Genomic DNA, 64,822 nt, shown 5'->3' on the forward strand with positions numbered 1-64,822 from the left:
GAGCAGGCTCAGCGGTGGCTGAAGACCACTCGGTACGCAGCCAGCTTCGTGGCCCACCGCCCCTCTATCCGTTTAGAACCTGGAAGGGAAGACGTGGCCCCGCCCAGGGGTCTTGGCCAGGCTGACAGCAGGCAGGCCCTGTCCCCCGAGCGGGTGGCAGGAATGCGACGCCAGGCTCCCTAGGCTGAGCCCCGCACGCCCCCTGGTGGGGGCCTGTGGCCTCGCGTGGCCCAAGCTCTGGCCCAGGAAGAGGCAAAAATGTAGGCCCCCAGCGTGAAAGAAAACACCGAACACTGGGTGTGGTATGGAAACCAATCTGACAATAAATTTCATATTAAAAAAAAAGAAAGAAAGAAAACCAGAGAGTAGGAGAGAAAAGGGGAAGGTCGTCAGAGCCTAGCCCCAGGGCAAAGGCGCAGGGGAGGGCAGCAGCTCAAGAGAGGACAGCCAGATAGATGAGGCTTTGTGGACAGGAATCAAAGAGGCCTCTCAGCAGAGCGTGATCCTGAAGGGATTCCACACCCGCCCCAGGCAGCCACATCTTCACCTCGCAAACCCACTGGACGAGCCACAGCACAACTTGTAACTCATCAGAGTTTATTATGGCCATTAATTACACAAACACACCGGCGATCGGTCATCCAGTTCAGAAGCACTCGAACCAGTAGAGTCCATTAGTGATTTCTCTTGATAAATAACTTACGAGAAGCAAGAACAATTGGCAAGGACCCAACAGCGAATGGAGCATCTCGTCGCGAACACCCACCAATGGTGCGTGGGCCGGGGAGGGGGGCAGGCACCGGAAAGTCGAGTTTCCTCGTTGGCCCCCAGCACCCCAGGCCCACTGGATGCTGGGTACTCAAGTAGTGGACATTTCAAGGCACATATGACTTCCTGGCCGATAGCAGCTCCAGAGTCTGCCCTCGAGACCTGGATCCCATCTGGAACAACCAAGGTAAAGCTCCGCTCACCACACCCCTTTGGTCTATTGTCTCTGTTATCACCGAACACGCTCAACATCCCCAGCGTGCCCGGGGGGCTGCAGGCGGCACGAGTCCCAATCCCTGCCCTTTACATTCTGACAAGAGGGAAGCAGAGGAGCTGACTCTGACCCAGTGACGGTCACGGTGTCTGAGGAAGCACCACTTGGGAAGTCGCTGTTAGGGCATCCTTTAATGTGTGTCTCAGGAGGGGTGCCGGGATGGGGAGTTACACGAGGGAGCCAGAGGCAGCAGACGGAGGGAGGGGCTGCTGCGGATGAGATTCAAGGCACTAAAGGAGCGGATGGATGGGGCGGGCCTCAGCAGTCAACCGGAAGTGGAGGGCCCCAGAGAAGAGAGGGCGGCCGCTCCATTCCTAAAGGAGTCCGGTGCCACACCATCTCCTGGGCCGGAGCTGGCCCCTCCCCTCCAGATTCTGCCTCAGATTCTGGGGTCCACCTTCACAGCCCCCTGCTTTCTCGCTGCTCTGGCTCTGCTGCCGTCGTTCAAACCAGCACGCGGGACAAGCTTATCTGACATCAACCTATCGGAGTTCAATTATGGCTTTATGTGATTTAAAAATCAGTGTTTCTCCTTAGTGTTCCCTCCCCCGATCCCACTCTAGCTCCAGGCCATCCTTGAATGGACCAGACGGACGCAGAGTCGCGTCCCTTGCTGTGGGCACCAGGTTGAATGTGCCAGATCCCAGGAGAGAGGGAGGGGGTGAGCGGGGGCCGGAGACCCCCTCGTCACGAAGATAATTGCATTGGGTTCCGGTGTCCGTGAGTGCAAGCACAAGTGCGTGCCCGCGGGCACACGCACCTGCCCACTCACACGGACACCCACGGGGGAGGCACCGAGCTCCCCGCCTGGCTAGCACCAGAAAAGCTGAAGCCAGTCACTGAAAGGAGGCGCTCCCCTCCCCCAGGAGGCCACTAAGTGCCGTGACCGTCTGGTGCGGCCAAGCCAGTCACGCTGCCGGCGCCTTTCCAGGCCTGCACGCTCCCGACCAGGTCCCCCCGAGGCTCCCACGTGCTGACACAAGTCCACAAGGAGGACCCAAGTCCACTTGCAATTTAACCTCGAATCTCAGTGGTGGGCGGGCCAAAGGTTGCAGTACACGTAGAAGTTGGGAAGGGCCGAGGGCCGGGACTGTGTCTAATACCCGGGCCAGGAGGGCCCCTGAGGTGCTGGAAACCCATAGGGAGGGGCAGGCCCGGGAGGGTAGGGCGGCTGGGGGACGCCTGAGGGCTGGGGCTGGCCTGGGAAGATGGGGAGCTGGGGCTGTGTTGGGTAAGGAGGTTTTCCTCCAGTCGAGAGGTAAGGGGCCTGTTGAGGATAGCCAGGACTGGGGGCCCGGCTCCCCGCCAAGGGGTATCCGGGGCCAGAGGCACCAGTGGGGGCCGCGGGATAGCCTGGCCGGGGGGGCGTGCTCCTTTGTGGGGACCAGGGGTAGCCCGCGGCAGCCCGGGGTCCCGGCTGGGCTGACGGGTAAGGGGGGCCCAGAGGCCCACTGTAGGAAAAGGAGGGCTGGGACACCACGGGGAAGGGGGCCGGCTGGAGCGCGCCTTGGGCGGTGGGGCCCACGGGCATGCCAGGAGACGGGCTGTAGGGCAAAGGGTAGGGAGGCATTGCCGCCGGTGGCGGGGGCGGCTCTTCGGCCACAGGGGGTGTCGCCGGGGGGGCCGGGCGAGGCGGGGGCGGGGGGCGCGGAGGAGGGGCGTCACCAGCCGGCTCCTGGGAAACTCTGGGCTTCCTCATCACATCCTGAAGCTTCTCCACGCGCACCCTGCGCAGGTGAGACAGCATCCTCATGGAGGAGAAGTTCTCCAGAAACGTTTCCAAGGGCACCTCGCCCTCCAGGAACTTCTCGGCCATGGCCTAGAGGAGATAAGGTCTGGTGACGACGGGCCTGCCTGGGATCAAGGCCACCCATGTTCCCTGGCTGCGGCCCCCCCACCTCAGCGCACTGCAGCCACCCCCTATCTTCTCTGGCCTCCGTTTGGGAATTTCTCCTCGCGGCCCTCATCACTGCCGACACAGGCTACCTGCGCTCACTGGTGTATTCCGTCTCCCTCGCCAGGGTGTCAGCCCCTGGAGGGCAGGGACTACTGTGGCCATTGCTGTCCCCCGCCCCTGGCGCTGTGCCGGGCTCGCGGTGGCTGCTGCCCGTATGTGATAAATGAATGCATGGACACCAGCTACTCGGTTCCTACTGCAGGCGGGCCCCGGGCTGGGAGGACCTGGTAGCTTCCGGCACCCAGAGCACGGAGAACTGGAGGGAGCCAGTCTGCCCGCGGGCGGAAGAGACGGCCAGAGGGAAGCCGAACAGAGAGGCCAGGCCGCCAGGGAGGGGCTGGGGCCTGGCTTCAGTCCTCGGGGCCTCCTGCTGCGCCACCTTGTACCCAGGTCTGCCAGCTAGCCTGTGGCCCGGCCGGCAGCTGCACTTCCGGCTCCCGCCAGCGGGACCAGGCTCCTGTTCACCCCATCCACCAGGACCGATGGCGTCACTCATCTGTGCCACCGTCTAAAGCCCCCTGTCCCGACTCTACAGGCACCCAGTGCTCGTTCCGAGGGCTCCTGCTCCAGAGGCCGACGCTACCACTGGAATAGGGGGTGACGACGGCCATCTTACCTCAGACTCTTCTTCAATCTTCATGCCTTCGATCTGCAGAAGGTCTAACAAGGTCTCTGGCTTCAGTGCTGAAGCAAACTTCTCTGGAAGGGAGGGCAGAAAGATCGACATTCTGAAAGTGCCTCTTGATCCGGTGCTGGAGGCTAAGGTTTGGGCGAAGACCTTCGGAGTGACCCCTGTGTGTTCCGAGGTCCGGCCACTGCCCTGGGGTCTGCTGTGGAGCCCCCGGTGGCCCAGTTCCCTGAGGTCGCCTTCCTAGGCAGAGAGGAGCTCTATCCACCAAGCCCAGCCCAGACCTTGGCTAGCCGGCCTCCCCAGTGCCACCCGATGCCAGCAGGAAGCAAAGATGCACCAGCGAGCCCCAAGCCTGCTCGGCCTCACTCTCTGAGCATCCGGCTTCCTCACTGTCCAGACCAGGACAGCCCCTCCCACCTCGCAGATAGCAGATCCCGGGACGCGGAGAGCCCAGGGCAGCCCTGGAAACCGGAAGCTGGGCTGGGGGCGTTGAGAACAACAGCACGGAATGCAGGCTGTCTGGATCCAGCCCAAATCCGGCCACGTAACCCTGGCCATGTCCCTGACTCTCTCTGAGCCTCATTCTTCTCATGTTTGAAACAAGAACAGTGGTACCTCCACTTATAGGCTGTTGTGAGAAAACGTACGGAAAGCACTTAGCACGGGGGCTGGGGACACGGTCGTCCTCACTGCTGGCCCTTTCCTGTCTGGGGGCAAGGACAGGGACCTATTCCAGCAGCTCCCAGGCCGCCCCTACCCAGCTTCGCCTTCTGCTCCTGGCACCGCTCCACGAGCTTCCGCAGCTCCTGGTACTTGTCCGAGAGGTTTGAGCGGCTGATCTCCAGGGGACCTTGAAACTCCAGGTTCCGCTCGGCCAGGCTGCGGTTGGTGGCCAGAGCCATCTCTCGTTCCAGCTGCAGGTCCTGGACCTAAGGGAACAGGATGTGGACCGGGAGAACCCTCCCCACCACCACCACTCACCACCGCGGCAGGCTGGACCAGGGGCTTCTGGGACGCATCGCCCACCGCGGCAGAAGTGGACGATGCCCCCGACTGGAGTCCGATAGACCCAGGTTCGGACCCCGAGCAAAGCACTGTGACCCAGGCACCTCATCCCACACCCTCTGTGGCGGATCCGTGCGGAAAACGCACTGACGGTCGGCAGCTTTGCCCACGGCCACAGGGGGAGCAGGAACCAGGCCCACCAAGGGCCGCAGACGCCTCCAGGAAGCAGGGGGACCAATTAATAGGAACAAGTCAGAGGCTTTCTAAGAGGGAAGGGACCAAACTCCCAAACCACTTCTCCCCAAGCTTCGGAGGCAAGAGGCCCACCGTGAGGTGCGCTAAGGTGGCCAAAGCCAGACCACAGGCCAGACGTGCATGAGGCCCCAAAACAGTCACCCTGAGGGATGAGAAAGGCAGGGCCAGACCGTGACACTGACTCAGGAGAAACTCGCCCTCGCCTCCGAGGCCACAGGCATGCCCTGCAGAGAAGCTGTGCAGATGAGCGGGCAGAGGGGGGCCCCCAAGAACTGGAGTGGAGTCTCATCACAGCCAGCAGAAGGCTCCCACCGACACGGGCGACCTGTGGCCACCTGAAGCCAGCCTTTGCCCCCGGACGTCACCCCCTGAGAGCACCTCCCCAAGCCAAGCAGCGCTCTGGCCCTCAGCCAGGTCCCTTGCTGCCACTAGCGGCTGAGGCGACAGCCACAGGAACCCTTCCCGGACCTGCTCTGACCCAAAGCTCCTTCCACGTGCCAGGGAGACCCCTTTACCGAGAGGAGGGCGGAGGCTCAGACCCACCACCCCTGAGACAGTGACACGTGGCACCAAAGAGAGCGCTCAGCACCCAGCAGAGGGCTCAGGGCACAGCTCGGCAGAGGGCGGCTTCCATGCAGGGGCCACCCCGGTCAGCACGTGATGGGCCGGCTCGTCCTCCACCAGGCCATGGGGACCTGGGAAGAGGGGGCTTCCGGGAAGCCTGCCCTCCTGCTGATCCCCAGCCACAGGGCCTTGAGATCCGAGCTCAGGGGCAGGACTGGAGCCTGCTTTTCATGCTCCAGACGGGGAAGAGGGACGTCACATCCGCCTCCCCTCCACGGTGCAGCCACTGGGGCCCAGGGATCATGAGCCTGGCTGTGGTCTCTCTGGTCTCCCTATGACAGCAAGCTGCCTCCACATCTGGGCCGTCTGTATTTGCTGCCACTAACGCTCTTTTGAGTCACTGGGTAAGCTCCAGAGCAGGGGGCCTGAAGCCCTCTGCTCAGCTGCCCCTTACATAGAACGTCTGGCCCTCATGTGTCCACTGCCTTTTCCCTGGGTCTTGGCCAACAAATATATCTAAGCTGTGTCATTCTGCCCTACGCCTTGCCCTATGCATTTCTGCCCCCTCTCCCACGGCCTCCCCCAAATCTTTCTCCACTGGGGGGGTCACTATGAAGCCCGCCAGCTGTCACTTAGAAGAGGTCGATACCACAGTTCCGGAACCCCCGTCAAAAGAGCTCACCAGCCTGCCATGACCCCACCATTCACTGCCCTGTGTGGACACAGGCCCCCTGCTACCTAGCTCTCTTTTCTCCAAGCAGCGTCCACATCCCCAAGCGAACCAGCTCCTCTCTCTCTGCACAGCCACACGGCGACGAGGACGTGTAAAATTGTGTTTTATACGGAAAGTGGTGGAAACCTCGTCCAAGGGCTTTTGCAAGCCTGAGGAGCCTGCCCTGCTTCACTTCCCCTTGATCCCAGAAAGCTTTCCCCACGGAGGATTCAAATCGATCGGTCAGGCTGGCTGCACGCCACAAAATTCGCGTTGCCTGCAGCCCAAGACGTTGTGCGGCCATTTTCTGCACTTGGGCGTAGATTCTATCAGCCTGCTCAGCTTGGAAGTCAAGTAGTGATACTTCTGTGAAGGCTCGCTTCTGCCAAGTTTCACGTGCCATTCAGAGCTGGCCTTGGGATTCCTATAACCTGTGCTCACGGCAGGGTCAAGAAGCACTTTGCGCCCGGGGCGCCTGGGTGGCTCAGTCGGTTGAGCATCTGACTCCTGACTGTGGCTCAGGTCATGATCCCAGGGTAGTGGGATGGGAGCCCCACATCGGGATCCTCACTGAGCACAGAGCCTGCTTAGGACTCACTCACTTTCTCTCTCTCTCTCTCTCTCTGCCCCTCCCCTGCTCAAACACACTCTCTCTGTGTCTCTAAAATTAAATAAACAAACAGACAAAAAACCCTGCTCTATGCCCAGCACTATGCCAGCTGAGGCAGACCCCGGCAGAGTCACGGCCTAACTGACCACAGAGGCAGGCCTGCAGCTTAACCGACACAGGCTTTGCTTTCTGTCCTCGCGGACGGAGCTCAAGTCACCAGGATGTGCCACGGAGCGCCCCCACCTCTCTTCAGACCCTGCCCCCTACTGCGTCCCTACCCCCTCTTCAATCCCTACCCCTGGCAAAGATTGCTCATCTGGGTAGAGGGGCAGGTCGCGGGGCGGGCAGCGAGAGCACAGGCGAGGAAGGGCAAGGGAATACAGCCTCGCTACGCAGCCCTACAGAAAGCAGGAAGAAGCTAGGCGGGGTGGCTTCCCTTCTGTCGAGAACAGGTCGTGAACCCCCAGGAAAGACACACCATGCCGGTTCATCAGTGAAAATAAAAATATATTCCAAGCGCCCATCAGACGAGCTCAGCATCACTTGTGCTTGGGTCTCCGCCCGGCGTTAAGGGCAGCGGAAGGGGCTTCCAGAGCAGTGGGCAGGCTGGCGCCGCTCAGGACAGGACCGCGGTATACCCAGCTCTCGGCCACGTCCAGCCTCCTGACCTCACAGGGGGAGTCACGGTTGAGGACACAGGAGGGCAGGAAAGCCTTTATAAAGTGTGAAGCTCTACACGTCTGCAAGGGTGATTTTATTCCCAGGGGGACTGCGGACAGCGGAGCTGGTTAGGCGCCCTTTGGTAGAGGAAACAGGACTGCACAGGAGATGAGCCCAAGAAGGGCTCCTCCGGAGACGCAGGGCCACACAAGGCCCCTGGGGAAAGGCGGCTACAGAACAGTAGCGGTACCTTTAGAAACCTCCAGATTCAGGCTGGAACAACAACGTGGGGACTCCTGGGGCAGCTGAGTCCCCCCCGAGTTCACATGGGGGCCCTGGACGCCCTAGCACCGCCCCCTAGAACTCCCAGAGGGCCCGGGAACTGGATCCCGATCTCAGGGGCTCCTCCGCCTTGATCCAAACCAGGATGAAGGCCACAGAAAAGGGAGGAGAATATGGCCCAAACTCCCACCAGGCCGGCGTCCTGAAGCAGGGCCTCAGTCCCACCTGCTGGCCTTCCTTCTTCCTTGGGCCCCAGGACAGCTTTGCTCTACCTCAGGGGACTCCAGGGCCAGCCGGTCAATGGCCTCCGGGTCGTTCTGCATTTCCTCCAGCTCCTCCAAGGTCTTGTCTTTTAGTGTCTCCATCCTCCCTGTGAACACAGAGCAAAGCGAGAGACAAACCACGGTTTTCCGACGATGCTTCCAGCACATTCCGGCCACCCTGCCATCCCCTGTCCCCGGGGATACCAGGAAGCCACTCCTTCTCCCAAACCATGAGCAACAGGTATGTGAAAGCACTGGGCAGCCAGAGGCAAAACTGGGATTCCTTACGGTGCGGGATGAAACTACCCAAGGTGCACACGGGACAGGGCAGGACAGGACGGGTGGCCAGGGACAGAGACTACGTTGGCCCCAGGCCGCCTGTGAGCCCCGATGCCAGCATGACCTCCGCTAAGTGTCTATTTCTGTCTGAACCAGAAACACACCCAAACCTTCACACACGGGGGCTCTGCGGCCTCAGCATCACAGGCTCAAGGGCATCGCAGCTAGTTTTATCTAGTGCACCGACAACCTTGGGCTTCCCTCAAGTATTCTCTGCAACTGCAGTCCCCTCCACGTGCCACAGAAACGGACCGTCACATGCAGGTCTCCTTGGAGAAGAACGACCACAAAAAATAATCAAATTGGCCCCTAGGGCAATCGGAAGGCAAAGGACGCTGACCGACCCACAAAGAACATCTGCTTGGACGGGAGAGCTGGTTTTAGCAACCCTCCCCCTCTGTCACTCTGCCCAGAGGGACATCGATTGTCTGTGTGACAGAGGGGTCGCAGCCAAGCCCCGAGAGGGAGCCCCGGGGACCTGGAGAAGGCAGCACAGACACCCCCAGCACACTCTTCCTTTCTGCTGACAGGATTCCCCTGCTGTCTTTTCCAGAAGCACATTTTATAGCTTCGATGTAGATTTTTCTCATTTCGAAAGTGATGTTAGTTTTCAAAAGATTCCAGGTTCGAAAGATAGCGAGACCTGGAGGCCCCCAATCCTTCCGGGTACTGTGCTCAGCTAGCGCGGGCCGACAGTGATGGTTAATCCAAGGAGGTGCTTTGCAATCAAGGACCAAGGTTACGCCCGTGTGGTCGGAAGCGGCCCTGTCCAGGTCTTAGTGTCCCCGTCTGCAATGGAAGGGGCTGGCATCTCCCAGGTCATCAGAAAGATGAAAGGAGAAACGGATCAACAGGGACACCCACCCCATTCACCAGCAAAGCACCGGCTGACTCCTCATGTGCCGGCACGGCTGTTAACGGTACTCCCTTCTGATGCTCAAAAGTGCCCTAGTTTCGACAACAAAATACAGGGTCACCCTCCTGAGAAAGAGCTAGCCAAACAGAGGCACCACCACCGTCTCTTCTCTCCTGAGGGTTCAGGGTGGTCCCGAACCTCCGAGGCAAGGAATGTCAAGTGCAGGTATGCGCCTGAACCCCAGGGGGAAGCCCTCTGAAAACGCAGGCGCCCCGGTCCCAAAGGTAGAGTTCTGTGTCACTAGGCCAGGGCGGGCCCAGAAATCCAGAATCTCCCTTGGGGATGCTGATCCAGCTGATCCAGGGCCAGGTTCCAAGAAAGGCGACAGCTCCCGGCTAGTCAGGTGACCGTGGAGGCCACAGGTTACTGGGCACCGGAGCGCATGCCTTTTGCATGTGTGGTCCCTCCTGATCCTGCCCTGGGGGCAGGCAGTTGGCTCTTTCTGGGTGGGGACCAGAAAGATCAGGAAACGGCAGCCTCAAAATTCAACACCCTTCTGGTCCACATCTCACCCTGCTGCTCCAAAAAGCCTTGGTCTAAAAGCTGGAGCAGGGGAACGGCAGCTAGAACAGGCCCCGGGAAGAACTCCGGAGGCACGCTGCTACCACGCGGCCAACCGAGGGGGTCGGCCATCGACGGGACCGCAGGACAAACGGGAACCTCCCTGAGCCTCCGGGCCTTCATCAGCAGAATGGGCCAGTGTGAGGCTCAGAGAGGGAGGGCACACAAAGCGCTAGCTTAGCGCAAGGTCTGGCTTAGTGCAAATGCCGGCCCGAGGCTCCAACACCACGGAAATTACTTATTAGGCCTCCAGCGTGGCCCAGATCCGGCTGAGAACTTGCTGGGCCTTCGCACCCACAACAGCAGCAGCGCCCAGCCGGGGTCCAAGCACAGAACAGGGTGTCTGCCCGCTCCTGCGGTCAGGGCTGAGCGCAGAGAGCCGGGGGCCAAGGGAAGCTCCGGGGGGGCAGCTGGCGGACCACACACCTCCGGCAAGGTCGGCAGGGCGTGTGCGGAGGCCCCAGCAGGTGAGGCTTCATTCCTCCACACGGTGGGGGGGGGGGGGGGGGGTAGGGGGTCCCGTGCACCCACCGGGGAGCCCCGAGCAGAGTAACCCTCCCCCAACCACTTCGCACGGCGGGTGTCGCACTCCGTGTCCCACACAAGGCAACGTGGCCTCGAGCAACAGGTCGCATACAGCTCTTGGTCTCAGGACACCTCCCACCCCGAACATTATGGAGGAACCCAAAGAAGGTTCCCTTGTGTGGAGTTTAGGTGTCAGTACTGACCATATTAGGTATTAAAAGCGAGCCATTTTTTTCATTTATTTTTTTTTTTTAATGTTCCTAGAAGCTTTAAGTGGAATAGCCTGGGCTTGGAAACAACCCAATGAGAAACAACCCAATTAATAAACGATCATACGATCTGTGGTACGGCTGCATTAGTTATGTGCTACTCTCCAGTAAAAAGGAGCGAATTGATGTATACAACGTGAACGGATCTCAAGGGGATTCTTCTGGGTGAAGAGTCATTTCTATAAACATGCTGCTTATATAATATAGGGGTATATACATATATATATACGTACATATATATATGTATGTTATACATATATACGTGTATATATATATATAACATACGTTATATATATAACCTTCTTAAGATGAGAAGGTTGTCTAGATGGATACACCTGTTCATGGTGGCCAGGGAGAGACATTTTTCAAATACAAGAAGACGCAGGGCCCCCTGGGTGGCTCAGTCGGTTGAGCGCCCGACTTCGGCTCAGGTCACGATCTCGCAGTTTGTGAGTTGGAGCCCCGCATCAGGCTCGCTGCTGTCAGCCTGTCAGCACAGAGCCTGCTTCGGATCCTTTGTCCCCCTTTCTCTACCTCTCCCCTGCTTGAGCTCTCCCAAAGATAAATATTAAAAAAAAAAAAAAAAAGAATACACAAGCCCCCGTATTCCATTAGCCACTAGAACAATCATGTGATCACACGCCATGTACCCTCTGAAAACCCCACTGTATACTCACGCGAGAAACACAGTAAAAAGGAAAATGTCTTAGCTCATGAGAATCATCCTGATCTCACAGGCAGCCTGAAAGGGTCTCAAAGACCCCCAGAGGCCCTGGAAACACACTTGGAGCGCCACTGGCCTAGCGGTTAGGAGAACGGATTCTGCAGTCAGGCTGTCTGGGTGTGATTCCTTCCCTGCTACTTATGAGCCGGCTCATTTAACCTCTCGGTGCCTTAGTTTCTCCGTCCATGCGTGGCACTCAGTGCACACGCCACAAATGCCTGCCGTTACAAGGACCCTGACCACAGTGAGTCCCACCGTCACCCGACCTCACAGAGGAGGCTCAGAGAGGAGAAGTAACCCACCCGAGGTCACACAGCTGGGTGAGTGACCGGGGCAGTGCCCTCCCCAGTCCGGGACTTCGCACCACGTGCCTCACAATCGCCTGAGTTCCAAGTCTTCTCCCAGACCCAGAACTCTCCAGGGCTCTCAAATGAATTTTAACGGAGTTTTCATTTTAACTGAGCTACCCAGGGTCAAACCAGTTTGGCACTGTTGCCCTGCTTTCCCCCTCCCTCTGAGGGAACTCAGGCGGGCCCAGCCTCACCTGACAGAGGAAAAGCAAAGACCCTGGAGAGGAAGGGATTTGTCAACCGGTCCCCGCGGAGGCACGATGAGAACACAGGGCTCAACCTCCTGTGTTGTTTCTACGGAGGGACCTCTGCCAGGACCCGAAACGCACCTCCCTCGGGCGCCTAGGGCTTGGCTCGTCTAGGCATGGTGGGGCCAGGCAGGAGACAGGGGTCTCCAGCCCGGGGACTGAGGCTCCAGGTCTGCAGCCCCGTGGCCGTGGGCCCAGTGAGGCAGCGTCAGAAGCAGCCACCACGGTCTCAAGACCAACCAGCAGAACAAGGAGGCTACCGCTCTCCAGAAGAGTCCAGGCGGGGCCACGTCCACGGGGAGATTCATACGGCGCATGCCTGCTGCACTGTCAGGCTTCCAGAGGCCAGGAGACCCACAAGACGCAGAGGCCAAGCGGGGGGGTACGTCGAGGGGGAGGGTCTGCGCTGGGCTGGAGGCCCAGAAAGCACTGGGAGCCATCCTGACTGGGAGGCACTGACACAGAAGCCACCCTACAGCCACCCCAGGAGACCGGCTTCCTCGATGGGCTTGCCTTCGCCGGCCACTTTTCCTGTTTCCCCTCCAAAAGGGAAATGTGTTGACTAGAGGAAAGCCACCAAAACAAAACCTTTGTCAAACATTCCAGTATTTTATAACCTTCTGAACTGTTTTCCCGCTGGGGCTGACACAGAGCTCTCGATACCTCCGTGTATCTAGTGCCCATCCTTGAACCGGCAGTGAGCGCGGGCGTTCGATGGACGTCCGTGAGAGCAGAGTGGCCCAGTCCCCTCCCCGGGTCGCACAAAGAGGGGCCTGATGTTGCTACAACCTGCACGAGGCCACTGTTGCTTTCACCAGGGACGGGGACGGCCACAGCACCGAGGATGTCACCGGTCATCAAAGTCTGGCGGGAAGCTGCTGTAGACACTTAGCAAGAAAGGGGACTCTGCTGTGTTAAGAATGGTGGCCAATCAAGAAATAAAATTAGCTGCGGTGCACGGAAGTGTGTGGCCGCTCCACGTGACAATCTTTCTCTGCCATCTAAAGCCCCACACCTGGCTCTTTGATGGCCTTGAAATCCCTGCGACACAAATCCCTGTAACATCTAGCTGGTGACCCGAAAAATCGCCGTCTTGCAGACAGCGGGAATTCTCCCCAAAGTGGGCCATGAATGAAGCACACAGATGTCTTACAGAGACCACGCTCTCCCGGCACTGTCCCTGCCTGGGACGCCCCATCCCCAGGGGGGTGCTCCTAGGTGCCAAGGTTGCCCCCACTTCCCCCCCAGGTAGGCACCTTCGCGTGCACCTTCTTGAACTCGGAAGATCAAAGGGACGGGAGAGTGTTCTGGCTCCTGTCTGTGATGACTATCCCGGCCGCTCCCCGACCGGGAAAGATGACCGCCCCCATATCCAGAAAAAGAAACATCTCAGCCCCGTGGTTGCAAAAGACCACTCTCCTGTGTCGATGCCATTTCACTGCGGGCTTCAGAACAGGCCCCTTAGCCAACTCTGCCATTAGTTTATATAATCACTCCAGTAACTAAAGCAAACATGAGGCTTAATTATCCTTATTTCAGAGATGAAAGGAAGCCCAGAAACAAACAGGGTATTACCCAAGGTCCTATAAGCTGTTGGGGTCACACCACGGGAGGCCCAAGTCTCCTTCCACCCCTGCTGCTGTAACATCACAAGCACCTCTGCCCCACCTGCCCTGCCCTTCGCAGGAGAGCCACGAAGATGCTTTAGTTATAAGGTTGCCCGAGATGCAGAGATTACAATCCCATGCGAGCATGCCAATTATCCAGGCCCATCCTGGGTCCCCACCTCCAGGATAGAGGTGGCTCACGACCCCGCCCTCCGACAACAGCTCAGGCCTGGGCTGGCAAGTGTAATCTTGTAGGGATTTATCGTGGCTTCCCCTGCCCTTGGAAGCTCCCGAGGCCTTTCAGAAGTCACAGAGCCACCCCCTGATTCTCAGGGGGGTCACCCGGTGAGGCTGAACACAGCAAGCACTTCTCTGGGTTCAGAATATGGAAAAGGAGGGGCGAACAGGACATTCTGCCCAAGGCCCGCAAAGCAGGTGCCCCTGAAGCCTGGGCACCCACCGCCAGGAAAATCCAAACCGGCACTCCTCAAAGCAGCTGTGACCAGGGACACTACGCAGAGAACTGGAACATTATGGAGAAGTCATCTGGGGACCCCCGGTCCACGGGCTTTGCTTCTGGAGCCTGACAAGTGCAATCACCATGCCCCTCAGCACCCCGGGCCCTGACTCAGACCCCCTTCTGCTGGCCAAGTTGCCCAGGAGGATGCTGGGTACTTCTCAGATGGGGTCTGCAGGAGGGGACAGAGGAAAAGACACGGGCCCCCTTGAAGGCAGGGGGATGGTCTTGTTCACCTGTGTCTCCCCAGTGCCTGGCACAGACCCTGGCCCACTGATAGCTCACAGCAGGGCTTCCAGAAAAAACAGACCACGGCAGGGAGGGAGAGGACAGGTCAGTCAGCTGGCAGAGTCATATGCAAGATGTGGAGATTCGAGAACAGGCCTACTTCCCTTTACCACGCCTTCCTTCATCTCTCTATGCCTTCACTGAGCAAATGTTTATGGGGCAATTACTACCCGCCAAGAACTGCACAAGACCCCAACTAAAAGGAGGAAGGATGATTGGCGGCAGAGGGGTGCAAATAAACTCTGAGTTTTTACTATGCACCAGGCACAACCCCAACATATAAAACTGAGGCCAGGGGCACCTGGGTGGCCCAGTCGGTGAAGCATCTGACTTCGGCTCAGGTCATGATCTCACAGTTCGTGGGCTCGAACCCCGTGTCGGGCTCTGTGCTGACAGTTCAGAGCCTGGAGCCTGTTTCGGATTCTGTGTCTCCCTCTCTCTCTGCCCCTCCCCTGTTCATGCTCTGTCTCAAAAATAAATAAACATTAAAAAAAAAATCTGAGGCCAACTCCCCTCGACGCAATTCAGTTTTTATTTATTTATTTTTGAGAGAGACAGAGACAGCGTGGGCAGGGGAAGGGCAGAGAGAATCCTAAGCAGGCTCAGCGCTGCCAGCACAGAGCCTGATGCGGGGCTGGAACTCACGAAACCGTGACATCATGACCTGAGCCGGAACCAAGAGTCGACACTTAACCGACTGAGCCACCCAGGCGCCCCTCGATTCAGTTTTAAAAAGCAAAAACCTTGAGAACCCATCACGGTGAATGCAGGGACGAGGGGACGTAGCACAGGTGGGGACCAGTGGAGTGAGGAGGGGAAGGGTGGGCGGCTCTGAGGGGTGGGGGTGTCAGAGGCCTGCAAGTCCTCACTGAAGGGGGGCAGCTGGTGTTGGGACAGGAGCCAGAGGGCCAAGGGCAGGTGACAGCAGGGCCCTTGTAAGGAGCCGCTGCAGATCCACACAGCTGAGAGAGGGGAGGAGAAGGCTGGAGGCGCAGACAGGTGGCTCTACAGCAATCACAAGTACAGCGAGACAACACCTCTGTTTGGGGGGTGACACCATCGACTCAAAGGGAATCAGACTGGGAACAAAGTGGGAAAGGCAACGCATGTGCTAATCTGCGTTCCCTCCGCAAGGAGAGAAAAAGTCACTGTGTCCTTGCTAATAAAAAGGAAGAAAAACTTTTTGCTTTGTTCTGTTTTGTCTCCTCCGCAGCTCTCACCTACACCCGAGCTCATGAACTCGGGCACCCACCAGGGCCAGGCAGGCACTGGCGTCAGGGGCCAGCCCAGCGCAGGCACCTCCTGCAGGAAGGAGGGCGGCCCAGAGCCGCCAGGTCTCCCGGGGAAGCCAGGAATGCAGACGCAGGGGACACCTCTCCCTTTTTAAAATTCCAGTAGCCAACACAAAAGTTGTAAAACGACGACACGCCGGGTGGGTCCCTCCATGAGAGACACGTGCCCGGAGGACAGATGCCACAGAAAAGCAGGGAGGACAGGGGGATGAGGTGACAAGGGCACTGCACGGGCACCCTGGGGCCAGCTTTTGCCACCAAGCGCTGAGAATGGGGGCCGACGAGGCTGGAGCAGCCACCAGAAACAAGGGGACAGGCTCGCAGGTGCGGCCCCGGGGCCCGGGTAGCACGCACACAACCAGGAGGGGAAACGAAGTCTCCGGCCACTGGCCCTGCATCTCTCGGTGTCGCCTTCTTTCCATCACTTGATATCTCGGCTACATCGATCTCACACGTCCGGAACAAGAGGAACACGATCTAGCGAGGATAGCGAGGCCCAAAGGTGACTATATGATACCCTGGGGGGTGGAGGCCAGAGGAAGTGCCCTTTCCCGCTGCTCCCTGGGGTGGGGTGGAGGGGGCTGAGGATGTCTCGAGGGAGAAGGGTGCTGGGAAGGGTTCAAACTCAGGGCCGCCTTCCAGATCTGTCCTTGATGGGGGAGAGAGGGGGACCACGCACTGGGGCTCTTGCTCAATCTGCATCTTTGCCAGGACTGTTCAGCTCAAAAACAAATATCAGATCCTTTACAAGGGTAAACGCTAAAAAAAAAAAAAAAAAAAGTAAGGGTGCCTTAAAAAAGTCGGTGGGGCATCCTGATTCTTGATTTCGGCTGCGGTCATGGCCTCACAGTTCGGGAGTTCGAGCCCCATGTCAGGCTCCACGCTGTCAGCCTGGAGCCTGCTTGGGACACTCTCTCTCTGCCCCTCCGCCGCTCACCTGTGCACATATGCACTCACACGGGCGCTCTCGCTCGCTCTTTCTCTCAAAATAAATTAACTTAAAAAAAAAAAAAGAAAGTAGAGGGGCACCTGGATGGCTCAGTCAGTTAAGCATCCGACTCTTGGTTTCAGCTCTGGTCACCATCTCACGATCTTTGTGAGTTCGAGCCCTGCGCTGTCAGTGCCCAGCCTGCTTGGGATTCTCTCTCTCCCTGTCACTCTCTGCCCCTACCCCCTCTCTCAAAAATAAATGAACTAAAAAAAAAAAAAAAAAAAAGTAAAGCAAAATGCAGTATTTTCTGAGCTCAGATCAGAACAAGGTATGCCAGCCTTGGAGCTGCCTGGTGCCTCTTACACCCCTTGTCTCTGTCTGAACAGTTAATGCCAGCTTTCCCCCAACAGGATGCAGAGAAAAGCACGGAATGTGGACTGATGCCCAGGGTCTGCGCTTTGGCTCCACAACCCTGGAGCTGTGTGACCCTGATCGAGTCTCTTCACCTCAGTTTCCTTACCTGGAAAATGGGCTCTGTGACGATAATCCTACCGTAGGGGTTTTGTGCCTCAGATGAGCACGCGGCCCCAAGATGGTTTTGCAAGCTCCAGAGCACTGAACAAATGTTAATTATTCTGCCTCTTGGGGGTAATCCGATGATTCAGGGAGCCTCCTGATGCCCCTGGAGCTCAATATCGAGTCAAGCAAAGTGACTGCCATAACTGAATCGGGACCCAGAGTGTGACTGGGCAGGGTGCCTCTGGATTTCCCGGTTCCCGGCTGGAGATAAAGCACAGGCTCCAGTCGCTCCCCTCCTCACCGCTACCACACCACACTGACTTGCAAGCTACTTCAAGCCCAAAATCACCCTGCAGGGAGCCGTTGTAAAGGCCGTGGGCTTCTTGTACATTTCCCACAAGTAGCAAGTAGTTACCATAGCAACCTGTGCAGTTCCCTATGCCTGAGTTAGAGAGGCCTGGCCCCATCCCACCCCTCGTGTCAAAAACACCTGCGGTTGCCTTAGAAACCTTCCTATTCCTGCAGCTTAATGAGGATATATTTGTTGACCTGATCTAGTTTTCTTTTCCTAGAATGATTCTAGCCGCTCACCCAAGTATCAGACCATTCAGTCACTTGACTTCCCACAGGACTCAATAAAAACAGATCAAACCATCAGGCACTGCTCACCTGGCCCAAAGCACCATCGAACTGACCTTTCCTTCAATTTGTAAAGTTGGTACGTAAGCACCAGAAGGGAGCCTTCTTAAGTTTTCTCTTTCTAAGGAATTTCTGGGGTTGGGAACTCCTCCCCACCCCCCAGTGCTAAATAGTTACGACAGCATGAAGGGAAGTGGAAAGAGTTCAGGGCTTAAGAACCAAATATTCCTGGACTGAAATCCCAGCTTGACCTTTTACTAGCTGTATGACCGTGGGCAAATTATTCCGCCTTTCTTACTGTTTCTCACTGGTGAAATGGGGCTAACACTACCAACATCATGAGTTGTTATAAGGACTTAAAGAGAATTCAGCGAGATCACTGCTAGAGGTGCTAGAAAAACCACCAAGCAGGCGTTCGGTAGCATTAATTCACACACTCACACCTTACTTCTGGAAAATGCTGCCTGACAACCTGGCCAGATACCCAGCCAGGCTCAGGAGGGAGGGCAGGTCCCCAGGAAGGCTAAGGATGTGGCTTTCGGAAACAAGCTCCAAACCAATCTGAACAAAGATCCTCAAATATAAGTGCACCTGTACATCGACGGAGGGATATACAACCTCTCAGGACGAGGCTTTCGGGAGGCAACTGTCATCTTTACATAGTATTTATGTAACAACCACATGCTCCTCAGGTCTACTGAATAACTCTATCTGACCTCCTTTTCCCAGAGGCAGGCCCCTAAGTGAGAAGATCCAGGAATGATGAGCCCATTTACTGTGCCAGACGCAGGGGGCACTCCAGAGTGGCCCAAGACTTCTGCAAACTGCCTCTACAGGCTAAGTGGCCAGGCTGGGGGCGGGGGGGGGGGGGGGGGGGGTGTCCATCAGCAGGGGACAACCTATGGAGCCTGAGCCAGACAGCAGGGTGTGGAGCCCCTGGTTATGTAAAGTCCCTGGATGACCCAGCCCGTCCCCTAAAGGGACCCTTCCCATGCCTGCGGGGCATATTCCCCTCAACAGCATTCCTCAATGGCATTCCAGGAGTGACTACCTCAACTGTTACCTTTTTCCCTCCCCAAACCACACTCTCTGCCTGACCCCGTTTCCATCATGCCCTCAGCTTCGTGCCCTCACTCCCGATCTTCCAGGCCACCCGAGACACCTGTGATGTCCAATCACCAGGTTGTATCTGGTCGTTGCTCCAGGGTGTTTTGATCCGGGCACCTTTGGATTAATTTTTGGAAGCAGTGCTTCCGGCGCCCTCCGCCCTCCAGCTTCCCTGAAAGCCAGCCATCCCCTCCCTCCCTGGCCCCCATCCCTCCAGCTGTCAGGACCTCCACTTCCATCCTCTTTTCCCACTTGTCTGGTGCACCCTGTTGCTTTGCTAGTTTTCCAAATTTCCAAAGTTGTTCTCCTTTAAAACATTCCCCCAAGCCCCCAGGGCACAGAACAGATCCCGGAAGCCATGCTACTCCCGGAAGGGGGAGGGGGAGAGCTCTACTCTCCCAGCTGGTCTCCCCCAAAGCCTCAAGGGGGCCCTCAGGGCACTTTCCCAGAGCACATTTTGAAAAGCCCTGCCCTCATCCCTCACCTAGGCCCAAGCCCCCCTCCTCCACTCTGTTGCAGCTGTGATACCTCAGCAGCAGGGCAGAGGGAGGGAGGAAGAGAGCAGGATGAACACTTTGGGAGAAAGAGCAAGAAATGCTTCCCAGAGGAGAGCTGACATCTGAAGGACAGGCAGGCATTCGCAGGATGGGGAAGGCACGGGAAAGGACTTTCCGGCCGGGGAAGGCAAGGGCAAAGCCAGGGTCATTCAGCTGGGAACTCCTTGGGGGCAGGGGCGGAACCAGGCTTTGCTCAGTGCCCCTCCCCAAGCCTCACGGTCCCACCAGCACAAGAGGAAGGAGGACAGTCCCCACGGATGGCGTGCAGAGCACTTGCGAGGTACAGGGCGGTGTTCTAGGCGCTCTGCGCGCAGCAGCTTGTATGGCCCTCACAACGCACCTTCACGGCTGTGTCCCCCTCGGCTTTTCTCGCTTTACAGACAAGACACCTGCGTCGAAGGAGTCTCGTGCCTGACCAGTCTCACAACAAGGAAATGCTAGAGCCTGAGTGTCACTGAGGGGGTCTGGCTTTACGGCCCGTCCCCCCAACCGCCGCACTCCACCGCCTCTCGGTCAAGCGCACTTCCCTGGAACGCAGTGCCCAGCCCCGGGGACAAACTTACTAAGTGATCGTTATTACTGATGCCTTTCGATTCGACTTCTAAAGAACAGGGCCTGGTCTCTCCCGATAGCACTGGGAACACTACCTCCTTCGGGCCTCGGCCCTGCAGGGAAAGCCCAGTGGCTAACGGCTCTGGAAGACACACAGCCCTGAGCCCTCCTCGGTCACTACTGGCTAGAGACCTTGGGCAGGCTACTTCACCTCTCTATACCTCAGTTTCTTCTAGAAGACAGGGTTTTGACGAGGATGAAATGAATCACTGCCCGGGAAGTCTAATGCCCGGCTCTCAGGCCAGGCTCAACGAGCGGTCAGGATCTTCATCACCAGGATCTTCATCACCAGAGCTCCCACATGGCCCGTTCCCTCCCTGGACACTGAGGAGGGGGAACTTAAGATTCCTCCAGAGACGCCATCAATCAACGGCACAACATAAATCCAATGGCTGGATGTGACTCAGATCAATAACGTTCCGCTTCAGTCAGTATGGTGGCCAAGAAACAGGTTACTTGACAAGTAGCCCATTCTTGACATTTCCCGACAGTGAAACACAACCCAGACACTCTGCAAAGCCTCTTCCTTCTCTGGCCCACGGCTCAGTGAAAAGAAAACCGTCCACACCCACCTGCCATTTCCTTCTTCCTCTGCCCCAACTGTTCAGGTGATTCAGGAAGGGGCTCAGCCTGCAGCTGTCAGTCTCCCCACACCCGACACTGGCTAATCTGCACGGAGCAAGCTGAGCTGGCAGCTTCAATCATCCGTTTAGGAAGGGTCAGGATTGAGGTCAAGGCAAAGGCACACTCAGGACACATATCCAGGAGTCTGTATGAGGCCCCTCGAGGTTTGTCTATTCAAAGTCCAAGGCAATGAAACTCGCTGTTCTTACCGGTTTGGGGCCATCCTAGGCTGGTAGAAGGTGAGACACCTGTAGACCCTACCTCTGCCGATGACGCCTGACACTATGAACTTCTTGGTGCCCCCCCCCCTGCACCCCAAGGCGGGCAGGTGTGCCGAGGGCAACAGGGTAGCCACAGGAAAAGAGAAACTAGGCCACAGCCTCCTCATATCTGTTCTTGACTCAGGCAGGGCTCCTCGAAGGTCATTATCAAACAAGCAAAGGCCATTACCAAATAGGCAATGCCTTATCAGCGGCTGCCCTGGGCTCTGCACTCATTTTCATCCTCTGGCAGAATGCCCACTCCGAGCCAGCCTCTCCAGCAGCTGCCCACCTGGTTCTAACAGACTCCAACCTCGCCAGCCCTCTCCCACAGACCCCAGTAATCTCTAAAGGACACAGCCAGTCAGGGCACTCACATCCCTGCTTAAACCTTCCATAGCTCCCCAGTGCTTTGGTATTATATTCAAAATCTTTGCTCCTTGGCTTGACAGGCAAGGTCCTAGATCAACGGATCCCAAACCTCCCTTTTCATCTAGATCGCCCTCCACTCCCTCACGGGCTGCTCACCCTGCCCCAACTCTCTGTTCTACCCACCGGTCCCAGGACAGGCAACAGGCTTCCAATCACTGTGCACCTGTATAAAGATGAGTGGGACGGGGCCTCTGCCCCCAAGGCGTTCCCAGCCCTGCCATCCAGCCTTTGCTCCTCCTGCTCTTCTGCCTGGAATACTCTGTCCTCTGCCTCCTCCAGCTTGAAAATGCCTGTCCAGCCTTCAAATGCCAGCTCCTTCTCCCACCCTCCCATAGTGTTCTGGAAGTACCGCCCAGCATTTAGGATACAGGACTCAGCCAGACTGTGAGCTCCCCAAGGGCACAGCCCACACAGCCCGTGTGTCACTCAGGTCTGCAACCCAGCACTGGGTCAGTGCCTAGCACACACAAGGCGCTCAATGAGAGCTGACCGCAAAGGGCACCTGCTCTTGGCCAACACATGGGAACAGGGACTAGATTTCTCTCCTGCCTCAACCAACCAAAAAGCCAGACAAAATAAATAAAACAATGATTTTTCAGACAATGGGCATCAGGCATTTCGGGAAAGTGATTTCTGAGAGGGAGGAACAACTGCCCTAGCTCACTGCCCAGAAAGGGGTTCCAGGCCACGAAGCAGGGAGAAAGTACCCAGGCAACGCCTGCCAGTCTTGGAGCCTGACAGTCTCCCCGGGTTGGGGAAAGCAAGCTGGGAGTCCAGGGAGGTCAAGGCAGCCAGACTTTATAGGGCCTAAAACCAGAGAGGAGACAGCTACACAAAGGGAGAGCTCTGGAAATCTATGAAGGGTCCCCCTCCACTTTTTGGCTGCGTAGTACAGATCAGGATCAGAGGGAACGATCCTTGGACCCAAAGTTGAGCCAAGAATAATTTCTGTCTCAGCCAAAGTGGAAAACCTAGCATGAAGAAGGTACTGCCTTGTTCTGATCCCACATGACAAAATTAAGAGCGAGTCTTTAAAGGATGAAACTGTTTCCAAGTAACTTAACAGTGTCCCAAAACAATGCCAAGAATATTTATAGAAATACAGAAATATCCAGCACCCATAAAGTTCTCAACATCTGACATCAATCAAAAATTACCAGACATACAAAGAAGCAAGAACGCTTTTCCATTAACAGAAACAGACTCAGAAATACAGATAACAGGGACGCCTGGGTGGCTCAGTCAGTTGAGTGTCCGACCCTTTATTTTGGCTCAGGTCATGATCTCACGGTTTGTGGGATTGAGCCCCGCATCATGTTTCAAGCTGACAGCGCAGAGCTCGCGTGGGATTCTCTCTCTCCCTCTCTCTCTGCCCCTCCCCTACTCGTTTGCATTCTCTCTCACTCTCTCTCAAAATAAAGAAACTTAAAAATATATATACAGATAACAGAACTAGCAGAAAATGACATTAAATGGCCACTATAACCATGTTCCACATATTCAAGAACAGAATCAGCAGAAAATGACATTAAAATGGCCACTATAACCATGTTCCACATATTCAAGAAGCTAAAAGAAAAAACTGAGTTGCAGAGATGGAAACTATGATGTCTGAGATAAAAAGTATACCGGGCAAACGTAGCAACAGATGAGGCGAACGACAAAAGCTTGATAAACCTGAAGAAGCGACAATACGAACTATCCAAAACCACCACAAAGAGAAAAGTAAAAAGACCGGGGAAGAAAATGAAGGGAGCATCAGAGAGCTGTGCAACAACTTCAGGCATCCTAAATACATGTTAACTGGAGTCCCCAAAGGAGAGAGAGAAAGGAGAACACAGAAAGTATCTGAAGAATTAACTCGACTCTCCAAATTTGACAAAATCTATACAAACCCACAGATCCCAAAAACTCAGCTGACCCAAGAACAAGAAACCTGAAGAAAAGTACACCAAGGCATATCATAATTAAATTGTTCAAAACCAGCAATAGAAGAAAAGCTGCCAGAAGGAAAAAGGGCACATCAGGAATGGAAGCCCCAAAATCAGAGACACGACAGATTATTCATTTGAAATGATGCAAGCCGGAAGACACTGGAACCACACCTTTAAAAATGCTGAAAGTACGAGTCAATTAAGAATCCTATACCCAGGGAAAATGCCTTTCAATACCAAAGGCAAAATAAAGACTCTCTTAGGCATCCAAAAGCTGAAAGAATTCATCACCTGCAGACCAGCACTGCAAGAAATGGTAAAGTGAGAAAGACTCTGAAACAAAATGGATTTACACAGAGGGATGAAAAACACCAGAAATGATAAACATGTAAGTAAATATATTTTTTTTCTTTTTGATCTCTTTACAAAATAATTGGCTGTTTACAGCAAAAATCATCACAATGTGGGGCACCTGAGTGGCTCAGTTGGCTAAGCACCCAACTTTGGCTCAGGTCATGATCTCACAGCTCCTGAGTTCAAGCCCCACACCAGGCTCCCTGCTGTCAGCACAGAGCCCACTTCGGATCCTCTGTCTCCCTCTCGCTCTGCTCCTCTTCTGCTCATGCACATGAGTTCTCTCTCTCTCTCTCAAAAATAAACAAACAATTTTAAAAAATAATAGTAACGATGTATTATGGGATTTATAACACATGTACAAGTGAAATGTGTGGTAACAATACAAAGTCCAGGAGGAAAGTAATAAATGTATACTATTGTGAGGTTCCTATACTATATGTAAAGTGGTATAATACCATTTGATGATAGACTGTGCCAAGTTAAAGACTCAAACTATGAAGCTTAAGGCAACTGCTAAAAAACAAACAAGAAAGAGTTGTAGCAAATAAACTAGGCAAAGGGAACAAAATGAAACCATAAAAATTACTCAACCCCAAAGAGACCAGAGGAAAAAGGAAATGGGAACAAAGAATATTGGGCAAACTGAAAACAAATAGCAAGATAATAGTTAAGCCCAACTTAATAATCGTATTAAGAGTTAAGCCCACTTAATAATCGTATTAAGTGTAAATATTCTAAACATCCCAATTAAAAGGCAGAGATTACAAAATTGAATTTTACAAAATGCAAAACCTACCTATACGTTGCTTACAAGAACCCACTTTAAATACGAAGGCACAAATAATTTAAAAGTAAAAGAATATAAAGAAATATACCAAGTAAACACTAATTTTTTGAACACTATCCATTTTTAAATTGTGGTAAAACATATACAACATGAAATTTACCATTTTAACCTTTTTTTTAATTTTTTGTTAATGTTTGTTTATTTTTGAGAGAGACAGACAGAACGTGAGCAGGGGAGGGGCAGAGAGAGAGGGAGACACAGAATCTGAAGCAGGCGCCAGGCTCTGAGCTGTCGGCACAGAGCCCGATGTGGGGCTCGAACTCATGAACTATGGAATAGTGACCTGAGCCGAAGTCAGATGCTCAACCGACTGAGCCACCCAGGAGCCCCCATTTTAACCTCTTTTAAGTGCACACTTTTGTGGCATTAAGGGCATTCACACGGTTATATTACCATCAACACCACCCACCTCCAGAAGTTTATCATCCCAAAACAAAACTCTATACCCATTAAACATTAATTCCCCATTCGTCCTCCTCAGCCCCTGGCAACCACTATTCTGTCTGTCTCTATGAATTTAACTACTCTCGGAACCTTACGTAAGAGAAATCATGCAGTATTTGTCCTTTTGTGACTGGCTTGTTTCATTTAGCATTATTTCTTCAAGTTTCGTCCAGGTGGTACTATGTGTCAAAGTTTCCTTCCTTTTTAAAGCGAGATAATTTCTATGTATGTATCACATTTTGTTTATCCATTCTGTCGATGGACACTTGGGCTGCTTCCACGTTTTGGCTATTGTGAACAATGCTACCGTGAACATTGGTGTACAAACATATTGTTTGAGTCTCTGCTTCTACTTTTTTTGGGCATATACATAATTGGAATGGCTGGGTCCTACGGTGATTGTGTATTTAATTTTTGGAGGAGTTGCCATACTGTTTTCCGCAGCAGCCGTGCCCTCGACTTTCCGACCAGCAATAAGGGTTCCAATTTCTCCACATCCTGTTGCCACCACTTCTGGGTTTTTTGTCATTTTGATTCGCATTTCCCTAATGACTAGTGACGTTGAGTATCTTCATGTGCTTACTTGGTCATTTGTGTATCTTCAGAGAAACGTCTATTCAAGTCCTTTGCCTATTTTAGTCATATCATTTGTTTCTGTTTTCTATTTTGAGTTGTAGTTCTGTATACATTCTGGATATCAATCCAACAATGTTTTGAAAGCTGGATTGCCTACATTAATATGAGACCATGTAGATTTCAGAGCAAAGAATATTACCAGGGACTGAAAGGATCAACTCATCCAACAAAAACACTCCAAATGTTCATGCACTTAATAACAGAGCTTCAAATTGCATGAAGCAAAAACTGATAAAACTACGAGGAGAAATGAACAGACCAACAATTACAGTTGTAAGTTTCAATGACCCCCTTTTTCAATAACGGATAGAACAAGTAAACAGAAAAGCACTAAGCAGTTAAGACCTGAACAGCACTACCAACCAACTCAGCGGACATTTATACCCCACGCCAGACAGCAAAGCAGGAAACACCTTTTTCCCAAGTAGTCACAGAACACTCACCAGGGAAGATCATATCCTGCGCCACAAAACCCGCCTCAGTACATTAAAACGTTTCAAGTCACACAAGCTACGTCCACTGTTTACAAAGACATTAAGTTAGAAAGCAGCGTTTATTGGACAGAAAGAGAGTAAAGTAAGAGTATAAGGCTGACTTTGTGTCTTCTACTATTTGTAATCCTGCTGAGGAGGAATCACATGAATTAGCAGTGGGACTAAAAGTACTGCCGTGTCTTCAATGCTAGGCATACCTGACCTGGGCTATCTGTTTGCTAACGTATTCATGGTTGAGTCTCTCCTTCTCTCCACTCTCCAGCCCATCCTAAGCCCCAGGGGCACCACCTAAATCACGACAAACCTGTTTGGTATTTGCTCAAGTCTTTCACAGAAACCAGTGAAGGGAAAGAGAAACGAAGTGGAGGGAGCACCTGCGAAGTAACATGTCTTTTAAAGCTCCCGAATCCTCAGAGACATCGCCACGACAGAGATCTCTGTTACAGGGCAACTATCTAGGAACAAACCGGAACCTTGTGAAAACTCCAAACTCTGAGCAGAAACTAATAGAATTTTGGAACAACAGAGATCCAGTGGGATTAAAACAAGGTCTTCAATGACCTAATGATGTCAGCCTGGAAAAACCCTACTGGTCCTGGCCAAAAGTATCGAGAAATGATCCGCATGGCTAGTTAGCCTGATGCCCTCTCAACAGCAGATCTATGTCGGAGTAGCAAATTGCACAGCAGTAAGTAAAAAGAAAACGAGAATCCTTAGAAATAATCTCAATTCCAAGAACAAAAATCTACAAGCCCCTGAAAGTGGTGCTTCCCACTCAGTCGGTTAGGCAACCAACTTAGGCTCAGGTCATGATCTCACAGTTCATGCGTTCAAGCCTCGTGTCGGCCTCTGTGCTGACAGCTCAGAGCATGGAGCCTGTTTCAGATTCTGTGTCTCCCTCTTTCTTTGCCCCTCCCTCTCTCTCTCAAAAATAAATAAACATTTAAAAGTTTTTAATGAGAAAAAAGGTGGTGCTTCACAAATCTGACTTACAGTAAGAATTACTCAATGCATGTGTTAAAAATACAGATTCCTGGGACCCCTCCAGACAAATCTCCAGAGGTCTGACTCTGTATTTTTAACAAGCATCACAGATGATTTTTTTTTTTTTAATGCTGCTGTTGAAGTAGGCTTCACGCCCAGCGTGGAGCCCAACACGGGGCTTGAACTCACAACCCTGAAATCAAGACCTGGGCTGAGATCAAGAGTCCGATACTTAACCGACTGAGGCACCCAGGTGCCCTGCATCACAGGTTACTCTTAAGGTCCAGCAAACACATGAGCTTTGAAATGAGACTACCGGGTTAAAAAATCCCAATTCGGCCACTTACTGGCTGTGTGACCAAATTATGTAACACCTCTACAACTCACTTTTCATCTGTAAAATGGGATCACCACCTACCTTGAAGTATTCTCAGAATTCAGTATGTTCACAAAGCCCCTAGAACAGTGCCAAGAGCACATGGCAGGCAAGAAATCACAGGGGCGCCTGGGTGGCGCCTGGGTGGCGCCGTCGGTTAAGCGACCGACTTCAGCCAGGTCACGATCTCGCGGTCCGTGAGTTCGAGCCCCGCATCAGGCTCTGGGCTGATGGCTCAGAGCCTGGAGCCTGTTTCCGATTCTGTGTCTCCCTCTCTCTCTGCCCCTCCCCCGTTCATGCTCTGTCTCTCTCTGTCCCAAAAATGAATAAACATTGAAAAAAAAAAAATTAAAAAAAAAAAAAAAAAAAAGAAATCAGACCAACTGCTTATCTAAATGAACAAGTCTAAAATGAAATGTTCCACCTAATGGAAACTACAAAGGCACCAAGCCAGTTTCCAAGATAATCGAGGAAAAAAACCTTTCTGGCCACTAGGACCACCAAGAACAAAGACTCTCACTTCAGCGGCCAATATTTCACCCAAGCCCTTCCTCCCACCCAGGACCACAAAGTCCAGGCCTGGGCAGGGCCGCAGCTCTGCACAAGAGCCCAGGAAAGTCATTCCTTCCCAAGTCCCTCTGTCACCGCCACCTCCAGCTCCAAGACTGACAGTCCTGAGAGTCAGGTGGCAGCATCTTGGGTGCAATGACTCCTGGAAAAGAGGCAAGGAGCCAACGAAGGGAGTGGAAAAGGGCTGAGTCAGCAAGAGGATCACTGAGACACTGCTGAAGCGAAGGGAAGTGAGTCTGTGAAGTTTCCAGAGCTAAAGGTGGACGTTCCTAGGGTGGATGAGCCCAGACCCTGTCCTAAGAAAGTCCTGACGGTCTCAGGGGCTGAAACGCCAAGGTGTAGGGTCAGCTCTGCCACGAACTCACAACATAGCCCCGGGTTACTCCTTCTCCCATCCATAAAGTGGGAAAATAAGCACCTCATTGGCTGTGGGGACAAAAGGAGGAATCAGGCACATACTGGAGATACACAGACGCATACCACTGCCATCTGTACCCAAGAACCAGACACGTACTGGAGAAAGTTAGACAGATAGATATATAGAGATATATAAATAATGTACGTACACGTATAAAATACACACACACACACACCAATGCCTTTCTACCCAGCAGGTCCAGGGGTAAGGTTTGGTCAGGGACGCTGGAAAAAAAAGGTAACAACAGACTAAAGGCTGAAAGCTCTGGTTCTTTCCCTGCGCTGGGGAAAGGGCACAGGCGGGGAGTCACAGACCAGGATCACTGCGACCCTACTCTGCCACCGGCCTCCCGTTCGACCTCTGGCAAGTCCGATCCCACTCTGAGGCCTGCTTTCCCATCTGTATAATGGGCAAACGGACTCCAACGTCACTAGAACTATGACCAACAAGATGCTCAAATATGGAATGGGGGGTGGGGGATGGAGGGTGGCGGTGAGGGGGTGGGGTGGGGCGGGGCCAGACGCTCCACCTGCAGGGGGAAGGGAGGGGAGGGCGCAAGGGGCAGGGGCGCCGGCCTCCCTCCCTTCCGCTGCGAGGGGCAGGGGCGCCGGCGGTAGTCACGCGCCCTTCGCGCCCAATCACCGGCGTCTGCCAGGACGAGGCGGACAGGCGGGGGCGCGCCAGGAGCCACTGCCAGCGCCACCCCTTTCCCCGTCCTCGCCCCTCCCCGGGTCCCGCTCACCTGCCCCGGCCACCGCAGCCGCCGCCGCCGCCACAGCCGCCGCGGGTTAAACCACGGCCCGCGCCCACACTTCCGGGGCCCGCAGGCCCGCCCCCTCCCGCCGGATGTGACACCCTTCCAACGTCCGGGGCTGGGAGCGGGGTCCACGCCGCTGTCCCGCACCACGCTGGGAGACCCGCGGGCCCGAGTCACCACGGTAGCGCCCCACCCCGCCCCCCTCCCCAGCACCCACACACACACACACACACACACACACACACACACACACACACACACACGCTCAGCCACCCCGGGCCACACCCACGGGCGTCCTCGCGAGACCCCTCCCGCGAGCGGCGGACGCCCGGCCACGCCCCCCGCAGGCCTCCGCCCCGCCCCTGGAAGGGGACCGCCCATTGGGCGGAGACCCGGCCGCCCAGGGCGAGTGCGCCTGCGCGGGTTTCCCGCGGTTCCTCTGGTGGCCGAGACCAGGGCTCTTCTGTTTTACCCGGTTTGGCCTTGGGCAGGCTGCTCTAAGCGGCCGAAAGGGGCCCGAGAAGAAAGGAGTGGAATCCCAGCACCTAGGGAACGACTTAGGTGGTCTGAGCTCGGACTAAGGGGCCCCCAAGCCAACCACACGCCCACGGCCCTGACACCAGTCAGCTCCAGGCCGGGAGTGACCACAGACCTGTGTCCCTGGCAGAGAGCAGTGCCTGTCAGTCTGGAACTGACTGGCGGGTTTTTCAAAACAACTTTGAGTAGTTTCCCAAGTAACCTGTTTCCCAAGGCCCGAGATTGCACTTATAGCCCATTCTGTGTGCGTAGCGCTTGACAGACGTCCTTATACAACCTCACGTGCCCAGAATCCCCAGACCGATGACCTGGGAAGAAAAACCCTGATGCTAGCTGGTGCTCTCTTCCCTGGGCACCGTGTACTAAACGACCAGACCTGGGGGTGAACCTCATTTCCTGTTTGGCTTCTCAGCGGGGTCCATGATTGAAGCTTTGTAAAAAAAAAAAAGGGATCCCAGGAGGAGAGCTTCTTAGACCAAGGAAACCGTACCACCCAAAATTGGCCACCATATTAGGTGTGGAATTAAGACCATCGTTGCTAGTGGTAGAAATCCAACTCTAGGCCACCATCTGCAAAATGGGAATTATTGGGTCACATAACTATAAAGTCCAGGAGCTCGATAGCACCAGGCACAGCAGTATTCAAGGTCCCATCCTTACTTGTCTCTGTTCTTTCTTTTGGGATATCAAAATTCCTTTCAGCAGAGAGTCTCAAAACTTCGATTTCAAATTATAGAGAGAATGGATCTGATTGGCTATGGTAATCGCCATTGTCCCCATTGGGCAGAGCCTCCTTCCTCTTTCTTGCCACCTCGTAGGCTGCCAGGTAGCAGATGGATTAAGGACCCTTGGGCCAGGTGACCACGCAGTGATCACCTCTAGAGGGCAGAAGGGACGGTGAGGAAGATAGTCTCAGCTACTGACTTGCGTGAGGGATACCACGGTTGGTTTTTGCAAACATCTCACTTTGAACACAATGTCAGAGCGGTTCCCCTTTACAGCGCCGTCAGACGGCTGGGGTGACACTGTTTTCCGAGGGGTCGGGAGGACCGAGGCAGATGACCTTAGCTTTGTGTCATAAGCCTTTTGTGCTATATAGTTTTTAATCTTGTGCATATGTTACTTTGGTGGTAAAAAATTAGAAAACACTAGAATGGATTAGCTTGAGTTTATGTTTAGCAAGCCTTTCACCCACTGGTACTGTGTTGGCAGGTGAAATCCAGACGTGATGCCTGGAGCTAGAGTAGCCATCTTGAGCTGTGAGGTGACCGGGGAATGGAGGCCATACTTGGAGGCACAACAAAGCAGAAGGACCCTGAGCCCTGACGCCATGGAGCGTCAAGACCCTGCTGGATACTCACGTCTGGACTTCCACAGGAGAGGGAAATGGAAATAGACCACCCTGGGTAAGCCACTCTCGTTTCGGGTTTGCTGTCACTCGTGCCCTTCAGGTTTTAGACTCCGCTTCTGGAAAGCCCCTCTTGTACCCCCAAGGCTGGGTAAGTGCCCCCTTGTACGTTCTTCAAACACCCCACACCCTTTCCTTTCTCAGCATTTGCTACATTTTTCTGTAATGGACCGTTCGCTCCCTCCGGAGAGTAATTTCTGTAAGGATGGGCAGGAACTATTTTATACATCATCTTCTGCGAATGCTAGAAACTCCTGAAGCAATGACAGTAATAACCTGTGAATGTGACAGACACAATGATTCTATCCAGGGGAAATGACAAACTGCTCTATACTTTCCCCATCAAGTAGGTCGTTGCCAAGTCATCCAGGTGTGGGGTGGGGGGGGGGGGAAGGCTGAATTAGCAAAGATAGAGAATTAGAGCAAAGGAGGGAGGGAGAAAGGGAGGGAGGGAGGAAAACGTGGCGACTCATCTGAGGCAGGTGGCCCCGGAAGAGGGTGCTCTTCCTACCTCGTTTCCTCCTGTTTTCCACTTCTGACTCTTTTCAGCTTCCCCAGGCTCAAGCCCACCCCGTTCGGTCCTGGTGTCCTATCGCTGGCACATATGTCCCTTATACCGTGCCTCAGTTACATCCAATTTCATTCATATTTCACAGTGAGCCTGATACATGCAAAAGAGAGGGAGAGAGAGAGAGAGAGTGCGCGAGAGCAAGAGAAGACAGCTCCGTATTCTTCTCCCATTCTGTCAATCCACATACATTCACTGCTAAGGACTGCAGACACAGGGGGGTCTGGGTGGCTCAGTCGGTTAAGCGTCCGACTTCGGCTCAGATCACGATCTCACGGTTCGCAAGTTCGAGCCCCACGTTGGACCCTGTGCTGACAGCTCGAAGCCCAGAGCCTGCTTTGAATTCTGTGTCTCCCTCTCTCTCTACCCCTCCCCTACTCTCTCTCTCTCTCAAAAATAAATATATTTTGGGATGAGCACTGGGTGTTGTATGGAAACCAATCTGACAATAAATTCCATATTAAAATCAATAAATAAATAAACAAACAAACATTAAAAAGAGTTAGCACTACAGAGACAATGGTGAACAGACACCATCTCCAGCCTCGGGGAAGTTACATTTTTGGTGGGAATTTGAGAGGACCAGGAGATCTCTCTTCCCCAAGATATCTCCGTCCTTCAGATGATCTTCATCCAGCACAAAAAAATATTCAAGTCCAGACATTCCCTGTGTTTCCTCTCTACCCCCTCCTACCAAGGGTGGGTGGGTTGGTTGGACTCCACTTGGATCTCCTTATGCTGGTTGACTGGATGGAGAAGTGATGTAAGCAGAAGTGAGGAAAGCAGAACAGGTAGGTCCGGACGAAGAAGGTGTTTGAGAGGCCGAGGTATTGTGGGGGCGAGGATTCGGGACCCGGTTGGAAAAGCAATTTTTGAAGGAAGCTTTGCCGCCTGGCACGCATAATCCCCAATTCGGGCTTCAGGAGATCTTCGGTGAAGACTCCGTCTTTTTTTTTTTTTTTTTTTTTTTCCTGGATTTGCAAGTCAGAATGGTCTGGCTGGTTTCTCACTCGGACTCTTTCCTCCTGGCGCCCACTCGGTGCTCAGCAGATCCGGCTCTACCCCCCCAGAAAGGAGTCGTGTCTCCAAGGCAGGGGCTGGTAGCTGCCTACAGCGTTACCCCGTCTCTCGTTTTCCTTTAAAAATAGAGTAGGGGCGCCTGGACGGCCCGGTCGGTAAAGGGTCCAACCGACTCTTGGTTTTGGCTCAGGCCGTGATCTCGCGGTTTGTGAGTTCGAGCCCCGCGTCAGGCTCTGTGCTGACAGCATGGAGCCTGCTTGGGATTCTCTCTCTCTCCCCTTACTACTCTCTCTCTCTCTCTCTCTCAAAATAAGTAAGTACACTTAAAAAAAAAAGTGTCTAAAATAAAATAGAGTATATTTTATTGTACAGCAATGTGTCCAGTAGCTAAAAGGACAAACCAACCAACAAAAACCCCTGCATTTCCCAACCGCCCTTGCTGCCAGTTATGATGGTGACTTTGTGTAACAAGCAGAAGGATTGCGAGGAATTACTTGGAAGGCTGCTTTAAGGGAGCCGAGTCAGCTGGGAGGTGAGTCCTTTTGCCTTGTCACCTTCTTAACTGCTGCCTTGATTTCATATGTGATGGCTAGAATTCTTCTAGCTGTGTTGGACCATGAGGTGTCCTAGAAAATGGAAACCATTCAAACTCTGGATGGCCTACCTCCAGACTGGTTTGAGTGGGAGGGGGAAAAAAAATCAAGTTTTATCTTGTTACGGTTATTTTAGGTTTCTTGCCACGTGTACCCAAACTTGAACCTGATCTGGTTATCATTAATACAGTACACGTTCATTAGTATTCTGTGGGGTTTGGTAAATGAATTTATATTTTACAAGTTTCTTTATGATCTTGTTACATTTATGCAGAAACCATATATATACGAATATATATATACTGATGCACCCTTGTGCCAATGCAAAATTGTGATTAGAAACATGCCTTCTTAAAGGTTTGGGATTTTTTTTTTCTTTTCATTTTTTTCGCCCTTGGTTTCCTGACTTATTAACAGCCTAGCATATATCCTCTCGTACGATCTCATCCAAAGCTGTATCTACTGGCCAAAAGAGGCTGAGGGGCAGGGTGGGGAGAGCTAAAAAAGAGTAAAGTATAGGCACGTGAATGAAGGGTGGTGACCATTATTGCTCGTCATAAATATTCTAGCCAGGTCACATTACCCGCCCCCCTCCAGCCCCCACCCCAGGTTTGCCATGACTATGGAATTTTCTTTGGCCACCGCGGTGTGCACAATATGTCACTTCCAGGTAGAAGCCTTCGCGAAGCAGGGTCCTGTTTGCCACGCATCCCCTTCCCTTGCATCAAGAGGGCATGACTGTGATGAGCAGGGTCCCCTGCTAACCCGTGTCACATGTGAGCGCGTGATAAATCTTAGTTGTGTTGACCCGCTGAGATCTGGGGGTTGTATGTCTTCACAGTGTAACAGCTTATCTGCACTGAAACAGGAGGGCTTAACAGGGATGTTGTCTCCTTCTTCCTTTAATGATCAAACCCCGAGTCTAGGGCCACCTAGACGAAAAGACTAAAGAGGACGTACATTTCCTAACCTGTCTTTCACCTAAAAGGACTCCTGTGACTTCATTTCGCCAGTGAGATATGAGTGGAAATAATATTTACAACTTCTGGCTGTGTCCTTTAAGGAACAGGGCATGTCCTGCTTCCCCTTGTCTACTTCCTGCTAGCCAGGATGCAGATGTGATGACAGGCGCTGGAGCAGCCACATCAGACCAAGAGGTAAATATCACGTGTTGAAGGTGGCACAGCAACAAGAAAGAATTTGAGTCCCCATCACTGGGGAGCCACCTGGAGCACTGCACCGGAGAGAAATGAAATTGTATTTTATTTAAGCCTTGGTTATGTAGGCCTGGGTTATGGAAGTTGAGCCTGTAACCTAGTACCCAACCCCTGTGTTAGCCTTACTTGGACAACAGAGTGTGAAGAATAGAAACCGTATCTCTTTCCATGGACTTATGAACATGTGAGATCCCTGCCCTCCAGAACATGTGGTCTAGCAGGGATATCAGAAATTCAAGAAAGGGCTGGGGCGCCTGGGTGGCGCAGTCGGTTAAGCGTCCGACTTCAGCCAGGTCACGATCTCGCGGTCCGTGAGTTCGAGCCCCGCGTCAGGCTCTGGGCTGATGGCTCAGAGCCTGGAGCCTGTTTCCGATTCTGTGTCTCCCTCTCTCTCTGCCCCTCCCCCGTTCATGCTCTGTCTCTCTCTGTCCCAAAAATAAATAAACGTTGAAAAAAAAAAAAATTAAAAAAAAAAAAAAAAGAAAAGAAATTCAAGAAAGGGCAAAGCCACATGGCAGAGAAAACTTCAGGGCGCTCTAGGAACACATAGGAGGGAAACTTAAATAAGTCAAGGTCCTGGTGGGTTGCCTGAAGAAGATCGTCTTAGGTCTTCTTAGGTCAGCCTCCCCAGAAGTAGCCCCAAAGATGAGGTGTCATGTATAAGGAATTTCTTTCAAAGTTGCTCTCAGAGAAACCAGTGAAGGACCAGGGGAAGGCAGGACAGGGAAGGGACAAGCCTGTTTCCACGGGGAACTCTGAAAGGTTAAGTCTCACCTCGAAAATGCCCAACCCAGGGGCGCCTGGGTGGCTCAGTGGGTTGAGCGTCCGACTTCGGGTCAGGTCATGATCTCGCAGTTTGTGAGTTCGAGCCCTGCGTCGGGCTCTGTGCTGACAGCTCAGAGCCCGGAGCCTGCTTCGGATTCTGTGTCTCCTTCTCTCTCTGCCCCTCTCTCCCACTCGTGCTCTATCTCTCTCTCTCTCTCTCAAAAATAAATAAACATTAAAAAAAAAAAAGTTTTTTTTTAAGAAAAAAGAAAATGCCCATCCGAAGGCAGGGGAGCTCCCCGCAGCCATCTGAGGGCCACCCTGTGCCCGCGGAGCCGCTGTAATAGATTCTCCAACGCCAAGTCGCAGGTGCCACTAGAAACAAAAGCACACCAAAGCCAGGGAAGATGCAACCTCAGACAACGTCCACGTGCTCTACACCCCCTCCGCTCTCGCCAGCATCGGATCCAGAATCCCACCAAGGGGGGGTGGGGACGCCTGGGTGACTCAGTCGGCTGAGCGTCCAACTTGGGCTCAGGTCGTGATCTCACAGTGTGTGGGTCGGAGCCCCCCATCGGGCTCTGCGCTGACATCTCGGAGCCTGGAGCCTGCTTGGGATTCTGTGTCTCCCCTCCCCCTCTGCCCCTCCCCTGCTTGTGCACTCACTCGCACGCTCTCTCGCTCTCTCTCTCTCAAAAATAAATACATAAACAAAATAAATAGGAAAAAAAATAAAAAAGAATCCCACCGAGGGGAAGAGCCCCTTCTAGACTCCAGAGCGAGCCATTCCGGGGAACCAGGGAGGGGCCATCAGCTGGAGTGTGTATCACCTCAGCATTTAAATCCCCACCTTCCCCTATACGCACATTCATACACACTGACATACTCGCTCATTTATACACTGTTTCTCACACACCCACACACACCCACGCGCCAGTTTTTTAAGAGCAGGAAGCAGGGAATGGGAATGGCCACTGAGGAAGTGCTCAGTGAGACAGGCTGGGCTCTGTCTCCAGCTTGGGACCCCCAAGAACTGTGAGCCTCGGGTCCCGTCACAGCTGCTCATACTTCCATCCTTGCTGGCCACCCGATGGGCCACGATGAGGCCCCAGGAAGTCAAACACGGCTCCCCGGGCCCCGGGACCGGGACCGGCTGGTGACAGAATAAAAGGACAGCCTCTTGGGGCACCCGGGTGGGTGGCTCAGTGGGTTAAGCATCTGGCTCTTGATTTGGGCCCAGGTCGTGATCTCACGGTTCAGGAGTTCGGGCCTCCCATCGGGCTCCGCGCTGACAGTGTGGAGCCTGCTTGGGATTCTCTCTCTCCCTCTCTCCCTCTCTCTCTGCCCACCCCCTCTCAAAATGAATACATAAACTTAAAAAAAAAAAAAAAAAAAAAAAAGGACAGCCTTTTCTCCAGGCAGCAGACCCCACCAGAGAGGGGATCAGGCAGCCTTGGGCCCGGAGGCCCACAAAGCAGCCTAATCCTCCCAGGCAGGCCGTCCCAGAGCCAACATCACACAGCTAGTGAGAGTCTGATTCCGGCCTCAGGCGTGAGCCTCACAACGCCTCTGAGTTCCAATTCATTTTGTCACTCAGTGACTTCCGTCTGGGCTGGCCTGGGCCAAGGCCTTTCTGTTCTCTGGGCCTTGATTCCTGCCCCTGCAAAGCCAGGGATGGAACCAGATGGACCCTCAGTCATGACGTTCCACTAAGAGACAGCTCCTTCTTAACCCCCGAGTCCCAGACAGGCTCCCCACATATGGCAGTGTAACCGGCATAGATCTGCATCCAAAGAACATAACCGACTTCATGTAATACACAGCACCTGGCAACGGTCTAAGCACCTACACATATTCATGCATGTGGCTCTTTTAGGATTGGTGATGAACCCATCACATTGGTGATGAAGGATGGTGAACGTGACGCACAGGAAGAGGAGATAACTTGTCCGAGGTCACACAGCTTGTCAAGGCCACGCTCGGATGTGAGCCGAGTCCCTCTGGCTCCGGCATTGCGTTCTCAGGCGCCGTGCTCGGCTCCCCCTCATTTTGTAAAACAGCGTCTCACACATCCTTCGATTTCTCAAGTTCGGTCTTCTCTCCCTTCCAGGCCACGCTTCCTCCCCCTCCGTGGAATCCAGTGAGATCCGCACACCCGTGTGGTGTCAGAAAAAAGTGGGGGTGGGGTCTAGAAACACAGCTCGCCCTCTGTCTCTGGGCAGGTCACACAGGGCCCCCCCCCTGCCCCGGACGAGGGCCAGTCCCACGGGGTCCTGCCAGCTCCTCTCAAGGCCACATGCGCAGCAATCAGACCTCGGCACCCCCCCTACCTTCGATCAGAAATTCTGCCCCCTTCCCGCAGAGCTGAGCGGGAGGAGAACCAGCCCCCCCGGGGGACACCCCCGTGTCCCCCAGAGACGACTGCTCCTCTGTCCACCCTGCCCCCCGCACCGCTGGGTGCTCTCGTTTAACTTCCAAACACTTGGCTGCGGTGGGAGTTCTTTCGGGGCAGAGCTCCTGTCCTACCGCCGCGAGAACAGGAAGGAAATTCACATTTCCAAATATTACGCCAGCTCCTTTCCGTGCAAAGTGCTTGGCAAATAGCTTAAGTGACAACGAGAAGTTGATAACAGAAGTGGTTCTAAAACTCAAGCGAAATCTGCCTTCCCCACAGTTTAAACTTTGTCCCGTTCTGCTGTGAAAATTCGCCACAGAGGAGGCCTAGTCGCTTGGTTCTGAGAAAACCTTTTAGATCTGAGGTTGGTCCTTCCGCCTCACGGGAGTCTGGAATCTCCAGGGTAAACAGCCCCCCAGGATGTCTGTGGCCTCTCCCTCTTTCCCATCACCCCCCACTACGCCCCTCCCCGTGACCTGTCCACACGCCCGCCCCCACCCGTTTCCACAGCCCCCCTCTTTCCTCTCTTGCAGCCTCTTCGTGTTCCAGCCTCCCGTTCCTTTTTACTCCTTTGCTTTCCACGGCCTAACATCGACTCACCTACTCAGCGCTGCCCATTGTACACAAGATAAAAATTCCACGCTCCTGAACACGGCATTCAAGGCCCACCCATGACCTGGTCTTTGCTCTTTCCCACGTCAGCCCGTGTGTTATTAGGGCTGTCCTCCAGATTTTTCGAATCTTCATTCTACACGCATGCTGGATTACACTTCCACCGTGGTCCCTTAAATTCAGGGCGGCCACGTGACTTGTTCAGACCAATGAAATTTGAGCAGTAGTGGCGCACGTCACTCCCGGCAAACGTTGTGACGGCCACCGTTGCGAGCCAACACCTGTCCTCACCATGACAACCAGTGGCACTGCAGATGGCGAAGTCTCCAACCATCTGCGTCCCAGAGGGGTGACATCTCCAGTCACAGGGCCTGTGATGGACAGACAGGAAGAGCGAGAAAGACACATGATTTTTCAGGTGGCCGTTGCTTGCTGCTGTCCATTCTTTTTTTTTTTTTTTTAATATTTAAAACAAATGTTTTCAACGTTTATTTATTTTTGAGAGCGAGACAGAGGGTGAGCGGGGGAGGGGCAGAGAGAGAGGGAGACACAGAATCCGAAGCAGGTTCCAGGCTCCAAGCTGTCTGCACAGAGGCCGACACGGGGCTCGAACTCACGGACTCTGAGATGGTGACCTGACCCGAAGTTAGACTTGTAACCGACTGAGCCACCCAGGCGCCCCTGTTGCTGTCTATTCTGACTGATAGCATGTGTCACTCGGGCCTATGACCCTCGCAATTCCACCTCGCCAGGTGACTGACAATCCCTTGAGCTCACTGGGAGGCTGGTGATGCCTTCATTGATGTTCTCTGCTCCCTATGCCCATATGCCCATCTTCTCATCCATTCACCCTCCATGCAGTTCCCCCACCAGGAAGCCTTCTTCACTTTCCACCCAAGGCCACTGAAGGGAAGAAAAAACTCTCCTCTACCCTCAAGGTCTTCAAGCCCGACTAAGAACTCAATTGACATGAGGCAGATTAACAGGAGAAAAAAACCAAAAGTTTTATTACAAGCACGCAGAAACCCAATCATGAAATTGAGATCCAAAGAAATCTCAAGGCAAGTTTTCCCACCTTTTAGACAAAGAGGCCATAAATCTGTGAGGAATGAACACAGGACAGAGAAAACTTAACCTGGGGAGCTTCAGTTAGGAATCCTAAACAGAATTTGAGCCAGGGTAGTAAATTAGGAAGAAATGAACAAGGGTTGTTTATATATAGTCTTCTTGGAGCTGAATGTCCCATCTCTGGTGATAAGGATCTCTTTAGGTCCTAGATGGAACTTGCAGTCTGGTGGATCTGGGTTCAAATCTTGGCTCTCCTACTCACCAGCCATATCTCCTGAAGGGAGTACCTGACTCTTCTGAGCCTCAGTTTCCTCATTTGTAAATCGGGGACAATCTCGGCCTCACAGGGCATCCATGAAAAGCACGTGGCAAAACATATCCGGTGTCTCTGGGGTCCCTTGAATGAGTCAGGCTCTGTGCCTGGGAAACCGGAGCGGCCAGGGAAGGTCTCACCGAGGAAGGGACAGTTGAGGTGGTGGCTGAACGTGGAGAAGGAGACAGCCATGCAAAGGCCTGGGAGAAGAACATTCCAAACAACGGAACTGCGATCGCAAAGGCCCAAGGTAACCAAATTCAATAAATGGCTGCTTTCCCAGCTCCGGTCTTCCTTCCACACTGCAGGGGACACCTCGGCCACAGATCGCCCAGCGTGACCTCATCACCTACCTCACTTGCAAGTTACCAGCAATGAGCGGTCACCCTCCTCCCCAGCACCTCCGAGGCTGCGTGCATCCTGAGGCAGGACGATCAGGGAGATAGTGCAAAGTTTGCTGCAGGCCTCGGGCCGTGTGGATAAGCTGTTTATCTCCAGGGGCACAGCAGATGTCACGGCTACCACCACCGACTCTGGCTCTCTCGGTTTGCTTGTCCTCCTGGGCAGAACCTCCAGCACACCGACAGGGCCAAGAGGAAAGAAAACGCTCTGGTCTGATCTTCCCCTGTGTGATCGCAGGGCCGCCCGAGGTGGCTGTGCCCTCGGCCGATCTGGTCCCTCCATTCCTTCTCCAAAGATGGCCGTGGGGCATCGGCATCAGCTCCTGACCCTGAGGCCCGGGCGCTGGAACTCAACCCGCAAGCAGTTGAGATCCAGGTAATGCCCAGCCTGTCCTTATGGGTCTGCCCTTTTCCTCCATCCGGATCCACACAGCAAAGTCCCCAGAGAGTGAGAGTGGTTTCATTCCCCATCAAGGCCTTCAAAGCTCCAAGGTCTTTCTTTCTTTTTTTTTTTTTTAATGTTTATTTATTTTTGAGACAGAGAGAGAGAGAGACAGAGCACGAGCAGGGGAGGGGCAGAGATGGAGGGAGACCCAGAATCTGAAGCAGGCTCTGCGCTCCAAGCCATCAGCACAGATCCCGATGCAGGGCTCGAACCCACGAACTGTGAGATCATGACCTGAGCCGAAGTCGGACGCTCAACCGACTGAGCCACCCAGGCGCCCCCAAAGTCTTTCTTGAGCATAGACAAGCTCCTTGAATGCAGGCTTGTCTGAGCCTCCTGACTTGGCTAGGCGTTCCCTAAAGAATGAATAAGACATCGGCTCTAAGTTGCCAAAGGCTGAGCAGAGGAGGCTCAGTGTCTAAATTCAGGCCAGTGCCAGGCAATCCCGGGATTGCATGAACGAGGAAGGGGAGCCGTGGGGCTCGGCCTGAGTCAGAGGCTGTCTGTGTGACTGCCTTCTGGTGCCACTCCAGCTGGGGCCGTGCCCACTGTGCCCGGCACCTGGGAGAGCCAGCTCCCAACATCGTCCTCCTGCTGTCCCCAGAGGCGGGTCTGGTGACGGAAGCAGGCCAGACTTGAGAAGAAAGGGGAAGGACTTCGGCCCCGGCAGCCGAGGACCTCCGAGAGTCACCCACGGAGGCGACGCAGTGGATGCCATTGAGCGTTCTCTGAGCTGTCCCCGCTCCGCGCCCTCCCAGCCTGAGGACCAGACGTCTGGAGTCCCAGCGCTTCGCTAACTTTTCTTTGGTGAGTCACACTCCCCAGGCCCCAGTTGCTTCATCTCAAGGATGAAGAGATTGGACTTTTTCAAGGACAGCAGACGGTCCAGACCGCACGCCAGTGCCGGTTAGCGTGACAAGTGGCTGAGGGGTGCGTGTTGCCCAGGACTGCCCGGCGGGGTCCGCCCTGGACTCCAGGTGGGCAGGGGCAGACCAGGTGCCATGATGTAACTGCCACCCCTGAGCCGGAGGACCTTTGGGCCCTGCCCGGCAGAACATTCTGCCGCTCGGAATCTGTGGGCTGAGATCAGGTGGTTAAAACACAGATGTTACCGACGGGGAAGGTTGCGGCTTCTTCAACAGAAACCCCAGCTTAGGCTGATGAATCATCTCTCCTAAAGGAATAAATACCGATAAAAGGACTCTGGGTACAAGACCTGCCAGGAAGGAGAGCTCCATCAGATAATATTTTAAATGCTTTGCATGGCCTGCCCTTTCGCAGTCTGGCTTGAGATGATGCCGCCAGCAAGGGAGCAATCGAGGGGCCGCTGGCTGGGGCTGTGCCTCCTTCCCGTGGCTCACCAGCAGCGAGGATGGCTCTATGTCACCTCCACATCCGGAGCTGGAATTCTGGCAGATAGGATGCCACCTCCCGCATGTTTACGGGGAGACCCGCTGGGGCTGGACCAGGGGCAGGTACCATTCCTTGCCCGGGGCTTCTTCCACACCCCGGTCCCTCCCGGGCCTTGCCCAAGCTGCCCTCCCTCCTCTTCCAAAGCTCCACACCCCCTCACCCTCGGCCTCCCTCCTTGGCTCCCGCCCTACCCAGGCCTGTCCCTCACCTTGCAGACGGCACTGAAGATGAGTCCAGGGAGGGGGATGCCCGGTTGGTTTTTTCTAAAAATGCGCTCATCCACATCCGGGCCTTCATGGCTCCTCAGAATCTCCAGCTGGATGGTCAGGCAGCCCCGGGGTGGGGGTGGGGGTTGGGGGGCAGTTCCCAGGGGAAGAGCTAAAGGAGAAGCAGCTCCCAGTGACCCAGTCAGAGGGGGCCGGCTCAAGTCTGCTCTTCTTGGGTCCATCGGGGTAACACTAAAGGCAGAAACCTCAAAATGTAAGGGTTATGTGGGGGGGTTGGTTGTTTTTTAATTTTTTTAAATTAATTTATTTATTTGGAGAGAGACAGCATGAGCCAGGGAGCAGGAGAGAGAGGGACAGAGAGAAAGAGAGAGAGTCCCCAGCAGGCTCCAGACGGTCAGCACAGAGCCTGCCACAGGGCTCGAACTCACAAACCGTGAGAGCATGACCTGAGCCCAAATCAAGAGTCAGATGCTTAGCTGACTGAGTGGACCCTGTTTGGGATTCTGTCCCCCTCTCTCTGTCCCTCCCCTGCTTGCTCTCTATCTCTCTCTCAAATAAAAGGAACCTTTAAAAAAATTGTTTGAAAAAAAATTAAAAAAATAAACCTCCCTCCCTCCCCACCAGCCCCCCTCCAAATACCATCATGTTGGGCATTAGGCTCCAACATGGGAATTTGAGGGACAGGGAGGGGGACACAATTCACCCCATGGCAATTACACACATCTTTGTTTTATCTAGACCCTCGTTTTAAAATTTTTGGTTATTCATTCATTTTTGCTGGTGTATTTTAAGGCACAGATTACCATTTCACTTTAAGACTTTATTGTACATCTCTAAGAGGTAAGGATATTTTTTTAACGTTTATTTATTTTTGAGACAGAGAGAGACAGAGCATGAACGGGGGAGGGTCAGAGAGAGGGAGACACAGAATCTGAAACAGGCTCCAGGCTCTGAGCTGTCAGCACAGAGCCTGACGCGGGGCTCGAACTCACGGACCGCGAGATCACGACCTGAGCCGAAGTCGGCCGCTTAACCGACTGAGCCACCCAGGCGCCTCAAGATTTTTTAAATATATATAACCACAATGCTGTTTTATCCCAAACCACAGTACCAATAACTTTCATATCGTCTAATGTCCAGTCCATCCTCGAATTTCCCTCGTACTCTCAAAATGCCTTTTTTCAACAATTTTTTTAAAGCTTATTCATTTTGAGAGAGAGCCCACAAGCCTGAGTGGGAGAGGGGCGGAGAGCGAGGGAGAGAGAGCATCCCAAGCAGGCTCCGTGTTGTCAGCACAGAGCCGGATGTGGGACTTGAACTCACAAACCGTGAGATCACGACCTGAGTCAAAATCAAGAGTTGAACGCTTGACCGACTGAGCCACCCAGGCGCCCCTCTCACAATGCCTTTCAACGGCTTACTGATATGAATTCGGGATCGGGATAGAAAGGACGTACACATGCATTGCATTTGGTTGTCGTCTCTTAAGACTTCGAATAAATAATAGTGTCTCCCCTTTGTGTGCTTCCCCCAGATCCATTGTTTTATCAGGGGCTGCAAAGCAGCGTTTTTTTCACTCTACCATTCCTTCTGAATTTAATTTCTAGGATGCTTCAGTAAAGAAGAACTTGCCTTTGCCAATTATTTGTAGTTACCTGAAATATACTTCACTCAGACAAAAATAGCGTAAATATCGATGATTATTTCCCTTTCTCCATCAATGATCAGACTAACGAGTCGGTGCCCTAGCAATGCCCCGTGGTGACAAATTAGATGCCGTATAATATCCTACGGAACTCATGACTTTTTGTATATTTGATTTGTTTCGATCAAGTTGAGGCGATGCATAAAGCGTCCCACTTTTGGCCAGCGGAAACCTCTTCCTATTGATTCCTGAACCGTTGGACAGGATTTCTGTGATCTTTGGAGGCTCCCAACCTTCTGGACCTTCGAGACAATCCTAGGCTCACCCTGTGCATTTCTTGGCCCAGCCCTGGAATCGGCCATCTCTTCAAGAATCCCTGAGCCTCTAATAAGTAGTAAATGGTATCTGGAGGCCACAGGCTGGGCCCCAGGGCAGTCTCTGCCATCAGGTTATCACTGCTCCCAGGCTTTTCACCTGCCAGAGCCGGGAAATACAGCTGATCCTTGAACAACATGGGTTTGAACCACACGGGTCCACTTAAACTCCACTGGAGTCTTTCCAATACATACAGTGCAGGACTGCAAGTGTATTTTCTCTCCCTTATGATCTTCTTAGTAACACATTCTTTCCTGGAGCTTACTGTATCCTAAGAATACAGGATATGATACGTATAACGTACAAAACATGTGTGAATCGGCTGTTTATGTTCCCAGTGAGGCTTCTGGTCAACAGTAGGCTATTCGTAGTGAAGTTTTAGGGGAGTCAGAAGTTACATGTGGGTTTTCGACAGCCTGGGGAGAGGGGGTCAGCGCCCCTAAACCCCACATTATTTTTTTTTTAATTTTTTTTTTCAACGTTTATTTATTTTTGGGACAGAGAGAGACAGAGCATGAACGGGGGAGGGGCAGAGAGAAAGGGAGACACAGAATCGGAAACAGGCTCCAGGCTCTGAGCCATCAGCCCAGAGCCTGACGCGGGGCTCGAACTCACGGACCGCGAGATCGTGACCTGGCTGAAGTCGGACGCTTAACCGACTGCGCCACCCAGGCGCCCCAAACCCCACATTATTCACAGGCCCACTGTACATATTTAGTTAGAGAAAGAAAAATAATTAATTGGTACAAACTGAGACTTCCAATTCAAGCTGTCACCAACCTGAGGACCGTTGTGTTCATTTGCCACAGTTTATCCTCCACGCGGGGGGGACGTCTTTTCGGTTGAGGGATTCTGTGGAACATGTACATGGTTGCAAAGCCACACAAGAGAACAAGAAAAAATGTCACTTCTGACCCTGCCTTTCCCTGTTAGGAACTGTGCTCATTAGTTTTGAGTTTCTTCTTCCACGGATGCTTAGTAAAAGTAGGCATATATGTGTAAAAACAAACAAACAAACAATATACCCTTGAGATTTCACCCATCCCTTTCTTTTTTCCATCTGCATTAGACCCCGTCGTGCGGCCACCTTGCAGCTCGTATCCCCGCTCCCCTTGACCGTCACTTTGGGAGTGCTGCTAATTTTTTGCTTTTGCAAATAGTACCTGTAGCTTATGAGTACATCTTCCTTAAAAAAACAAAATCACGGCCCCGAGGGCATCACGTAGGCCAAGTCCCCAGTGGAGGCTTAATGCATAATCTCACTGCAGTTTCAACCTCCCCCAGAAATGTGGTCTTAACCGGTTAGTCAGGAATTCTCTGATGGGCCCTCTGGATCCCTTAAAGGAAGGTAAGGCGATCTTCATGATAAGACCCCTTAGTTTCCCCTCGAGGGAAAGCAGGCTTGCCTAGTACAATCTTTTTCTTTTGCTGGTAATTTTCTCGCCCCACCCGACTTGTAGGAAAAGTCTCCATTTCATACAGCTCCTCAGGGGCTCCCCTCTCTTTGCTTAGACAGGATGCTGCCCGATCCATGAATTGTATAGCCAATTAGATCTTTAAATTTTACTCGGTTGAATTGACAGGTTGAAAAAGCCTGTAAGAGGCTTTTTGCCAATGTATCTTTGGGTGAGAGTCCTAGAAGTGGAATCGCTACATTAAAAAGGGGCATGTGTCGGGACGCCTGGGGGGCTCAGTAGGTAAAGTGTCCTACTTGGGCTCAGGTCACGATCTCGCGGTTCGTCGGTTCGAGCCCCGCGTCGGGCTCTGTGCTGACAGCTCGGAGCCTGGAGCCTGCTTCGGATTCTGTGTCTCCCTCTCTCTCTCAAAATTAAATAAACATTTAAACAAATTTAAAAATTAACAAGGGGCCCCCGCTCCATCTACTACCCAAGCCTGGGGACCAGGCCAGCATCCCACTGTTCTACTCAAGGGCCAGCCCTGGACAGATCTCACAGAGCAACCAACACCAGCATCCTGGCAGTCCTACAGGAGCTGGAAAATTCCATTCCCTTCTCTTTGGCTGGAATAACACCAGTTTAATTGGGCAGCCCTGTTCATCTCAGGCTAAGCAGAAGCTTTTTTTTGCTTTCTTTGATTGACAAACTTAAAACTTAATTATTCCTTTGTGTGTTGGCTTGGCAGACAAAATGTTTCAAGGCATGAATCCTCTTGGGAAATTAAGTCAGGTGCTCAGCATACGGAGGTTACTGGTAAGTTTGTTGGCTCATCTGACCCTGGTGGTCCTTCTTTACAGATGCTAGGTATTCCAAAAGATATAAAAATGCTGATTGGGAGGGACGCACGCACCCCAATGTTTATAGCCGCTCTATCAACAATATCCAAGGTACAGAAAGAGCCCAAGTGTCCGTTGACTGATGAAGGGATTAAAAGATGTGATACAATGGAATACTACTCAGCGATCAAAAAGAATGAAATCTTGCCATTTGCAACAACATGGATGGAACCGGACTGTATTATACTAAGTGAACTAAGTCAGAGAAAGACAGATGTCATATGATCTCACCCATATGTGGAATTTAAGAAACTCAACAGATAAACACAGGGGAAGGGAAGGAAAAATAAGATAAAAACAGAGAGGGCGGCCAACCACAAGAGACTCTTAACGACAGAGAACCAACTGAGGGTTGCTGGAGGGGCGGTGGGTGGGGGGTGGGCTAAGTGGGTGAGGGGCACTAAGGAGGGCCCCTGCTGGGATGAGCACCGGGTGCATGGAAGTGATGAATCCCTGGGTCCTACTCCTGAAACCCATACTACACGGTATGTTAACGAACTTGAATTTAAATACATCCATTTTTGAAAAGGCAAAGAAAACTAATATGGCGAGGATGCATTCAGTCTCTTATTCATTCAACCAACGTGAACTGAACACCCCTTCAGTCTGTGCTCTACTCCCACCGCTTGGCTAGAAATAAAAACCATAAAAACCTGTGCAGCTTGGGGCGCCTGGGTGGCGCAGTCGGTTAGGCGTCCGACTTCAGCCAGGTCATGATCTCGCGGTCCGTGAGTTCGAGCCCCGCATCAGGCTCTGGGCTGATGGCTCAGAGCCTGGAGCCTGTTTCCGATTCTGTGTCTCCCTCTCTCTGCCCCTCCCCCGTTCATGCTCTGTCTCTCTCTGTCCCAAAAATGAATAAACGTTGAAAAAAAATTAAAAAAAAAAAAACAAAAAAAAAAACCTGTGCAGCCTACAGCCCACAGTTGCTTGAGGCTTGGCTCACACTATGTTCGTGGGTCGTTTTGTTTTTAAGAAAATAGTTGCTCACATTTGAAAGTAAGGATTTCACATAAATATCCAGGCTTCTGACCTCTCTTGAAAACTTGGCCAGGCTGGCATCATCAGCCAGACGTGGCAGCTGCTGGTTGGAACGGGGTAGAGGCTGCCCCCTTGTGGTGGGGCAGGGGATGCGCCGTCCAGCCCTTCCATTCGTTTCCCTCACCTCCTGGATCTTGAGCGTGTGAGCCCTGCCCTAGATGGCAAGCTTCCTGAACACAAGGACCACTTGTGTCTTATTGGACTCTGACTTTCTAGCATCCAGCCCAGACCCCAGCACACGGTGGGTCCTCAGTAAATGTTTGTTTATGAATAAGATCTCTTTGGGATGCACACATCACATTTCTCCTAATATTAAAATGGTGCAGGGGCGCCTGGGTGGCTCAGTCGGTTGAGCGTCTGACTTCGGCTCAGGTCATGATCTCGCGGTTCCTGAGTTCCAGCCCCGAGTCAGGCTCTAGGCTCACAGCTCAGAGCCTGGAGCCTCCTTCGGATTCTGTGTCTCCCACTCTCTCTGCCTCTCCCCCGCTCATGCTCTGTCTCTCTCTCTCGAAAATAAATAAACATTAAAAAAAAAAATTTTTTTTTAATGGTGCAATCATACTATTGCTCTAGCCTAATCTCTGGAGCAGAGAGACATCGTGAGTGCCCTTGGTCTGTGCCATCCCATCACCTCAAGTCACTTGTATGCAGTGTGCTGTCCCTCAGTGTCTTCACTGTGACATTTGACCCCCTAGCAATCTCCTCTCCAAATGAGGCTCCCAGTGCATGTACCTCCAGGACCCTTGGGGGAACTGCAGAAATCAGAAAAGGCAAGCATAACACCTGGCAGTTGTTTTTATCACATCATTAGCAGCACCTTTATCTCCAAGACAGCAAAAGTCCCCACTCTTCGTTAGATCTTGTGGTTTGGGCTTTTTGTTTTTTGTTTTTTGTTTTTCCAGCCAAGCCCCAAGGAAGAGATTACACCAGAAATCTCTGTATTCTGTGAATTTTCTAAATCCCCTCTTCACAAACACTGATGGGCTAAAGATCTTATCGGGGAGGTTTGTATTTCTTACCAGGTCCACTTAGCAGCCCTCGAGGGGACAACTAGGACAGGTCAGAGCACATATAGCAAACAACTTTTGCCGGCCACTGCATGCTCAGAACCCGAGGAGAAAGCATGAAGTGGTTTTGGGTCCTTGGGCTGGTGGCCCTCTCAGAGTGCTTAGTCACGTAAGTACAGGGACTGCAGGTGGCATCAGCTCTCTTTCTGGGCTCTTTCTTGCCGTCTTATTCTCCTGCCCATCCATGGGTAGAGAAGAGAATCTAATCATTCCCAGACTGTCTTAAAGTTCAAGTCTCCCTTTATTGATCAGTAGCTTACCATGTGCACTTTGGGGCCCCGGGTGTCTTGGGGCAGGCCTGCAGGGTTGTACCGCTCCAGGGGTGCCAGTCATACGAGCTATGTGAAAAGGTGCTCCTTGGAATTGCTCAGTGCACAACCTGTGCAACTGCAGGCATGGTTCTGTCTAGGAACAGCATTTCTCCTGCATTTGTCTCTGGGTCTCTTCTCTGCTCTCTCTCCATTTCCACATGTCTATGTCTCTGTTATTCGTCTCTGTCTCTTTGGACGTCTCTGTGAATGCAAAATACTGTATTTTTTTCCATTTTGAGTCCTTCTTGTTTCTCTACCCTCTTCATTTCCCTAATTTATTCCCCACCTCCTCACTTCCTCTGTAACCCCTGTCTTCTGGCTGAGCCCCGGAAAAAGATCAAGGGGGCTACTTGTAGGCCCAGGTTTGCCTCTAACAAGCAGTGTGACCGCAGGCAAGTCGCACACTCCCTGTAAAAAGATGACGACGATTTCTGCTCCACCTGCCTCCCGGGGCTTCTTTGACAAAGACACAGTAAGGTGACAGTAGCAACAGGGATGGCTGCCACTGTCGAGGCCTCCTACCAGTCAGGTGCATCCTAGCCATCCTTTTGCTTGACGCCCAAACATGCTACGTGGGGGGGGGGGGGGGGGTGGATTATTGTCATTCCACCTTTTTGCAGGTGGGGAAAGTGAGGCACAGAACGGCCATATGGCTTACCCCAGATTACACAACAGAACCTGTATCCAAACCTGAGTTTATCGCCTCGGTCTTTCCATCGTGTTTGGGGGGGAGGGGGCCTGTCCTGATAGTAAGAGGACATCGTAAAAACGTTGGGAAAACCCCCGATAGCGTGACAGGCAGCAGAAGATCTGGCAGGGGCAGGGTAACACAGGGCAGGCCGTTGCTGTCTCTCATTTGTGTCTCTTTCCCAATGCTGGCTTCAAGAATCCCTCTGACGAGGGTCAAGTCCATGCGAGAAAACCTCAGGGAGAAAGACAGGCTGAAGGATTTCCTGGAGAACCATCCTTACAACCTGGCCTACAAGTTTGTTGACTCTGTAAATCTGGACCTGGGGATATATTTTGAACCGATGAGGAACTACCTGGATGTGAGTGCGGTGGGGGGGGGGGGGGGGGGAGTGACTCTACAGAGCACACTAGGGCCCCGGCCAAGCGTTGGGGTTCATCTGGAGGTGTGTACAGGGGGCTGGGGCTGGGGCTCCTGCAGGCAGAAACGCTGGGGAGCGGGGACCCCATTCCCAGGGGAGAAGGCACTCCTAACCTCAGCACTTGGCCCGTGGTGACCGGGTCCAGCAGTGACAAGGGGGCAGATAAACATCCATTTCAATGCCAACGATACATCGTTGGGCACCCGTGAACCACGGTGCTTGGCTTGCGGGATTTTGTTCTTTCTGAACTAAGCAAGGCGCTGAGTTATACTTGAAGGGCGAGCCCTATCGGATCAAACGACAAAGCCCACTGTGAACCCAGCCCGACACCCCAGGCAGAGGAAGTTCGGCCTCGACAGCCCCAAGAATGACACCAGGAAAAAAGTTATCGAGCGCCTACCAGTGTGTGAGGTTACTGTTGTTGTTGACAGAGAGTTACTGTCTCTTCTCCAGGGAGGCATAGCCCAGCCTGGAAGACAGACAAAAAGTAAATGAAGGTCCAGTAAAAGGGCCAGCCGCATGGTGTTGTTATACATCTTGAGTTTAGAGGAAGTGGCCTGGGCTGGCCTAGGCGGGCTGCCTGGAGGAGGAAGCACTCAAGCTGGGCCTTGAAAGGCTGGAAAGGATTTAGTGAGCTGCAGGGGACACTGAGGAGCTTTTCAAACAGAGGCACTGGCCTGAGCAGAGGCTGTAAGGTAGATGATTTCAGGAGACCCGGGACACCCAGTGGAGGCAGGCATCCTGGGAGTCAGGGAGGCCCCGGGCCTGCGGTAACCACCCCTTCCCGGCCCCTGCAGCTGGCCTACGTTGGCACCATCAGCATTGGAACGCCCCCGCAGGAGTTCAAGGTCATCTTTGACACCGGCTCGTCTGACTTGTGGGTGCCCTCCATCTACTGCTCTAGCCCTGCCTGCGGTGAGCGCAGCCTTCCGACGCGCGTCCCCACCACCCCGTCCCCGGTCCTCGGCAGACTGACGGACGCTCCCCTCCTGTGTCTGCAGCTAATCACAACGTCTTCAACCCTCTGCGGTCCTCCACCTTCCGGATCTGGGGCCGGCCCATCCACCTCCAGTACGGCTCCGGGACGATGTCAGGATTTCTGGCCTACGACACCGTTCGGGTAACGTGGAAACCGGAGGCTGCGGCAGGCCGGCCGTGGGAGCGATGACTGCTTAGAGGACTAGATGCGGGGTCAGGTGGCAGCAGCACCTGTCTTTCCCAAAGTCCCCCGGCAGCTGGCCGCCTGCCCTGTGGGGCTGCGTCCCTAGGGAGGTATTCTGGACGAAAGGGAGTCCCTTTCCCACTGGGAGGCAGCGCAGGGCTCACACAGGTGGAGGGTGTTAGGGAGGTGGGGGCGGAACTGATACGGGGGGCGGGGTCTGGGTGCAGCCGACAGCTCCGGGCTCCCAGGCAAAAAAGCAGGGGCCACAGGAGTGGGAGTGGCCTGATAAATGGGTCCTTACCCTCGGGGGCCTTTGAGAAGCTAATAAAAACCCTGGACTGCCTCCTCCAAAGCACCTGAACACACACGCACCCCTTGGGCGGACACAGGATCCACAATGAATTGCGAGGGACGCACGCCATTTCTGTCACCGCGTCATAGCAATGCCAATAAGACGGCCACCCTCCTCTCGGTTCCTTTTGTCCTCAAGTGGGAACAGTTTGGTCCCACTTCCAGTCTCGGTTTCCCCGCCTGTGACAAAGGCATGGCGTCACGGGGGAGCAGGTGTGGGTTAAAATCCCCAGCGCCACGCAGACAGAACGTGTGTGTCTGTTCCGGCGTGTCGCGGCCACCTGAGGTCCGCCCAGGGCACGGCCACTCCTCGGACTCCCTCTGCGGTGTTACTGGTATCTCCCTGCCCACGTCCGCCCAGCCCAGCCCCACGTTCCAAATCCGTCCCCGGTAACACCCTCTTCTCCCGCAGTTCGGGGGCCTCGTTGACGTGGCCCAGGCGTTTGGCCTGAGCTTGAGGGAGCCCGGCAAGTTCATGGAATACGCAGTTTTCGACGGCATCCTGGGCCTGGCCTACCCCAGCCTCAGCCTCAGAGGGACGGTCCCTGTCTTCGACAACCTATGGAAGCAGGGTCTCATTTCTCAGGAGCTCTTTGCCTTCTACTTGAGCAAGTAAGTCCGGGCTGGACCGGCCCTTTGTCGAAAAATGGTAGACTATTTGACCCTAACGTTTCTTGAGAGAGAGCCTAGTCCGGGGGTCAGCACACTATGGCCTGGGGGCCGTAGGTGGCCCACCATCTGCTTTTTGTAAATAAAGTTTTATTGGAATACAACCAGGCTCATTTGTTTCCGTCCTGCCCGTGGCTGCCATTGCTCTGCTACGGCAACACCAAGCAATCGCAATAGATACCGTGCGGCCTGCGAAGCCTCAAATAATGACGCTCTGGCCCTTGACGGGAGAGCTTTGCTGACCCCCGCAGTCTAAGTCCCTCATCTGACAGATGGGGAAACCAAGGCTCAGAGAGGAGCTTTGCACAAGGTTGCCCAGGCAGGTACTTGCGGACGGCAGGACTCAATCTCAGCCTGTAGGGTTCTCCCCCATGGTGTGTGGTCAAGTCAGATCTCCGGTCTCCAGTCTCCAGGCTCCGGGCTCCGGGCTCAGTAGCGGGAAAAGCTGAAGTCCCCTGACCGGTTGAGGGTCTGGGAGAGGGTGGGGGCAGGGGAGAAGCCCAGACTCATGAAGGACCCTGTCGACAGACTGTGTCTTCTCCACCCAAGGCTGAGTTTGACCCACAGATGTGTGTAGGGGACAGAGAGTATGGTGGAGGCTGTGGGTTCTAGGGGGGCCTGAGTTCAAACCCCAGAGCTGCTGAACCCCTCTGAGCCTCAGGAGTACGAGAGCCAGCCGAAGGAGAAGATTCATTCAACATGTATTGATTGAGCACCTACTATGGGCTGGTGAAGGAGGCAGCCAAGAAATAAGTACATAAAGAAAGGGAAAAGGTACCTCCGGATGGTAACTGGTTCCGCGGCAGCAACAAAACAAGGTGATAGAACAGACAGCAATGGGCGCGGTTGCAGACGGGCTACGGCAAAGGCCTCTCTGAGCTGAGACCTCTGAGATGGGAGAGAGCCGGGCCGGGGAGACAAAGTTCCAGGCAGAGGAGCACCTGAGCACCACCCGAGCACCAGCAAGGGAGCGGGTGCGGCCGGAGCCCTGGGGGAGGAGGGAGGTGGGAAGGAAGTCTGGCAGAGAGGCAGGGACAAGGCTCCCCTGGGTTGGTTTTTTTTTTTGCGGGGGGGGGGGGGGAGAGAGAGACAAAGCACAAGTGGGGGAAGGGCAGAGAGAGAGGGAGACGCAGACTCCAAAGCAGGCTCCAGGCTCCGAGCTGTGAGCACAGAGCCCGACGTGGGGCTCGAACCCCCCAACCGAGAGATCATGCTCTGAGCCGAAGTTGGACGTTTAACCGACTGAGCCCCCCAGGCGCCCCATGGCTCCCCTGGGGTTTTGCTCTAACGGGGAGCAGAGGCCTCTGGCAGGGGTTAGGCAAGGAAGAGACATGATCCAATTTACAATTTTGGAAGCTCACCCTGGGGGTGCCCCGGAGAATGATGCCGTGGAGCGGAGGCAGGGAGGCCGGGGAAGAGGCTACATACAGCAGCCTCTTTAGGAGAGAGAGGGTGGCGGCTTGGTCCGGGGAGATGGAGGCGGGGGGGGGGGGGGGGGGGTGGGGACGGCGGGAACAGAGCATGAGTCAGGATATACGTTGGCGGAAGAGGCAGCAAGATGTGCCCATAGACTTGCTATGGAAGGAAGGAGAGGGGTCGGCAGAGAAGTTTCCTCCCTCACTAGTATGGTTTGCGTGCTCCCAGGCGCCGCTGCATAATTTGCAGGAACAGTGCAAAACGAAAACGTGAGGGCCCCTGTTTGACAAGCATTGGGAACTTCCAGACAGGGATGGCGGAGATGTGGGGCCTCGCCGAGCACGGGGCCCGTAGCCCACACCCCGGGTGAGCCTGAGCGCTCGAATTTGCTGAAAGATGGCAGGCCAGACCTCTCTGGCCGACGCGTCCTCCGACCACCTATCTGAGGGCTCCGATCGCTCAAGGGGGTCGGCCAAGGGGATGGTCAGAGCCAGCCCTGAAGCCGGACTGTCCGGCTTCGAACCCGGCTTCACCATTTCATCAGCCAGGCTTCAACCTCTCCGTGCCTCAACCTCCCTGTCTGTAAGACAGAGAGCAGAGGATGTGTGGACAAGTGAGCCACGATAAACACAGCCCTCAGACAGTGCTGCTGAGCTTGAGAAAAGCATCCCCCACCCCCCCGCCCTGTTATCTTCCACTCACGATGAGCCCTTCCTTCTCCCTGCCACCTCAGAAAGGACGAGGAGGGCAGTGTGGTGATGTTCGGCGGTGTGGACCACTCCTACTACAGCGGAGACCTCAACTGGGTGCCGGTGTCCAAACGGCTGTACTGGCAGTTATCCATGGACAGGTAGGCCCGGCCCTCGGAGCGCTGCCCCGAGTGATGCCCACGCGGGCACAGGCACCCAGACGCCAGGACACCCGCCGCCCACGGGTCCTCGCAGCCCCACGCCTCCTGGCGAGGTCCTGGCCAGGGAAGAGGGCCCGGGCCCGGATCTGGGAGTGTGAGGCGAGGGGCAAGGGAGGCCCGCCGACGTGGGGAGCCGCACTCTCTCGGGGAAGAAGCAGCGGCTGCAGGTCTGCGCCCGCCTGCTGGGGGGGAGGCTGAGACGGAAAGGGGACCAGAGAGACGTCCGCCAAGGGGAACCTCCATGTTCACTGTGGGGCCCCATCATGAGCCACGCACCAAATACGGGTCTCTCATTGTCCCTCGCTCGCTTCCTCTTCATTCGTTCGTTCGTTCGTTCGTTCAACAAACATGTTGAACAGCTGCTGAGTCCTGGTCTCTTGAGGGAGGCCCTGAGAATAGAACTTGCCCTTCCAGAGCTCACCATCTCACAGGGCAGGTGTACAGGAAACGAGTCACACAAATAAGGAATCACCCCCTTTGATGCATGCCAGAAATGAGGGGAAGTATGCCAAGGTGACCCAGAGAGGAGACCTGACCGAGTGTGGGCGTAAGACTTGCCTGAAGCTGGAAGCTGGAGGATGAGGAGAAATTAGCCCAAGGGAGTTGGGGTGGTTCTAGAAAGGGGCGGCAGCGTATGCAAAGGCCCTGAGGCCCAAGAGAGTTTGGTCCAGTTGCAGACCTGAGGGAAGTCACAGAATGACCGGTCAGCAGGGCAGAACACAGGGAAACAGCCGGCGGGCCTGAGCTGAGGGGGTGTGCGGGAGCAGCCGGGGAGAGGGGGGTAGCGAAGGGAGCCCGCAGAGTCATCCTCCGGCCTGCTTTGTCCCCCTGCCTCCCAGCATCTCCATGAACGGGGAGGTCATTGCTTGTGATGGTGGCTGCCAGGCCATCATTGATACAGGAACCTCGCTGCTGATTGGCCCATCTCACGTTGTCTTCAACATCCAGATGATGATCGGCGCCAACCGGTCCTACAGCGGCGAGGTGAAGGGTCACGCGGCAGGGTCGCCCTAGGGCTCCCCACACGTGGAAGGGTCGGCTGGGCCAACCTCCTCTCCCTCGCTTTCTCTGACAGTACGTAGTTGACTGTGATGCCGCCAACACTCTGCCCGACATCGTCTTCACCATCAACGGCATCGACTACCCGGTGCCAGCCAGTGCCTACATCCAGGAGGTGAGGAGCCCACAACCCCGGGGCCGGTCCTCAGATCCGGGACTTGCAGGAAGGCTGGGGAGCAGCCGGGAGGAAGAGCCCCCCCTGGAGGCCAAGCCGCGTCACTGCAGATGCCGCTGAGTGGCCAGGGAAGGCGAGCGTGGGTCCCCGGGAAGGCTGCCTGCAGGGGCTGAGCTCAGTCGGAAGGAGCCGGTAGGGGTGAGGGGAGAAGGGAAGGCATACTTTGCAGAGGCAACGGCCGGCGCGAGTCAGAAGGAAAGACCCGGCGGACCGTGCGAGCTGCAGACAGTTCTGGTTCCTGCGTGGGCACCGCACTTCCGCCGCTGCTGACTGGTGAGTGTTTCTGTCTCCTCCAGGGTCCTCAGGGCACCTGCTACAGCGGCTTTGACGAGAGCGGAGACAGCTTGTTGGTCTCAGACTCCTGGATCCTGGGCGATGTCTTCCTGAGGTTGTATTTCACTGTCTTCGACCGAGAAAACAACAGGATTGGCCTGGCTCTAGCAGTGTAAACACTGGGGCCAGCTCCAGGAAGCAACCGTGCCCACCCCAAACCCGCGCGCGTGCGCACACACACACACACACCCCCCGCAGTCAGGGCATTCCTGCCCAGGGGCCGGCTTGAACTGTGTCTTCGGCTCTGCAAAGCCCTTCTCCCAGTGGAGAATAAAAGACCTCATTTTCCATGGTGCTAATATGAATGAGTGCCTCTCTTTGGGTCGGGGCGGTGCATCCGAATCAGGCAGCACTCCAGAATCTAGCCTGGACCGCCAGTGAGAGGGGCCCAACTCCAGCGGGAAGGCTACTGGGGACCCCAGGACGCAGGAACCAGAGCAGGTCCAGAGGTCTCGGGGACCCAAGGAATAAAATGCCATCAGCTCATTCTCTCTCTCCCGTCCTGTTTCCTTTCTCTCATCTTTGATTCTCTTCGCCTGACAAGTTTCTTTCCCTCGGTCTTCTGCCTGGGCTGAAGGACCGGGGGGCAGCCGGCCTCGCGACCTCCCAGCCGTAAGGAATCCAAACGGAAAGGAGGAAACGTTCCGCGAGAGCCGGGTACCAGGGAAGGCTCTGATTGGACCACCTCGGGTCATGTGTCCAGCCCTGGCCCGACCGTTGTGGCCCCGCATGATTGGCCCTACTTGGTCACGTGGCCTCATCTGTGCTGTGGGTGCGATTGACGGTATCTCACGGGACCACTCGGCTCGGGGGGGAGGGGCCCCCGGAAGAGGCGGCAGAAGTGTGTTCTAGACAGATGGGAAGTTGGTGACTCTGCCACCAAGATCCGCCCCCTCCTCGCTCAGAGGGATGATAAAGGATGATAACAATAGATTCTGTCCTTCCATGGCAAAGGACCAGCTGGCAGTGACCTTCTCCTGAACGAGGCCCTTTAAGCTCAGGTGGTTCCACCCTGGCCCCCCGTAGCCAAGCGGGCAAAGGACAGCCACCAACTCCCTGCCACCTACAGTGTCTTCTCCAGTCCTGCTTCCCAAGTGGCAGACCCATGTGGATGCCTGAGCCCTCCCCACCCCTCAGAAACCCAACAGGACCCCGCCCTTGGCCTCTAAGACTTTCTCGGGGAGATAGACGCTCACGTAAAAGGGGACCCAGGGTGCACAAGGCCCCCAGCCTTCTAGGGCTTGCTATTCTGAGCCTCCTCCAGGGGTGCGGCTAGGACACCATTTGGTTTGAGCTGCCTTGGTTTGGGAAGTGTGGGTTGGGGGCATCACTTCTCCCCACCTGGAGACCCCAGGCAGAGGCCCAAGATGGGTCAGCGAGAGTCAAAAGGCAGAGGGAGGGAGGCCCAGACGGAAGAAGGAGTAAAAAAGTGGAAAACGCCATCCTATCCCATGCATGGTGCGGCCATCACTCCCAGGGGACAAACCGTGGGGGACGTGACATTTCTTCCTTTGCCATCCTTTCCTTTGCTGCGCATTTACTGAGCACCTACAACGTGCCAGGCACTATGATGGGCCCCCGGGATAGAAGACTGGATTAGCAGGGCACCTGGGTGGTCTGGTCGGTCGGTTAAATGTCCGACTTTTGATTTCCACTCAGGTCATGATCTCAGGGTTCATGAGATCGAGCCCCGCACCGGGCTCTGCGATACAAGCGCAAAGCCTGCTTGGGATTCTCTCTCTCCCTCGCTGCCCCCCTCCCCACTCTCATGAGTGCACACGCGCATGCTCTCTCTCTCTCTCTCTGTCTCAAATAAAGTTTTTTTTAAAAGGGCTGGATTAGGGGGGCGCCTGGGTGGCTCAGTCGGTTGAGCCTTCGACTTGGGCTCAGGTCATGATCTGGCAGAGTGTAAGTTCAAGCCCTGTGCTGGACTCTGTGCTGACAGCTCAGAGCCTGGAGCCTGCTTCAGATTCTGCATCTCCCTCTGTCTCTTCTCCTCCCCTGCTCGCGCTCTGTCTCTCTCTCTTTCAAAAATAAATAAAAACATTAAAAAAATTTTTTTAAACACACAAAAATCCAGAACTGGGATTAATGGAGACTCAAGTGAACAGTTTGTAAAACTCGTTTTGCACCTGAGTCTTCCTGGAACCGGAGGCAGAATGGGTCAGAAACCACCATTAAGAGCGACAATATGCTGTCTCACCGTCTCCCATGACCCCCTGCAAGGAAGGGAATGTACAGAAAAGGGGGGGGGGTCTCTGAGCTTCTGGCTCCAGCTCCCGGTGACAGGCACATAGTAGGCCCTCAAGAAATACACGCTGATGAAATGAAGAGTTGAATTAGTAAGTGCTCCCCACAAGTGCCCACCGCTGCCTCCACGGTGGGGGACATGTGCGGCCTCAGTGGCCAGCGTGGGCTCACTGCCTTCACATCAACCGTAAAGGGCCTTTGCTCCCCTGAGTGCGTCTAAGCTCAAGGCTGGAGCTGGTGTCTTTTAATGAACCAAACTTTCCTGGAGCCTCTGTATGTGGAGCCTGTGCCACCAACACGGGCATAAATCCTGATCTTCAAAACAAAAATCCTCCCCCCTACCCCCCCACCCCCGCAGCCCTCCACTTTTAGCCTCTGCAGACGCATAGGCTTTGGTGAGAGAGAGTATAGAGGAAAAGGGAAAAGCTAGCATTCGAACACCTCTTGTAAGAGGGTCAACTGATACCATCTTTTTAGAGCTTTGTCCTTAAACTAAGATTGGGAGGAAAGCGAAGCATGATTCTATGAAAGAGAAAGGCTTCCAACAGAGGGATGAGACCTGTGCTGGGGTTGCACACTGGCACAAATCCATTCCCGCAGAAAAAAAGCCAACCCGGAACAGACTGTGACGCGCTGACACCTAGTGGCCGAGGGGGGTATTGCACACGCGCTCCGCGTCGTCTTCCCCGCCCACCTGCAGCTCGGTTCCATCTACTTGAATGGCCATTTGGCAACATGAGACCACTGTCACGTGAACTCTCCCCCCTTTAGACCTGCCATGACTTTGATAAATAGATTCCAACTATATGTATTTAGCTAAAAATTATTAGCTGTAAATATTTTCCCAGGGAAGTTATATTAATAAAAGTTCGAAACTGGCGCATAAAGAGAGGTGCAGCGGGAATCGTGCGTCACGAGTACGCTCACTTCCTCCCTGATCGCCTTCAAGTGTGTGCACCAAGGGCCCCTCCTCTGAGGCCTTCACTGGCACCTCCCTCTAAAATGTCAACCCTCAGGGTGCCTGAGGGGCCCAGTGGGTTGAGTGTCAGACTTTGGCTCAGGTCATGATCTCATGGTTCATGAGTTCGATCCCCACATCGGGCTCTGACAGCACAGAGCCTGCTTTGGATCCTCTCTCTCCCTCTCTCTCTCCGCCCCTCCGCTGCTCACTCTTGCAAAAATAAATAAACATTTAAAAAAATAATAATAAACTATCAACCCTCACCAACACTCTCTGTCCCCTTGTCCCTTCCTTGTTTTCACTTCCCTCTTCCCCCCACTGTGACCATTTCACACACTATACAATTTGTCTATTTCACCTGGGATTGTCCGTCCCCTTTCCGCAGAGGAAATTTGTGAGGAAGCGATTTGTTCAAGGCACTGTCTTATTCTTTGATAGATTCCCCAGTGCCTACGTTAGGCCCTGGGACATGACAGATGCTCCATAAGTATTCTGGGGATGAACGTTATGTGAAACCAGTGTTAAGAAAACCCCGCATCAGGGGCTCACGCAGCATACAATTCTGCAAACGCCCGAAGTGTGGATGTTGCCAGCTGTGATCAGTTTCCTTGGGCTGCCGTAACAAGTTCCTGGACTGAACCAGCTTATACAATGGAAATTCATTTTCTCCCTGTTCTGGAGACTGGGAGTCTGAGCTCAAGGTGTCCGCAGGGTGGTTTGTTCTGATGCCTCTGTCTGTGGCTTGTAGGTGGCCGCCTTCTTCTGGTGTCTTCACATGGTCTTTCCTCTGTGTGTGTCTGTGTCCTAATCTCTTCTTATAAGGACAGCAGTCAGATTGGATTAGAGCCACCCATATGACCTCATTTTATCTTAATCATATGTCTAAGGACCCTGTCTCCAAAGAGTTTCATTCGGAAATTCTGGGGGTTAGGACTTCAACATATGAAAAGGGGAGGAGGGGGAGCTAATTCAGCCCGTTACGTAGGTAAACACACCAAAAAATGCTGGGATGTGTCAAAAGAATACAGGTGTCAGCCGAAAGGGGTTCCCAGTGGCCAAACCCAGGACCAGCGAGGCATGAAACGTAAGCATAATAATAACAGATTATAACTCACCGACTAAAACAAGGATCTATGAGTCCATAGCGATCAATAAATACAGGTAAATAAATACGTAGGGTGAAAGGAATGGCTTTTCCTCACCATAGACTGCCAATTGAAAAATGCAAAAGAAAATTACCACTCTGCAGCCCTCGCTTTAATAATTGATTCGGACACAAATCCTCATGGGAGGCTTCAACCCGGGTGAAGGTCTCATGGAGAACAGCTTATGAACCCAGTCTCAAAGCACCTCCCCCGCAGAATACCTTAGTAATCCCGACTTGGGGATCGCAATGGAGAATCTGGACAGCGGATGCCCCTTTTTTTGTTGTTTTTTCCATTTATTTATTTATTTTCGGGGAGGGGGGAATGGGCAGAGAGAGAAGAAGAGAGAGAAAGAGAGAGAGAGAGAGAATCCCAAGCACGGTCTGCCCTGCCAGTGCGGAGCCCGATGTGGGGCCCGAACCCACGAACTGTGAGGTCATGACCTGAGCCGAAACCATGAGTCGGACACTTAACCGATTGAGCCCCACCGGTGCCCCACAGATTAACAGGTTAACCAAGTAACCAAGGTCAGCAATGCACATTATGGGACAGATCAACACCCAGTACCTCCTGTGACATTCCTGCTAAAAAGCAAAAACAAAACAAAAGCAAAACAAATGAACGACAACAACAACAACAAAAAAACCCATAACCTGAATCTCAAAGTCAGGATACATCAGATAAACCCAAATCCAGGTACATTCTGCAAAAGCAGCCGGTACTCGTCAAAACCGTCAAAGTCACGAACAACAAAAGTCAGGCCAAGGGGCTGTTCCAGACTGAAGGAGGGGGAAGAGACCAGGCAGCCAAAACTAAGGCATGATCCTGGATTGATTCCTGGGTCAGGAAAAAAAAAAAAAAAAATCACTGAAAGGGACAATCTTCGGACAGCTGGTGAAGTTTGAATACGTGCTGTGTGTCAGAGAATGGCAGCGTGTCAATGTCAAGTTGCCTGAATATGATCATTGTACTGTGGTTACCTAAGAAAATGTCTTTCCTCTTTGGAGATAGACACTGACGATTTAGGAGTAAAGGCTCGTGATGTCTGCAGCTGACTCAAATTGTTCAACACCGTAATACTGTGTGTGCGTGTGTGTGTGTGTGTGTGCACGCGTGTGTGTAGGGAGAGAGAGGGGAGATAAACATGGCGAGATGTCAGTAAGGGGCGTACCTGGGTGAAGCGTATACGGAAGCTTGTGGCGCTAGTCTGGCAATTTTTCTGTACCTCTGAAATCTTTTCCAAAGGCAAAGTTTCAAAATTTAAAAAGGGTTTCGTGCTTGGTGCCGGGGACAAGAGAGCCGCAGGACGGCAGGGGGAGGGATGGGGCCTTACCTGAGCCGGCACAGGACAGGCAGAAGAGACCGGGGCTCCAGTGCCTGTCACACAGGCACGCCTCCGCCTCCGGCTGAGAGGGGCTACTGGTTCTGGGGGTGCACTTCCCAGCCCCCAGCCGGCTCGGAGGACGCCTCCTCCTATCCTAGCGATCTAAAGCTCGTTCCAGAGGGTCTGTCAGGGCGCTGAACCACTCACCCCACATCGACTCTGTGCTGGATTCAAATCCCTGTAAAAAGCTGATTCCCCTGGGCGCCTGCGGTGGGGGGGCTCAGTTGGTTAAATGTCCAACTCCTGATTTCAGCTCAGGTCATGATCTCAAGGTTCGTGGGATCGAGCCCCGCATCGGGCTCTGTGCTGACAGCACGGAACCTGTTTGGAATTGTCTCTCCCCCTCCCTCCGCCTCTCTCTCTCCTTCTCTCTCTCAAAAATATATAAATAAACATTAAAAAAAAAAAAAGTTGATTCTTCCTGGGAAGGGGAAACAGACCTTAGGCTACTCTCATTAAGACAGCTCAAATGCCGGGGCGCCTGAGTGGCTCAGTCGGTTGAGTGTCTGACTTCGACTCAGGTCATGAATTCATGGTTCGTGGGTTCGAGCCCTGCATCAGGCTCTGTGCTGACAGCTCAGAGCCCGGAGTCTGCCTCGGATTCTGTGTCTCCTTCTCTCTCTGTACCTCCCCACTCATGCTCTCTCTCTCTCTCTCTCTCTCTCTCTCTCTCAAAACTAAATAAACATTTGGGGCGCCTGGGTGGCGCAGTCGGTTAAGCATCCGACTTCAGCCAGGTCACGATCTCGCGGTCCGTGAGTTCGAGCCCCGCGTCGGGCTCTGGGCTGATGGCTCAGAGCCTGGAGCCTGTTTCCGATTCTGTGTCTCCCTCTCTCTCTGCCCCTCCCCCATTCATGCTCTGTCTCTCTCTGTCCCAAAAATAAATAAACGTTGAAAAAAAAAAAACTTTAAAAAAAATAAATAAACATTAAAAAAAAAAAAAGACAGCTTAAATGCCACCTCCTCCATGACAACCTCCCAGATGTTCCCTGTGACAGCCCCTTTTTGTAAATGACCTATAGCCCCTTGTCCCTTTTCAGCATCCTGCTCTAGTTAACTATTACGATCATTTTCTGCCCCTTATTATAGTGATTTAAGTATGGATCTTATTCCTCCCACTCAGATGTGAATCCAGTGAGGACAAAATTGACGGCTAACTCGTCTCTAGCAGGCCTACCGCCGGGCACGTGGAACGAAGGCGTGAACGAAGAGATGAGCCAGGCAAAGGACTCCTGGGGAATCTGGGTGCTCAGGGAGCAGGCCAAGGTGGGTGTCGCAAAGCCGTAAGAGGCTGTAGAAAGATTGGATTTGTGGCCTCACCGCGCACCCCCACCCTCAAGGCAGGACCCCTGCAGTGCCTGCGGCCCTGCTGTCCCCCTGCTGCTTCAAGAATGGCTTTTCTCATCTGGAGCCCGAGAGGCCCAGGGCAAGGGTTTTAAATACCCTCCGGCTGTTTCCCCAGCTCCCGCCCCTGTAACCAAACATGATAAAGTCACAGGTCAGAAGCCAGGACCCAGGTCACCGCCAGAAGGAACAGGGCCTCAATCAGGTCAGAAAAGACTCAGAGGATCAGGTCCAGAGGCGGGTCCACCACGGAGTAATGTGGCATCTGAGGATAAAGGAGCTGGGGCCCTGTGGGGCCGGACTCATTATCAGCGACCTTGACCTGTGTTCCCAGCAGGAGTTCACCCCAGGCCAGCAGCTCCTGTGGGTCTCCGCTGCCCCCTGGCAGGCCCAGCTCAGGGGAGGTGGCTGCGGAGGAGCAGGGGCTGTGAAGGGGCAGGGGGCTTTCTGAGACTCCCTTCACCTCTGCTGAGGGACTTCAGGCCAACTCCTTGGTCATGCTCCAGTTCCCGAGAATTTTCCATACCCTGGTTAATATCTCCATCCCCTGCCAGCCCACTCCCCAGGTTCCAAACATTTCCTTGTGGGCTTCTAGTTAACCCTCGCTCTGCCCAGCTCCGAATGTCTGCCTCCCCCAAGCCCTTCCCTTGCATTTTACCCAAAGCTGGGGTGGAAACTCCGGACGGTGCTTCTCCCTTCCCAGGACTCTGCACGGCGTCCCTAACCCCCCCAGGGGCCACTGCCTCCTTCCTGCCTCCTGACTGTCCCCGAAAGCTTGGACCACGGTGTCCAGGGCCCTTGCTGCTCAAAGACCACAAAGTTGGGGCTGTCAGGGTCCCCATGCTCCTGCCCCCAGAAGGCCAGCGGGCTCCTGCTGTCCTGGGGCAACTCCCTCGCTCATTCACGTATTCATTCACCTCATTAATCTGTAGGGAATGCCTATTCTGCACCAGCTGCCGGGGGCATCCCAGCTTCTGCTTGCATACCTCCTGTGGAGGAGAGCTCACTACCTGTACGTTGCCTCATCCATGGTCAACAGCTCCACGTGCCTGAGCAGAAACTCCCCCGCTGTCTGGGCCCCACGGATGAACCTCGGGAGCTCTGAAGTTGGGTGTGTGCCTGTTGTGTGCGTCTTCCTGGGAAAGTGGTCGTCAGTGCTCACTGGCGTGGGCTCCGGATCCAGGCAGCCCGGGTTTGAAGCCCAGCTCTGCCCCCCTCCACCTGCTGAGTGACCTGTGTAACCTTGAACAAGTTACTGAACCCTCGGAGGTCTGGAAAACAAACCCAATGAGTAATTCACTTTCCTTAGTGGGTAAGGAGGATCCAGAACCAGAATGAAGGGACTATCTGCTTCTCATTTTCATTTTTTTTAAAGTTTATTTATGTATTTTGAGAGAGACACAGAGAGAGAGAGAGAAAGAGAGCACAAAAGGAGGAAGGGCAGAAGGAGAGGAAGAGAGAGAATCCCAAGCAGGCTTGACACTCAGTACGAAGCCCGATGCAGAGCTCGACCCACGACCGTGAGATCATGACCTGAGCCAAAGTCAAGAGCAGGATACTTAACCGACTGAGCCACCCAGGCGCCCCTCATTTTTTTTTTATTGTGAAGCATAACCAACATGTAAATAGGCTTAAAGCACAAATATATGTTTTGGGGCGCCTGGGTGGCGCAGTCGGTTAAGCGTCCGACTTCGGCTCAGGTCACGATCTCACGGTCTGTGAGTTCAA

The 64,822-nt window shown here is 53.7% G+C and overlaps 2 protein-coding genes across 7 annotated transcripts; one reads left to right on the forward strand and one right to left on the reverse strand.

Annotated features, from left to right (window-relative positions):
• Window positions 1-580: 580 nt before the first annotated feature.
• VPS37C (VPS37C subunit of ESCRT-I) lies at window positions 581-29,206 on the reverse strand. 5 transcript variants are annotated; one of them, XM_045485434.1, is made up of 6 exons: window positions 29,101-29,192; window positions 15,972-16,094; window positions 7,991-8,088; window positions 4,388-4,559; window positions 3,616-3,698; window positions 581-2,861 (listed from the first exon to the last, which is right to left on the reverse strand). In XM_045485434.1, the coding sequence occupies exons 3-6, from the start codon at window positions 8,081-8,083 to the stop codon at window positions 2,139-2,141; spliced, it is 1,071 nt and encodes a 356-aa protein (XP_045341390.1). In that variant the 5' UTR covers window positions 8,084-8,088; window positions 15,972-16,094; window positions 29,101-29,192; the 3' UTR covers window positions 581-2,138. The 5 variants fall into 5 exon arrangements, with proteins under 5 accessions (XP_045341390.1, XP_045341389.1, XP_045341388.1 ...); XM_045485433.1 differs by lacking the exon at window positions 15,972-16,094 and having other exon boundaries at window positions 29,101-29,206; XM_045485432.1 differs by lacking the exons at window positions 15,972-16,094; window positions 29,101-29,192 and adding an exon at window positions 20,555-20,727.
• LOC123601779 (pregnancy-associated glycoprotein-like) lies at window positions 29,200-56,307 on the forward strand. Of its 2 annotated transcripts, XM_045485431.1 has the most exons (11): window positions 29,200-29,296; window positions 30,865-31,058; window positions 33,021-33,180; window positions 49,713-49,875; window positions 50,733-50,850; window positions 50,937-51,055; window positions 51,861-52,060; window positions 54,267-54,383; window positions 55,283-55,427; window positions 55,519-55,617; window positions 55,974-56,307. In XM_045485431.1, the coding sequence occupies exons 4-11, from the start codon at window positions 49,738-49,740 to the stop codon at window positions 56,124-56,126; spliced, it is 1,089 nt and encodes a 362-aa protein (XP_045341387.1). In that variant the 5' UTR covers window positions 29,200-29,296; window positions 30,865-31,058; window positions 33,021-33,180; window positions 49,713-49,737; the 3' UTR covers window positions 56,127-56,307. The 2 variants fall into 2 exon arrangements, with proteins under 2 accessions (XP_045341387.1, XP_045341386.1); XM_045485430.1 differs by lacking the exons at window positions 29,200-29,296; window positions 30,865-31,058; window positions 33,021-33,180 and adding an exon at window positions 48,196-48,624.
• The last annotated feature ends 8,515 nt before the right edge of the window (window positions 56,308-64,822 follow it).

Source organism: Leopardus geoffroyi, chromosome D1 (genome assembly GCF_018350155.1).
Source record: "Leopardus geoffroyi isolate Oge1 chromosome D1, O.geoffroyi_Oge1_pat1.0, whole genome shotgun sequence".
In the NCBI taxonomy this organism is placed as follows: Eukaryota; Metazoa; Chordata; class Mammalia; order Carnivora; family Felidae; genus Leopardus; species Leopardus geoffroyi.

What these genes read in the sequence shown, in the direction of transcription:
- LOC123601779 (XM_045485430.1), top strand. Translation starts at nt 48,548, where the DNA reads ATGCTCAGAACCCGAGGAGAAAGCATGAAGTGGTTTTGGGTCCTTGGG. An exon ending in CTGCTCTAGCCCTGCCTGCG is followed by an intron (nt 50,851 to 50,936) that starts GTGAGCGCAGCC and finishes CTGTGTCTGCAG; the next exon opens with CTAATCACAACGTCTTCAAC. An exon ending in CCAGTGCCTACATCCAGGAG is followed by an intron (nt 55,618 to 55,973) that starts GTGAGGAGCCCA and finishes TGTCTCCTCCAG; the next exon opens with GGTCCTCAGGGCACCTGCTA.
- VPS37C (XM_045485432.1), bottom strand. An exon ending in TGGCCCTGGAGTCCCCTGAG is followed by an intron (nt 4,560 to 7,990) that starts GTAGAGCAAAGC and finishes CTGTTCCCTTAG; the next exon opens with GTCCAGGACCTGCAGCTGGA. An exon ending in AGATTGAAGAAGAGTCTGAG is followed by an intron (nt 2,862 to 3,615) that starts GTAAGATGGCCG and finishes TATCTCCTCTAG; the next exon opens with GCCATGGCCGAGAAGTTCCT.